This window comes from Pararge aegeria, chromosome 9 (assembly GCF_905163445.1).
Source record: "Pararge aegeria chromosome 9, ilParAegt1.1, whole genome shotgun sequence".
Taxonomy (NCBI): domain Eukaryota; kingdom Metazoa; phylum Arthropoda; class Insecta; order Lepidoptera; family Nymphalidae; genus Pararge; species Pararge aegeria.
Window position 1 is genome coordinate 17,338,515 of NC_053188.1, and position 72,089 is coordinate 17,410,603.

The window sequence follows — 72,089 nt, forward strand, 5'->3', positions numbered from 1 at the left end:
CTTCAACCAGTCTGCCCAGAGTCGTGATTACGAGCGTTCCTTCCCGTTGGAAGAGGCCTTTAGTCCAGCAGTGGACTGTTATAGGCTATCGATGATAATGACTGATTTTATATTATATAAAACAATTCATACTAAATTTTCAAGTTTTTAGTGTCGTTCTCACACCTAAATATATAGGAGCTACATCAAATTCTCAACTCAAAAACCAGTTAATATAATAGGTATAGTTCAACTGGTGCATACAACGATATTATACCACTCGTGGTATCTACCCGTTAATGAATATTATTTAAGAAATGTTAATTAACCACGAAAATCTTCAAGTTAATATAAAAAAAAGTAAACTTAGTTAGCTATACTTCGTGAAAAGCCGGAGAATCTGTACGGTGTAAAATATAATTCCTTCAATCTTCACACTCCACACCAAACAGATCTTCGGCAATATACTCTATAGGCACGTTTCGCTCCGATATCGGAGCATCCTTAGACGTTGAATATTATACATGAATAGTTCCTAAGTAACCTGCTTTCCCTGTAAAGCAAAATAAGCTTAATTTCCATAGTACATCATGGAATTCTGCAAAGTACCGCCTGCTTCTAGCCAATTGAATATAAAAATAAAACTGAATACCTGACGTCTGTACAGATACTTTTCCAGCTCTTAAATATTACCTGAAACAGAAAAACGGAACCGTAAATTTAATTACATAGAATTACGAAATTTTAATACAAGTAGATAATACTTTAATGTTAAAATGAGAAGCGTCTTGAAAAAAATCTTGAAAATGCTCGAGCGTATTTCAGTGAAAATTTATTTCAACTAACGATGCAGCCTCTTAGCTTCAACCACATTAACCGTCTACAAAAAGAATTTAAAAAACATATTCTACGTGTTGCTCGTTTTCATACTACAGATACATAGTTTTAGCATCAACATAGGTATAAAAAGGACATAAGATGGAAATTAAAATAGCTGTTTAAATATGTCCGCATAAGTTTGTATCCTATGCAGTATAGTCCTATTTATTGGATTCGAATTTTTCGACCTTCCTAACATAGTGGTAAATAATAAATATACTTAAATAAATATAATATGACAATACACACATCGCTATCTAACGAAAGCGTAGTTTGTCTGATGGGTACAAAGATGACTTATGAACATATTTTTTTTATTCCACTACAAGATAGCCCTTGTGATGATGCAGTCTAAGATGGTCTGCGGGCTAACCTGTTAGGGAGAATGGTAGTCATACCCCTTAATATACAAACGTATAATACACAGATAAAGAACCAGACACTGAAAAACATTCATGTTAATCACAAACATTTTCTAGTAGTGGGAAACGAAACCACAGCATTGGACTCAGAAAGCAGGGTCACTGTCCACTGCGAATTTTAATCGATTCATAAACACTAAAGTTATGTACGAACAAATATTAAAAAATATAATATTATACAGACACTAATTGAGAATCTTTTTGAGAAGTTGGTGCGCAAATTTACGTCGAGTCGTCTGTATAGACCCCTAAGGGAACTTTAACTATTCAATATTTTACACGCAAAAGTACAAGAAACTCGCCTTAAAGACTAAAACAAAGGCGAGCGTGACTCGTCGCAGTTTCAGAAGTCAATTTTATGGTTGATTGACAACGGAACGGGCGTTTATCGGCAGTCGGGAGTCGGGCCGTAGCTACGGGCCAAGTCTTTTGTTCTGAATGAACTTTAAATGAAACGGTAACTGTCACGCTAGAAATTGTATCCTTTTGTTTACAAGATGGAAATTTTGAATCTGCCTATAATAAAGTGAAATGCGGGTGATTACAGGTTCGACGGGTCCTTGGACTCCCCCGTGTCTCCGCTAGTTATTAGTAGCAGGTGATAGAAATTATTAAAGCCCGCTATCCCGCATTGGAGCATCGTGGTGGTAATACAATATGGACTAACATTTGGAACAAACTTGAACGGGTGGTTGGACACGACCAAATTAAGTGGTCTGGATTTCAGCAGAAGACTATTCCGGAAATTGTATTATAGTATTTGTAACATAGTAAAACACCATAGTTGCAGAACCCCAGTTGCAACTATGGTGATTTACTGCTATATTAAATAACATATCGCAAACCTCTGTTAAGAACGGATACGAAACAAATTGCAATCAAATCAGACTACTAATCTGATTTTTCTGATCAGTTACTGATACATTTAGACGCACGGACACATTGTTGAATTGGGGGTTAACCATGATGATAGAAGAAGAAGTGCTTTTTCTGGTATAGCTCGATTCGGAAAAACACAGCCACAGACAAGCAACACACACACACACACACACACACACACACACACACACACACACACACACACACACACACAAACACACAGGTACAAACAAACACACTTGCAGACCCATAACAACCCGTTGTTTTTGCGTCGGGGTTTAATACACTATTTTGAATTAAATTATTTCACAGCAGTGCAATCGAGCCATAGGATAATTTACTCTCTACACTTTTACAGTTCATTGCACGAATGATTTGTTTAATGGCCGACCCGAGGTCGCCTTGCAACTGTTGGGTTGTGTTTATTGGCCGTTTCGCCAATTAAAACCTTATCAGGTCACTTGATAAACTTTCAGTCTGCAAGGTTGGTTTCAAAAATATTATTTTAAATAGACGAGCAGATGGCACATGCTGATGACTAGTGGAAATCCATCGCCTATACACAGAGTACCACCCTCTGTCCAATAATCAGAGGCGTAAGTGGTAAGCCGCATGCGCCTGTAATAATAGAAAGAAAGAAAGAAAGAAAAAACATTTATTCATGTTAAGTGTTAAAAACAGTATATCTTATAATAATAAAGTAACAACTTTGTATACAACATATAATGTCTGTGTGTAACACCAGACAGAAAGGGTGTACAGCTCAGCATTTGCCATGCATTGTACCTAAGTACATGCATGCCGCTGATTTTCAGCTGAGACCCGAGTGACGATACGGCAAACTAAATATATAAATAAAAAATAATGAAATAAATAAATAAAGCGAAGTACAGTAGGTAATAAAAGTGATAAAAGCTCTACTTCTACTATAATCATTAGAAGTACAACGTGTATATTAAAACTGAAATTATATTCCAGAGGCTTTAGAGGTATATTATTTACTGTATCTGAGAACTATATGTGAAACCGAAACGCTAATAGGTTTTGAATAAACCACTGCCATAGTTTTTACTGAAAGAAATCAGATACAGCCCTAACATCACAAAATGCAAAATTTAAATGATGTGACTCTTGACTGTATTAGGTAAGCGTCGCGTAGCGTATGAACTATGCCCGTGTCGGTCTTTTATCTTCAATATGGTTGTCATAAACACTTAGAATGTTTTGAATTCGTTTGTATGAAATAATGAAATAATTATGCACCTTTTAATACTATTTCGTAATTCTGTTACATGTTGTATATTCGCCGTGTTGTGACGGCAGATCAGAATACATAAGCCAGCACCCCTGCTCTTCCCACTGGTGTGGACGAGATGACTAAGGGAATATAACGGAGTCCTCTGTGCTACTTCTGCAGTCTACTGCGATCAACAACCCGCCTGCCCAGCGAGCGTGGTGATGGTGGGCAAACCCTCCCATTGGGAGAGGCCTTTAGTCCAGCAGTGGACTGTTATAGGCTATTGATGATGTCCATCAACATAGAATAGTAAAATTGAAAATACCTTTGCAAAATTTCACGGTGGAGATACTGGTACATAAAAACCCGGTATTTAGAAAAGGCACCGATTTAAGATAATCCTTTGTTTTGAACGCGGTTACAAAAGGATTTGGTTTCTACAAATTACTAAGAAGGCAAGGAGGGTCCTATTAAATTGCCGGTTCAAATCACAATTTTGTTTACCGTCGCTTCTCCTTCCTTATTCCGTACGGGTTGCTTATTTTCTAGTTACTTTTAGGGTTCCGTAGTTAATGAAGAAAAACTGCTATCAACGTTAACATTCTCTGTATTCACAAAGCTGGCATAACTCAAGTCATAGACAAGTAGCAAACTGTCGCTTAACATATTTCACCGTCACCGTTTTATTATTATTATATTTTTTTAATAAATAATGAATAAATATACCCAAGACAATATACACATCGCCATGTAGCCCCAAAGTAAGCGTAGCGATCGGTGCAACGGAGTTTTAGATGGACGTGGTTTTTTGGATAGTTGAAATATTATAAAGCTTTTAAATTGTGTTTGGTTGAACGCTCTAATCTCAGAAAATGCTGTTTCGTTTTTTTTTTCTTATTGTAGTAACAATTATGGCTATATAACATCACTATCATTAATGAGAAATGTTGCAAAAACTGCTTAAAATATCCTTTTTAAGAGATTCTGATTAGTGCGATGCGTGAACGGTAAACGTTACGCCAAACGACGGAAGTGTGTAGTAAGTATATCGGAATTGTCGGAATTGTTGTTTCTTTAAAGTTCTATAAAACAGTCCGCGACAACATACGACTATTTTTTGAAGTAGACTCATTCGCGGACAAAGTCGCGCGGGTCCGCTAGTGTCAATATAACCTTGTCATTGAATATTATAGAATGTCGCAATCGTCAGAATTTTTTTTAAAAATGTATTTATTACAAAAGTTATAAATAAACAAATATATTTAGAGATTATCAAAAACGGAATTTTTATTCACTTTGCTATTTATATTCACAATTGATCCGTTGGAAAATATTGGAAATGAATAATCCTAATTGATTATGATATTTGCCACTAGCTGGCGTATAAGTCAAGAAGCGTGGAGTATATGACATATACTTACGACCAATCAAGATTATTATTTTTAAATAGCGGAAACTACACAGACGTCTGAAAAAAAAATCTGAGTTACTTCCTAGTCACGCCTAAAGAAGTTTTACTTCAATAAAAAAACGCATCGTCATAAGAACTTACACCTTTAGCAGAACTGAACAATAGTCAAATATCTTGTATGTTTATATTGTAAATTATGTAGCCTCATAATTGGCAATAAAAGATAGTAGCGAAACCTAACCCACTAACGTTATGTAGTTGACAAATATTGTCATTTTTCAAAAGATCGATTTACTGTCACGCCGCTGTGACGTTTGTTTGACGAGAAAACTTACCCTAAGGCCGGCGGTAAGCTGCCAATAACGCACCAGACGGCGGGTCCCAGAGCAATCCGCCGAGTGATTGCGTTACGGGCTGAAGCCGAGCGTTGGATTGCTCATTTATTATTTACCTCGACGGTACGACTAGACTTGACTCTTTTCCTTTATTTTTGACCAACGTATGAATACCGTAAATCGGCCAAGTAACCACGAACGAATCGGTGATATACGTAATAACTAAAAAAACGCACCGCAATAACAGCTTATACCTTATTTAGAAATTAACAATAGTCAAATATCTTGTTTGTTTATTATTGTCATTTATGTAGTCTACATAATGGGCGAGATAATAGCAATGCCTAAACAACCAATTTAATATAGTTGACAAATGATATGTTAATCAAATGATCTATTTACTCTAACGCCGGTGTGACGTTTGTTTGACGAGAAAACTTACGCTAAGGTCAGCGGTAAGCTGCCAATAACGCACCAGACGGCGGGTCCCAGAGCAATCCGCCGAGTGATTGCGTTACGGGCTGCAAGCCAAGCGATAGATGGCTCATTTATTATTTACGTGGAGGGTACGACTCGTATGTGTGCACGCTCGTTTTCCTTTATTTTTAACGAATGTAGTTTTGTGATGTATGTGGATTTTTTGGTTTTCTCATGACGGTTTTGCGTTCACTGTAAAGCGTGTTGCAGATGAATTTTAGAGGAATCTAAAATTACCTTTTAGTGAAAAGAAAAACATATTTTGCACCTTTCTGTGACCCACCATGATGATGTTATAAGATTAGTTTATGAGATTATGAGATAGTTTTCTTAAGGCTAGTTATAGGTAGAAAAAGTAAAAAAAACAAATTAATCAGTGAAATCAACGTAAATTTATGTAAGTAGTAGTTTGTAGTTATCGTCCTCGATAATTTTTTTTCACTGGTGGTAAAGATTTTCTCTCTTAAAGTTAAGCGGGATGTGGAGCGTAAACTCACCAAACTACTGCTAAGCGGGAAGGTTATTTTCAAAACATTAATCTAACATTAGCTTCAAAAAATCATAAAATTCGTACAGAGTTTTATTAATTTCAAACATTTATTTATGCGTCATGACCGTATTTTACTGCTGCTATTATTTTTTCGTCATGGTAAACGGTATGACGCTCTCTGGCGCCGTCATCCTTTATGCAACTGCTCTCGGCCACCTTGTAAAACACGAACGTAATGGCAAACTTTTTTTTTATGCGCTCACCAACAGATAGACTAACTTTCCCGCATACGACGTAGGTATTTTGTACGCACAGACAACATTTTTATCGCTAAATTCAAGGGTCACGAATATGTGCCCCTTACGGCGGCCGTAACACATAAACGCAATTTTACATTCTAACCCTCCTGCCCTGCTACCCTGCCGCAACCCTCGCGCTATCAAAATTCACAGCGTGTTTCCGTCATCAGGCTCCTTTCAAGGGACACACCAATTTTTATACATAATATATTATTACGATATGACCAAGTGAAAAGAGGTTTATAAGGGCATACCTTTGCGGCCGATTGGCGCAGTGGGCAGCGACCCTGCTTTCTGAGGGCAAGGCTGTGGGTTCGATTACCACAACTGGAAGATGTTTGTGTAATATACTTAAATGTTTTTAGTGTCCGGGTGTTTATCTGTATATTTTAAGTATTTAAGTATATTATTCATAAAAATATTCATCTTTGTATCCATAACACAAGCTACGCTTACTTTGGGGCTAGATGTGTGTATTGTCGTAGTATATTTAAAAAAAAAGAAACCTTTGATGACCTCTTTGGAACGGCGGTGTTCTTGTAAGTGACACCAGGTCCTGATAAAGAACCCTCTAGGTTCAAATAATTTTGGCGTGGTTTGGATGCAGGCTACATACGTGCCATCAATCTGCAGCTACGATGCCGCGTAGACCTTATATATTATATGGGATATGGGGTAGGTATATGTTTAAAACAGCAGATATCTCGAGATTGAGAGAGACTGCGACATTTATCATCAGCATGACTAGCATTGGCAGGCTTAAAACATACACACATACCGCAATAACCAGTAGCTTTTTTATTTTGAATATATTTTTGCTTAAAAATCGTAGTTCTTCTGCCTACTACCAGTAAACCTACAAATACTAGAGACATTAAATTAATGGCTACTAAAATCAAAATGTATAAACATTTTAACAACCAAAACTACCTATGTACTTTGGTACAAAACTAAATTAAATCTAACACGTCTCCAATACAACCTTAACAGTACTAATATGGTAGATGAGTAGATGCCTCTGATGATTGCCTCTTTGGCCTCAATGGCCAAACTGATTCATTGGCCGAGATGTACCAAAAAAAAACCAAGATCAACCTAATACTAATAAAGTACTAAGATGCGGCAGCATTGCCTCTTAGAACGGCCAAACTAATTATATGGTCTAGGTAACTATGAACCAAAACTACACAGACGTCTGACTAAACTAAAACGAAATTAAACTCAACACTTCTTTAATACCATCGGAACAGTACAAGATGCTGGCAGAATTGCCTCTTAGAACGGCCAAACTAATTATATGGTCTAGGTAACCATGAACCAAAACTACACAGACGTCTGACTACACTAAAACGAAATTAAACTCAACACTTCTTTAATACCATTGGAACAGAACAAGATGCTGGCAGAATTGCCTCTTAGAACGGCCAAACTAATTATGTGGTCTCGGTAACTATGTAGCGTAAAAGTAGCGTGACGTGCGTAGAGGGTACATTGTCATAGATCTGTTAGGTGTAGGGTATAAATATTGAAGAAATTATAAATTAAACCATACAGATTCTCCTGCTCTTCGCGGAGTATAACAAACTAAGTTTAATTTCCATACTACATCTTGGAATTCCGCAAAGAAACGCCTGCTTCTATCCAATACTTATTTTTGCCGGTTCCAAACCTGTCAAGATTTAAAGTACACGATACTCGAGACTCTACGACTGCAAGCAGCCAATTTCACATCAAAGGAGCCGAGCGATGGCAAATTAAAAATGATAAATTGCCAAATTGTCCCCGTCGGGAATCACGACTTCCCACTTCCAAGGCCACGCGCCATTGCACCAGAGGTCATCGTATTTCAAAGCGTAATCACTTTAACCAATTAGTGCGTTATTTTTACGCTTTTTCAACAAATTCCTTCGCCAAATTGATACTCTTCCACCCGTTTAATGCTTAATTAGTCCGCTGCCGTGTTTTCTACGGTTAATTAAAAACATTACCGACGCAAACGGTCAATTAAGGAGCGAAAATGTTCACAAGAATTTTGTGGGTTAAAGTTAAACCGTAATATTGGGCATTATCTAACAGAACAATATCGGTGGACTAATTAACTATAGCCCTCCAACCCGCATTTGAGCAGCGTAGTTTATGCTCTCACTAAAGTCTCATTATTGGTGATCTTAATCACTCATGGTGAGCAATCCTTGGTCATCTGCATTGCATTTGTTTAAGCTGTATCCCTTGATAGAATGATAGGTTGGACCCGTAAGAGTAGATACTGGAAGAATCATTTGACCGATGACTTTAATAAAGTGAAGCCGTTTATTGTGAAACAGAATAGGTCAACAGAATATATAGCATCAAAATTCAAAATTAATTTATTTCAAGTAGGCATTATATAAGCACTTCAACCACCAGTATAGTCAGTACTCGATAAAATACTATAACTTCTGCACCTCCCCGTTTTGCGGTGCATGAGGATATCCCCAAGAAAAAAGCTATTACCTTACTTTATGTTATCTATTACATTTGCGTCAAAGGATTGCCCTCTGTTTCTTCATAAACATTATTAAGCCATTACTGGCTGACTACGGGGCGCGGATTTCCTGTCAGTATGAGAAGAGTTTAGACAGAAGCCCACTAGCTGGCCAAGTTTGGATGTGGGACTTTACACGCATTTAAAAACTTTATTGGGAATCATCAAGCATACAGGTTTCGTCAGGATATTTTTCTTAACCTTTAGAAAGTATTATTTTATTGCTTAAATTAAAAAAAAAAACCTCTGTTACTCATTTAAAGCTTTTAAATATGAACTGCCGTGTATTTATCACCATGTCAATGTGTGGCCTTTACGCGCCTTTGAGAACTTTACGGAGAATCCTCAGGCATACATATTTCTTAACGATGTTTTTCTCAACCATTAAATAAATTAATATTTGATTGAACATGAACATGAATATGAACTATTATATATATTTATCATCATCATGTCAATATGTTAACGACACGAATAGGTGCGTCATCTGTAACCTGAAATTTCTAGATGAAAAATATATTTTAATGAAGTCGATTTATTATGACTTGAAACTATGTATATCTGATTAAGGCATACGGTAGAAAATGATAGAGTGGAAGATACAGCCAGCTCGAATTTTTCTCTTTCCGAGCAGGAATTGGGTCACACGTTTGGAAATACATTGGAAAGTGTAATTGCACGTATCGCTCTGCCGTTATACGAGATGAACGATACGAGAGCGATATTAGAATTTATAAAACTAAAAACTATGGAGAGATAAAATACAAGTTTCGCAACCACACGTGAAACTCAAATTACTGCAGCTGAGTGATACTCTCGAAAGATTGTATTTTATTTTACATCGAAATATTTGAAAGCTGGATCTCGTTAGAGTAGAACAATGTTTTTAATTGTATACAGTGTTTATTTATTGATATAAAGTATTAGGGCTACGACTTGTCCTGACACTGCTCATACAATCTCTCTATTTATCATATCATTACCGTATCTTACCGACGCAGTAGTATAGTATGGATTCCATCCTAAAGCAAATTTAACCTTAAACATAATATACCTAATAAAGATTATTATTAAAAAAAGCATCTCTCTTATATATAACAAGACAGATGCTCTCTAAAAGGAGAAAAGCGAAGTTGGACATAGATATTTTAGAAATTCTACAATAAACTACCAATTGACATCTTGGAGATGTCTCTTAAAAAGTTTAAAGTTTGTATTAAACGTAAGCTTATAGAAAAGTCCTATTATAGTATAAAGGACTACGTAATCAATAAAAAAGCTTGGATGTAAATTATTGCTCTAACCAGGTTGCTCTTCTAATAATTTTAAATGACATTGTGAGATGGTGATAACAAAAAAAAACACCCGGCTAAGTTTGTTGTGGGCTTCTTCTTAGACTAGAACGCGTTTGGAACCCTCGTAGCTTTAGTTTTAAGTTTACGAATGTGGTTATCGCCATCATCTCACTACCGTGTAATTCTTATGTACGCGTCAAAAGTGCCACCTAGGGGCCTACTTGAATAAATATATTTTAGACTTTGACTTTGAAACCGTTCAGACACCGAAACTATTTATTTGGTACCACCACCAGGTGTGATTGCGATTATGTTCTAACGTAATGATTTTCAAAAAAGAACGAGGCTTACTATACTAGTTCATTACCTTCCTGTTATGCAACGCCCGCCCTGAGCTTAAATTAAAAAAAAACGATATCATAAAGTCATATGGAGCAATCGATACAGTTTCACATCGATTGTAAATTATTTATAAAACGGAGTAAAGGTTATATTGTGAGGCAAAAGGCGCTGAACAGTGGAGGCGTGAATGAGTTAATATCGTCCGCTGGCGGGAAGCCAATTGCATTAATGCACGATTCAGAAAAATAAACTACTTTGTTAGTTTAAATACGCGTAAGTGTTTATTTCTTATTAAAAAAATTTTTAACTCCCGACGCAAAACCACGGGTTGTTGTAAGTTTGACGTGAATGCGTGTCAGATAGATACACGCACACAGCGTGTGTCTATCCGTAGCGTCGTATCTTCCAACGGATGAAAGGATTTGGATTTTTCTGCTTTGAAAAGGAAATTTTTTGACGGCCGAGTGGCGCAGTGGGCAGCGACCCTGCTTTATTAGTCCAAGGCCGTGGGTTCGATTCCCACAACTGGAAAATGTTTATGTAATGAACATGAAATTTTTTCAGTGTCTGGGTGTTCATCTGTATATTATAAGTTTTAATGTATATTATTCATAAAAATATTCATCAGTCATCTTAGTACCAATAACACATGCTACGCTTACTTTGGGGCTAGATGGCGATGTGTGTATTGCTTAAAAAAAAATAGGCGTTAGTGTTCTTAGCTATGGCTAAGAAGGCTCGGTCACTAAGCGGGCAATGGAGAGAGCAATGCTAGAAGTATATCTATGTGATCAAATAAGAGAAGAATTAGAGTTACCGACATAGCTCAGCGAGTCGCGAAGCGGAAGTGGCAATGGCGGGTACATAGCTCGGAGAACCGATGGACGTTGGGGGTCTTAAGGTGCTGGACTGGCGACTCGCAGCGTAAGTCGACCCCAGACTATACTATACTATTTTTGAATTTCTTAATGACAAGGTTGCCTGGAAAGAAGCCGCTCCGCTTTCATCTCACACAAGATAGGACAAAGATTGTTAAATTGTAAAACGATGAGTTTCTTGCCGGCTTCTTCTCGGTAGAATCTGCCTTCCGAACCGGTGGTAGAGTCACTACAAACAGACATACTTGACGTTTCAAAAGTGCTTATATTAGGCCTACTTGAACTAAATTAATTTTGAATTTTAAATTTTGAACGTGGGCGACAGACGATATCTGGCGAGTCGCTGGGAGCCGCAGAAGGCAAGTGGCCCAGGACCGTGGATTGTGGCACTTCCACAAAAGACCTATGTCCAGCAGTGGACGTTGGTTGAATTGATGATGATGATAATGATGATGATGTTCTTAGCTATGTTTAGTTATGTTAGCACCACAAATTACATAGGCTATTTTTTTATCCAAAAAAAAACGGTCCCCACGGGATTTGTAAGAAACGCGGACGAAGAAGTCCACGGAAGAAGAAGTTAAACAAAAATATTTAGGATGACTATTGCATGTTCATTGTAAAATAGACGGAGAGACGGATAGAGGACAGTGGTCATAGTTTTTCTACGGAATTAAAAATAATTCGAACACCGAAAAAGTATAAGGCATAAGTACTAGTTTCATGTAAGTACCATGCGGCTGAAATAGCTAAATTCCTTTGTAATACCGAGACCATATTTACAGCAGATGTTTCTCATAAAGTAACCTCAGCGTCAACAACACAACTTCTACCTTTGTATTCTATTTTTTATCAAGGCAATCTGAACTGTGTGCTCGGGGAGAAAAGATCGAAAGTTGCGCGATATATTTACGTTTTATGATAAGTGTGTCAGTTAGGTCATCGGAGAATTGAGGGTTATGAAGGGAGAAATGTGGCGTGTAATGTTCGGTGGGCGGCGGTTTCGGATCGTTTGCCCGCTTGCGGTCACTTTTATGAAAAAGATAATTTTATTAAGGTTTATATTTCGAGGTTCGACGCATTAAATAATAATAATAGAGTTCACATTGGGTTATTTATTCCCCATAACACAATCTCTACTAATAATAAAACTGTAACGGGTCGTATTGGTACATTGAAGATATTTTACATCTTTTTTGTAGGGCATTCTATAATCGATACTGAAGTCAAAACTGTAATTTTTTTCATTGTTGTCCGTCCGTCTGCTGTATCATGGGCATGAAGGGATTCTTAGGATGAGGCGATGAAAGTGTTTGAGGATTTTGTACCATAACTCCGTCAAATGTTAACTGATTTAAATAATTATTTTTGTATTGGTTATACAATCAGTTTAGGTTTGCAGTTTAGTTTTGCTCAAATTTCATGTAGATCTGATGAATATGATTGTAGTTAGAAGACAGAGATCCTAAGCGGACAGCGGTATATCTCGCACTAAAGACTGAACGATACTGAATACATAAAGTGTTGCCACATTTATGAGGACTTCAGTGTTAGGACTAAAAAAAATCGTTAGAAATTGTCTCGGTTAACCTTTAGAGAGAGATTTCGATTCTTGCTGTAAAGATTACTATTGTAGCACTACGCTGAGGCCCTTTACTACGCGTGCGAAGCCGCAGGGCACATAGTGTCATAATAAATATCTCATACCAGTAGGTACAGATTTGAAAATTATTTCATTAATCCTAATACCGCTAATATCTACTCAGAGTTGCAGTATATAAGCTTAGCCCGCCAATCCTTATTGGTGCAACGTGGTGGGTTCTCTAGTTCTCCATTTCGATCCTCGGTCCGCACCTCTAACTTTTCGGAGTAACGTGCATTTTAAGCATTTAAATATCACTTAAATGTGAACATATACTGCCTATGCCTCAGAGCTCTTCTGGTCTGAATGGTCATAAAGGCGTGTGAAGTCTACCAATCAGCGTAGCTTAGGCAGCACGGTCAACTACGGTCTACGGCCCTACTGAGTCTGGGTAGAAGAACCGTGTCCTGTAGCTGGTCAGTAATGACTTAATAGTGATGATGAGGGAGGAGTTAAGCACAGGGTATCGTAGTAGGACATAGGACTTCACGACAAAGATGTGCCGCTAAGCGATTTAGCGTTCCGGTACGATGTCGCGTAGAAACCGATTATGGGTATGGGTTTAATATAACTGGTTAGCCCGTTACCATCTTAGGTTACAGTCAAGGGCTAACTTGTAGTGGAATAAAAATATTAATAATAAAACACATTAGTTAGTCAGATTTCACCAAAGCAAATAATAACAGTTTCGTTTTTTTCTTATTTTCTGTGGAAAATATTTCTTTGCAAACCTTCCGTATGTTCCAAACATTCGTTAAAAAGCTTCGCTACAAAAATAACTCAAACACTGACAGCGTGTAATTTTAAGAAAATGTTTTCGTACTTTGTAACGATTTCCGAAATCCTTTGTGAGCTTTCGCGAATAACTTTATAATGTGAAAAATTCCTCCCGAAGGCGTGTATCGGATTCTTTTAAGGAAGCTCTGTTTATGTACTTGCTCGCTTATTATTTTGCGTTTGAAGCAGAACATTCCTTTAATCACATATTTGTCTTATAGGATGAAAGCTAAACAATTCCCTTTGTTCGTAATTCTTTAACGTTGTTATGGAATGAAAGTCCGAAAACAAAAAAAAAATTCTGATAAACTTATTCTATCGTGATGCTTTTATATTTATTATGATCCGCCCAGCCAATCATTAATAGCCTATAAAAGTCAACTGCTTATTTAATTAATAAATATATTTATAAAACAAACCAGCGATGGCTTAATATGTTCTCGGAGACACGCGGGTTTACACTGCCAATTTCCTAACTCCGGGCTGGTACAGAAAATTATTTGACAGAAAAAGCACGGATTCGAACGGAGGACCTCGTGATCCGTAGTTGAGCATGGTAACCACTAGATCGACGAGGCAGTTTTTACGATTACAATAAGAGCTTGAAATTCATATATGTTACACTAAACCCATGTAGACGATATGAGATAAATGTTATGAATACTTTAGTGCTGAGTCGAAAACGACCCGCACGCGCGTTCAATGATACGCAATAGGCATTAACCCTCGTGAAATGTTAAAGCAAATAACACTGAGATAAAATGGATTCTATTTAATCATTTATTATTTACGTGTCATTCGTGGCATCGAAAAGATGTGGCACGTTTATACCGTCCGTACCGTATGTCGTTTGGACGTGGCGCGGACAATGTAGCAGCACCGCGTCTGTGATATGTCCTCTGTGGTTTCACGTGTGGTTCGCCTTTACCGGGTGGTGTGGACTACGCGCGGACACCGTAGCAGCACCACGTCTGTGATATGTCCTCTGTGGTTTCACGTGTGGTTCGCCTTTACGGGGTGGTGTGGACTACGCGCGGACACCGTAGCAGCACCACGTCTGTGATATGTCCTCTGTGGTTTCACGTGTGGTTCGCCTTTACCGGGTGGTGTGGACTACGCGCGGACACCGTAGCAGCACCACGTCTGTTATATGTCCTCTGTGGTTTCACGTGTGGTTCGCCTGTACCGAGTTGTGTGGAATTGGCTCGGACGTTATATCATTTTCATAGACTCACGATGCAGAGGTGAGACGTCCTCTATCATCTGGATCATCATCATATCAATCATCACCGGCCCACTAAAGGGCACGGTTCTCTCCCACAGTGAGAAGGGGTTAAGCCCATAGTCCACCACGCTGGCCTAGTGTGAATCGGTGACAACTTGAAGTTGACAGCGTTGAATCGATATTTGAATAGTGCTGAGTCGACAAATGAACAAGCCTTTACACTGTACCCATTTACATTTTGAACATTGCTGGTAAACTTCCAAGCTCCAGACGGCCCGTCACATTTGAGCTTACAAGTAACATGGAAATGTACACGTGAAGTCGTCAGGATAACATGTTAGGAACATGTTCATTAACATATAAACTGCTTCGTCTGCCGCAGCGAAGACATGTCGGGACTTGTGAGGCTTCCAAATTATAACCATTTTGTAATTGAGCTTGCGATTTGTGCCAAGTCGACATAAATTTTCTTCTCAAGGTTCTTATTACGCAACGCATTTTATTATTTTTGTAGCAACGCGACGCTTCTTAACACACTATTATACAGTAAGAGGGATTTACAGGTTTGTTTGTTGTTGCTATTTATTACTTTTGTAATAAATAAATAATTAATAAATTTTCTACAGATTGCGACATTCTATAATATGCAATGACAAGGTTATATAATATATTGACATGTGCTGATCTAATCTTAAATTTTCTACTCTAAATTATTCTATTTAACAAATGAAAATATTTATAAAATGTGAAAGTGATATTAATGAATTTAAAATAGAATATAAAATGAAAAAGTGAATATTAAATGAAAAGGTGAAGTCCCAGGAATATTTTACTCTTGCATAAATAAAAAATAATAAAAGTTTAACTTCAATCACGCATACACGGTTTCAAACACGCACACACTTTTTTTTTTGGTTCTCGTATTCAAATTCAATTTTTTTTTTCAAAATTTCTTTAATCGTGTAGGCCTATCACAGACACTTATGAAGCGTTCCTAATATAATATGTTTACATAATTGTAAGGGGACGGTGATAACTTCGTTCGCCAATTTAAACCTAAAGCCAATGACTTTTAAGATAACCAACAGGTTATCTCCCTTTTTCTCGGGGACCCCAATGATTTCTATATTGGACCTCCTAGCCCATTGTTCTTTTGTGTTCAATTCAGTTTCAATTTTATTCAAAGAGGTATAACAAAACACCATTAATTTCAGACTTAGTATATATACATTAAGGTTTTTTAAATTATTTCTAAGTTTGCACCCTTTTAGAGATCTCATCATATTTGGAACAAAACATCATAAAAGAGGATTTAAACACTGACACATCAATCTTTATACTCTCTATTTACTCCCTCAATAAGTCATTAATTCCACATGGCATTGATTTAATTTCAGCGCGAATTAGGTCTTGCATCGCATTTACTGACATAGTCCATAGTCCATAGTCCACTATCAGAAAAAACAGTCCAAGATATAGGTACTGCATGCGTAGCAAACAGACATGATCAAAGTCGGCTTTGATATTGTTTTATTAATTGCTAGTACCATACAGTGACTTATCTTATTGCCGCCAACAGAAAAAGGAATGGCGGGAACTATAGAACACTTGAACTATTTCTCACTCGTCCAATTAACGTAAAATCGAACAAAACTCATAGTTACCTCACGGCACAAGTAATATTATAATAATTTTAATTAAGGAGCACTGAATGTTTAAATTAAAAGAAAATAATATTAATTTACGATATATAGATATGAGGTTTGTATGCCATAATTAGTCCTACAAACCTCATATTTCGAAGTTTATTTTCCCTAAGGTGTAAACATTACATTACAATACCATAAATAAATATGAACTGAACAATTCTTGAGGTAAATGAGCATTTGTCTAAAGGTTGCCCTGTAACGTAGCTAGTAGCGTAGCGTAGTAACGTAGTAACGTAGTAACGTGCTGGCCACGGGACAAATCGTGTGCTATGTGAATAAATGTATGGGTCGCCGCGTCGCCGGTCGCAGCTGATCCGTAGCAAGCCTATATTTCAATACGTTTATTTCAGTCACTTGACGCTTCGCCAGTCGCGTCACTCGTCCCCTGCCCAGTAAGTTAGTTGAGAGATATCGAGTTGATCATGTAACAGTCCATTGCTGGAATGATGGCCGCGCTCAACGGGATAAACACCACGATTGGCAGACTTTATGTTCGCAGTTGATGGTTGTAGTAGCACAGAGAACGCTGCTACCCGTTCTCCGTTATATTCCCATAGTCGCCTCGTACGACACCCGCAGGAAGAGGAAGGGTGGTGAAAACTGTATTCTAATCTGTCGCCACACGGCTATCGACTTCAAGTTCTGGGCAACTTAACTATGGTTAATTTTGAAAAAAATTGATTTGGTATTTTTTTTTTTATATTGGGCATGACAGATCCCTGACAGATCGGTAGCGAAATAATCAATTATTAATAAACAATAAACATATTATTGTTTATTAATAATTGATTTCATGTAAAATAAATAAGAGATCACAAGACGCCCCTCCGGGGCATTGCAATAAATTTATCGAAATTATTTTTATTCCGTTACTGAATCTGAATCAATATGGTCAAATAAAATTATTATTAATACAATAAATTAAAATTAATATTTTGTACTTACATATGTCTACTTAAAAGAAACAATTATTTCGATTTTCAATTAGATTAATCAGATAAATAATTAAGATTGGATGTCACTTACAATGTTATTAATAATTAAGATGTCTTATCATGTAATTGAGGTCTTAGCATTATACTTCTATAGGTCGTTTACGTCATAAAAACAATTACGAATAAGCCAATGTTTCAGTTCTTGCTTAAATACCGTTTTTTTTCGTTCTTCTGTGATAGGTATAACTTGTGATTTTGTTGTTAATCATGACAGACATATTATAAGGACCTCGACCGGACATTTTTAATTTGTATTGTGATGGTACTAGCATGTGTCGGTGACGTACTCGTAATTGAATAGTGTTTCAGCAGAATAACAAGCAATAACTTCCTAAAACATCACGAATTCACAGTGGATCTACATATATTCACTATGCATACAAAACGGCAATTGAATTGTAAAAGAGGATCGAATTGGGCAATCAAACCGCTCCCGGTTAAGTCCTACAGATGGATCGGTTAAACCACACGCCAATTCTAGCTTTCAGACCCATTTGCGAATGGAAATTAGGTGGCACTCAGCCCCTAAGCTTGGCGTTCCAGTTTTTGGTGTTCTATGTGAAAGCCTATTGAGGTTGGGCATTCAACCGAATTGTGTACCGCCTTTCAGATAATCTCTGACATCTGCATCACGATACATACCAGACAGCCTTCAGTTATCGTGTCGTTGTGAAAATATTAGTCAGCTTAAACGATGGACGTCTAGTTCTGAATGTATACATGTTCTGTAGGCATTTCCAAATTGCACTGTTTTGCGCCGCTTGTTTTCAGGTTTTCCGACCACATACTTAGAGTTCAGGTGCCGTAGGTTTTCAACCTGCGAGGTCAACAAGTAAGCTAGCGAGTAAAGAGTGGTTTTCTCTGCCTGAAGAGAAATCTTTATAGTCTCAGCCAGCGGTGGAGAAAGCCTAGAGTATTTAATAGGAGAGGAATACATACGTAACAGACCCATAGTTACAGACATAATTTAACGAGTAGTAAAACTGAAGCAGTTATCTCGGATTACTGATGCTATGCTACGTTAGTTAGCGTAGCAAGGAGTAATAGAGAATAACAAATATTAGGTAAACGTACTCCATCGAAGGCTACATAATATAGGTTACCTAACTACAAAACATTCAGGCAGAAGACGACGATTATATGAACACATTTGCTCGCAAATACTCCATCCATCTTTTGCGCATCAATATCTCGTTCATCCCAATTTGGAAGGCAAATCTCTAAGCCTGGAATATCGATGGAAACATCGTAATATAGTTTACGAATAGAACGATCAGTCGGCAGTAGGGTGAACCGCACACGAATTAATTCGAGCTTTTAGGAACCATTTGCGAATGGCAATTAGGAAAACGAGTGCCGAGCTTAGTGTTTCTGTTTGTGGCGCAACGTATGTGTAAATGGATATTAAGGCTGCCTTTCCACCACAGATGTGCAAGGAGGATTTTAGTGATTTAAAAGATATTTTTTGCCCTTGGGTAGCGGTGAGCGCTATGGGTTAAAGTTGTAGGTCCGAAGTTTAATCCAAGGTTGGGGCAATTTGGGAATTCATCATTTCTCAGTTTTCTCTGGTCTGGTCTGCTGCGAGGCTTCGGCCGCTAGTTAACACCCTATAAGGACGTACCGCTATTTACCGTTTTGTTACGATGTCGCGTAGAAACGCATGTGATATTTGGACCTCTTTACGAAAGACCTATTTCCAGCAGTAGACGTCATTTGATTGACATGATGATTACGATGACTTATTCAGAAAGGTAAATTGATTGTCCCTATCATTGCAAAGCAGCAATGTAAGACACTCATTTTATTTAGAACATCATGATTATTCTTATCGTCATCATTATCATCATCTCCAACAACAACAACCTCATTAATGTCACACAGCTTGGATCTGCTGGTGTCAGATAGATATAAGTCACATCAACCACGATGCTTTAAAGCGAGTACAAACCTTACCTTCGATCGATCGTAGGTAACAGAATGGCTTTTAACAAGCACTAATGATTATGACCTAGATTAATGTCTTAAGGTGGGTTAGTTTATCATCGGGGTAAGGAGATAGAGATAAGCCCAAAGTCAGTCCTGGAAAATAATTCGCCCATGGTGTTTCAGACTTGTTTCAACGTACCGGAACAAGTGCAAGCAACAGATTTGAGCTGACGCAATTGGGCTACTCCACAAACAAAGTTTAGTTATCTATACTAATTACTAATATTATAAAAAAGTGTGTACTATACACCCTAACTTAGCACCCAATGGACTTGGTTTTCGGCATAGAGTTAAATGAAAGGACAGAGAGTAAAATAGGCTACTCTTTATTTTTTATAACACGAAAATATACTCGTAGGTGCGGTTCCCACAGGATTTTAAAAAACCGTAATAAACGCGGACAAAGGACGCGAGCGACAGCTACTCAATATTATAAATGAGAAAGTGTGTCTGTTTGTTTATTTGTTCTTACTTTCCGCCCTCACTAAGCAACCAATGGACTTGGTTTTATTTCATTGTATTAAAGTCAAAGTCAAAGTCAAATATTTCTTTATTCAAATGGGCACATAGGTGGCACTTTCGATGCAAACATTAATAGGAAACCAACGGTATTATATAGTAAAAATACATCGGTAAAAGCAAAAAAAAATCTTTACTAAAAGCTAACATTGTAAACACACTTTGTAGACGGCCGAGTGGCGCAGTGGGCAGCGACCCTGCTTTCTGAGTCCAAGGCCGTGGGTTCGATTCCCACAACTGGAGAGTGTTTGTGTGATGAACATGAATGTTTTTCAGTGTCTGGGTGTTTATCTGTATATTATAAGTACCATGTATGTGTATTATATTCATAAAAAAATATTCATCAGCTATCTCAGTACCCATAACACAAGCAATATCAATATTCAATCAATATGTATTAATAAATAAATAAATAAATACAATCAATATTTATTTATTTATTTATTTATTTACACTTAGAGGCTAATTCAACATGCGTTGTTGAGGTATTAAATAAAACGTAAAACTAAATCACACAAGGGAAAAAAATAACATACCAATACAAACAATATAAAAAAGAATCGAAAATGGAAATTTTATATTTAAATATTGAAAATTGTGGCATAGAGTTTAGAGAGATAAAGGAAGGAGTCCTCTCCGAAAAAGGCTACTTACAAAGGCTATTTTTTATACCAGGAAAACGAACCTGCGGGATTTGTAAAGAAACCGTAATAATCGTAATAAACGTGGACGGAGAATTCGGAAAACAGCTAGTAGCGGTATATTTGTAAAGCACTTAACAGTTCCGCTGTTAACACATTGTTTGAAACTAAAAAAAAAAAAACCTAAGCATTTTTCAACATTAGCAACAAAAGGTGCAAGCGAGTTGCAACAAAACGCAACAACTGCCGGTGTTTAAAGCGGGCATTGAAACATAAGCCCTGCCGCTCGGAAGGAGAATAATTGTGTGCAAAATGGGAATTTACTGCCGCTGTTGAAAAACATTCATTCGCAGCGCCCCATTTGCTTCTGCACTTAACTGATTGTATTAAGGATCTATTTTAACCGATCACGGGGAAGCAATGGAAGGGTTATGTATTTAAAAGTATCTATATATTTACTGTCCGCTCTAGTTATTAGTTTATCGTGTAATCGGATTACGAGGATCTGCTTTTTGCCCAAATTTTATTTTATTTTATTTAAAAAAAAACAACTGCGTCGTTGGTGTAGTGGTTAGCATGTTCAACTACGGAACATGAGGTCATGGGTTCGAATCTCGGGTCCGGCTTAAATCGCTCGAATTTTGTTTTTTTCAACACCAGCCCGGAGTTAGAAAATTGGCGGTGTCGGATATTATCACTATAGTTCGGTAATAGTTTTTTAAGCCCACCAATCCGCCAAAATCAAAGAAGCGTTGTGGGTCTATGCTTTAAAACCAGTCTCTGCTATGTAGCATTGTACGCCCTCGTTTCTAAAGATCACGAGGTTTCTATATTAAACACCGATTTCTTAAATCCAAAGTATTTTACGACGGAGAAGTTTTGATAGGAATGAAATTAAATGTTTTCATAGACACATTCCAGTGTCAATGCTCGTATGAAAACCCCTGATATTGTTTCATTAACTTAACTTATATTATAAATGCGATTATATTATATTATAAGGTAGCTAGTTTGTTAATTGGTGTGTCCTTCCTACACGCCCCAACCGACCAACCAATCAACTTGATTTCTGGCATAGATTTAGTTGAAAGGACAGATAGTATAGAAGGCTACTTTTATCCCAGGAAAACAAATGGTTTCCACGGAATTTGTTATACAATCGTAATAAACGAAGTTCGTAGGCAACAGCTAGTATTATATAATTGCATTTTTGGCTTTCCCATCCCTTTTTACCATCGAACCGCGAGGCACCGTAAGGTGGCTGTTCTGATCTTTGTTTCTGATTCAAAGATCTGGAATGCCTTTCCAGCTTTTATTTTCCCTAGTACCTACAATATGAATACAAATCAAGATTGAATAGACGTCTTCAAGGCAAGCGCACTCCACCTTAGTCTGCATCATTCCTTACCATCAGGTGTGATTGCAGTCAAGCTCCCGTCTATATACATAAACAAAAAAAGCTTCAAGATATATCAACAATAATAATATACGTTAATTTTAACGTGTAACTAATGTTAGGGTTATTTTTGAGACGTCTGTATCGTCAGACGAAATGCAATCTCATCCTAGTAAAACTCTAGGACCTCGCTTTGTTCGGTCAATTATTATAAAACTCTGCAGCCACCTGCGAAGCCTGCATGTAATATCAATCCTAAATCCTCGAGAAATTGGATCCGAGCGTCGTGGCGCGACTTCTGTGGCTTATCTTTATGCTTCGATTCCATTCTTATTTCTCACATAGCAATAAATCGCAGAGCTGGGGTATATAAATTTGTTTTAGCCTAACCGGGATAGACGTATCATGTCTTGCAATTAGGTTAAGATTTCAGAGGTCCGTTTCGTTTTTCCTTTATACGAGTAACTACGATTACTTTATAGTTTTATTTTTTTACTGTCTTATACCTGCGAATCTGTACGCGTTCATTCTTTAATCCCCCGTTTCTTTTAATCCCCCGGGGACATTTTATTTCATCATCATCATTATAAGGATTTATTAATTTATTAGAACACTATGGAAAGCTAGCATACATGCAGGTTTCCTTGCGATGTTGCCCTTTACCTGCAATTGTAAATATTTAATTGCTTAAAAGCCGAAAAGTTGGAGGTGCATTCTGGGTAGTGAACCCGTTCCCACGGAAGAAAAGCCGAGGCCTTACCCACTAGGCTATAACCGCTTTAGCATAGGATAAATTTATTTTATAAATTTAAAATGCATATAAAAATTTCGGAACCGACAGGATTTGAACCTGTCGTTTATGTTCTAGTATTGCCTTTAAGTAATTAGTATATGCCTTTCACATCACTCTTATAGCGACTGTAGCGTCATCTAGTAGGAAACGTTGCAGTTTCGATCTACTTTTTCAAAGGTCCATATTACAATGAGACACGTTTGAATAGGATACATTGTTTGGATAGAAGCGGGCGTTACTTTTCGGAAATCCATGATATATTATGAAAATTGAGCTTAATTTGCTAAAAACTCCGCGAAAAACAGGAGAATCTGTGTGGTGTAATTTATAATTTCTTCAATCCTTATACTCCACACCAAACAGATCTTCGGCAATGTACCCTCTACGCACGTTTCGCTCCGAAACCGGAGCATCCTCAGGAGATGTTGACTTAACAATTATTCATTGTAAATGCAAGTATAGAAAATTAAGCTTAATTTTCATAATAAGATAAATGTTCTTCAGTAATTATAGTTAGCAACCTATGTGCGTTTTTATTTAACCTACTTCCCTTTTGTGAGGACGAGTTTAAATCCCCGTAGGCATGCAAAATCTAAGTGCGTTTTAAGCAATTAAAATATAACTTGCTTCAACGGTGAAGGAAAACATCGTGAGGGGACCTGCATGCTAGAGTTCTCCATAATGTTCTCAAAGGCGAGTCCAACAATCCGCCATCGTGGGAAAGGAGACCCGTGCTCTGTAGTGGACAGGTAATGGGTTGATTTGATAGTACATGGCTGCACAAGTTTAAACAATGTGTTATAACACATTTATTACAGCGAGGTTATTACAATTCATGAATTTCTTAATGACATGGTTGCTTGGAATCATCCGGCTCCGCTTTCATCTCTCACAAGATAGAAAAATGAATTTTAAAATATAAAATGTAATTTGTTGATATTGGAAAAGAGAAACTGCTGAGTTTCTTGCCGGCTTCTTCTCGGTAGAATCTGCCTTCCGAACCGGTGGTAGAGTCACTATACACAGACAGACTTGACCTTTCAAAAGCGCTTATATTAGGCCTACTTGAAATAAATGAATTTAAAATTTTGAATTTTTGCATAGCTAAACTCTCTGTACATTTTTACCGAGAGTACTCTTTGTGTGTTTTACCTGATATACTTTATATACCCGGATAACAAACCGTTCCCGCGGGAGTCGCGGACAATGGCTGCTAGTTTGTAAATTTTTTTTTATTCCACTACAAGTTAGCCCTTGATTGCAGTCTCACCTGCTGATAACCGATAATGCAGTACTTATATGGTAACTGGCTGTTAGGGTTATGACAGTTATATCAAACCCATGCCTATGAATTAAGCTGGGGTGGGACAGGATCAGTGGCGTGCATACAGGGTATGCGCAGGATATGCACAGGGTATGCACATGGTATGCACTAAGCGGCAAGATGATATAAAATAAGAAAAAAACGTATGAGCCGTCACGGGACGCCTGGCAGATGTGAAACTTCGAAATTTTTTTTTTTGTTTATTTTAGATATTGCATAATGAAAAGATAAAGCATTACAACTTTGCTCTACAAATAAAAAAAAAATACAACCAAATGGATAACAACTCTTTTTTGTAAGTCGGCTAATAATGACTGTTTTATTACAAAATTAATATATATTTTTTTCGTTACATACGAAATACAAAAATTCAATCATATAGCGTGGAGATGCGTCGCCACGCCAAAAATCAGGTTTACCCTCCAGTACGAGATATAAAAAACTTAAGGAGAGGCATTGTAAGAGTTATAAAAAGCCTACCCTGAAGTTGGTATAACTCGTATAGGAGATTTTCTTCATTTTAAATCATCTGCATGCCCTGTGCACACACTTTAGCACGCCACTGGGCAGAATAAGGATCACTTAGAAACTAGTTGTCAATACCAGACTACAAACAAACAAACAAATAAATCATATATATCTCTGATGTACACACAGTCACACAGCCATAAATACAAAGCAGCGACAACACGGCTGTACACAATTTATGACTCAAACTTTCAGCGTTCCGCTGTGCCCGATTTGATTTATAAGCTACCACTGTAAAAACTACAATACAGTTGCTCGATTAACTCTCGACTCTCTGAGTATATACTACTACTAGCCCACGACTTCGTTCGCATTTGTTTTTGTTTTCAAATCAGGTTTTTAAGTGTAAGTGTATTCGTGTAAAAAAAAACGGGTGTAGTTTCTTTAATAGAACTTTTCTAATAATATCACAATGATATAAAATAGTTTTTCTAAAGTAAACGTCGCTACGTTTACTTTATAGAGATAAGCCGGAGAGCTTTCGTTGAGATTAAAAAAAATCCCGCGGTACCTATTCCCATCTCCAGAAAGCAGGCAAATCTTTGAAAATAAAAAATTAAAAACCCCCTACTTTCAATATAGTGTACATTATTCTACAAGCACCCTTTCATTTGATAGATAGGGTACCCATATTGAGAGTTATTAGAATTATGCTTTTCTCTATTTTATAGCAGCGACCATTTTAGATTTGTCATTTTGTATTTGTCAATCTGTCATAGTGGGTATTCTTTCAGTCAAGTCCTGCTATTGGATAGACGTAATGAAGGAGTCGCGAAAAGTAATTAAAAACGCTATTTTGTGGCGGCGGCCATCTTGCACTGATGTTCATCAAACATAGCTAAGTAAACTCCCGAGTAATTTACCTTATAAACAGAAAAAAACTAATTTTGTTTGAAAGGTAAATTAATATTGTTATCAAAATCCGTTCTTCACACACACACATACACACACACACAAACACACACACACACAAACCCCGTCATTCTACGCGGCATCCCAGACCAGACCTTAGAAAATTCATCATCATCATCGTCATTTGAATCCATTAGGGGCCCACTACAGGGCACGGGTCAAAATGAGATGGGAGAAAATTCTGGAATTGTAAATTCCCGAATTGCCCCTGCCAGGGATCGAACCTGGGACCAACCACTTATTACCACAGGGTCTCCCCTGCACCAGGTCGTCAAAAGTTTAAATATTATTTATTGTGATGCACAGATTTTCATAAACTTTATATTATTTTCTCTCTTCACCCTCGCCCATAATACCGCAGCCTTTAAAGCACAAAGCCTTTGAAACAAAAGCATATACACCTACGTTGTTTTAGTTTAGTTTGAATGGGGATGGTTTTAATTAAAAAATCGGTCAAGTGAGAAACTCGCTTACCAGTGCGGTAGTTTATGTAGACAAACTTGAAAGCGCTTCGTGTGTTGATCGTAAACTTTATCCACCGAATTTTCATATACTCAATACTGCATCTAAAATCTTGAGTGTAGCGAGAACTAAAACTATTTAATTCTATTTCCGTGAGTAGACCCTTGTTCTGTAGTGGGCTGTTAATGAATTTGACGATGACGATTATTGTCATGTAACTAAATTTATGCAACTAATTTAATAATTTACGTAAAGCGCCTCGATGTTAAGGTCGCAACAACACAAACAACAAACAAAGTAGTAAAACTTACGAATTTAATACCTTGGTACGTGCTAGGTACACTTAATTTCAGTCATCATCATCATCATCCTATCAACCCATCACCAGCCCACTACAGTGCACGGGTTTTCTCCCCCAATGAGAATTAGTCAATGCCTTAGCCCACCACGCTGGCCCAGCGCAGATTGGTTGTTTGAGAACATTATGGAGAACTCTCGGGCATGCAGGTTTTCTCACGATTAGAAGCAAAAATAAACTCGTTGTGCAGTTTACTAGGCTACACAAAATTGCAAATTCATTCAAGGGCAATTGTATATTATTTTATAACAAATTACCAAATGAAATCTCTCAATAAGTTCAAAGTTTATATAAAACGTAAGCTTACAGAAAGATCCTATTATAATATTAAGGATTACTTAAACCATAAAAAAGCTTGGGTGTGAATTGCTCTAGCTTCATAGCTTAATATAACTTTACTGAAAGATGGTGACAACAAAAAAAAAATTTACCCGACTAAGTTTGTTGTGGGCTCTTCTTAGACCAGGGCGCGTTTGGAACCCACGTAGCTTTAGATTTAAGTTGGCGAACGAAGTTATCACCATACCCTTAAAATTATGTAAACAAATATGTATGAACGCTTCATAAGTGCCTGTGATAGGCCTACATGAATAAAAAAAAAATCAATTTGAATTTGATGTTTTCCTTTACCGTTTAAGCAAGTGATATGTTAATGTCTAAAACGCTATAACTTAAAAAAGTTAGAGGTGCGTGCTGGGATTCAAACTCACACTCCCCACGAAAGTTAAGTCAAAGGTCTACCCACTGGGCAGTCACCACTTTCAGTAATTTCAATAAATAAAGAATTCGGAACATCGAAAATACCATGCCTGTTTCGGTATACCTGAATATTATCGAAATTCAGTGTTCATTCGCATTCGTTCACTTCACATTCACGGCTCCCAAACAGTTATTATTGAATACAAAACATTTTTCGATGGAATGTATTGATTAAATAGCGTTCCCACTGTAACTTTCAATCACTCGGCTCGCTTTTAATTTGCAGCGACGTATGCAATTTATCATGCTACTATGAAACATTTAATTCAGTTTTGAACTTTAACTAGTGTTTTTCGATGGTTGGATTTTTTGTTGTTGTTTTTAGTACATATCGGCTCAGATTGGTGCGAATGGACCTACTATCTTTATAATTTCTTCTACCGCTGGAGGTCTACTGATGGGCCTGTCTGTACGGTGGGCCTGGTGGGCGGTCTTTTGTAGTGAGCTCGATTCCACAGTCTTTTTCGGCTTGTATTCAGCTCCTCTTTCGGATTCATTTCATGTCCTTTATTCACCAAGTGGGCGGGTCTACCTGCGCAGCGTTTTTTTTTTAATCGACAGTTACTCTCTTGGCTCTCCACATCATAGAGTTAGAGTAGGATTATTAATATAACTTCGCCAAAAGCCTCAACGATTAATAATCGTCCCATTTGACGTCTACGGCAGGCCTCGCGCGGGTCACAGTCCATTTATTTTATTTATACCCAACGCCTTCTTACCGCTGTCAAGTTGTCACTTAAGCTGTACTAAATTCGAAAAGTTCGAGGGTTGTGTTTCAGGGAATGAACCCTGTTTGAAACAAAAAATGAGTACATATTGTCACCTGTTCGTTTTAATACAGGGAGATATTTTGACGACCTCCCTGGCGCAACGGTGAGCGTTGTGAATTTAAGCAGAAGTCCCGGGCTAGATTCCCGACAAGGGCAATTTGGGAGTTTATAATTTCTAAGATTTCTCTGGTCATGTCACTTTGCGACTAAGACGTGCCGCTAAGCGATTGAGTGTTTAGTTGCGATGCCGTAAAAACCAATTTGGAGTATCACTACCATACTCCCCAACAGGTTATCCCGCTACCATCATGGACTGCGTCATCTTTTACTACGAGTAACAACGGTGAGATTGCAGTCAAAGGCTAACTTGCGGTGGAATTAAAAAAAAAGGTTTCTGCGCGTAGTTTTTCCCCGTCAGCACGGCTAGCATGGGCAGGAGACAATTATCTCCCTGGCGAAAGGATAAAAATTTATCTTTTTATACAGCTTTCAACTCTCAGAGCAGTGACGCACAAGTGGAAATAATATCCAAATAATATGTGCTTAATAATAAACAGGAGTAAACTTCCCCTATTCCATGTTTCCGTTCCATGTGTCCTTTAGCAGGTGGACACGTTAATTATATCCCCTCTCAGGGGGTATAAAAATTTTTAACTCCTGCCTGTGCTAGCCCTGCTGAGAAGTTAATTACAAGAGCGTTGACCCCTTGAAATAATTGATGAGATTGAAGCAATCATTACACTTAGTTTAATCTATATCTATTACCTAATTCCGGCTGTATTTTGAATTTATGTTTGCTACCTTACAACTCTGTCATTTAAAAACCGATCAAGTAAAAGAAGATTCAGTTTCTTTTATTTGATACAGATGGTCCTTGTCATCGAGTTGTGATTTACTAGTGGGTTACTGGTTTAATTTATTTATGTTTTTTACATTTAAGCTATATAAATATAACTTGCTTTAACGTTGAAAAAATCGTGTGGTGACCTGCATGTCAGAGAGTTCTTCGTAAAGTTCTCAACGGCGCGTGAAGTTTACCAATCCGCACTTCGCCAGCATAGTACACTACGGCCTGAACCCTACACATTCTGAGAAGAGACCTTTGCAGGTTGCAGGTTTCCACACTATGTTTTCCTTCACCGTTAAAGCAGAGAATTGCTTAACACAAAACCGAAAAGTTAGAGGTGCAAATTCATTTCCTTCGAAAAAGGGGCTGAAAACTTAGGTCTTTAACATAAAGGTTATAAACCTACCTACCAAACTGAAAATAGTTGTGCTTTTTTTTTTTTTTGATTTACCTAAAATTGTATAGAAAATGTAATTACAACATTGTACGCACAACAAAGCCATGTTCATGTTGTTGCTGCTTAATTGCACTGCATGTATCCTGTTGTTTTACCTGAAACAATTAAAAACATGTTTATCATTTATTATGAACATTTTATACAGGTAAATTGTTTCAGTGGAACGAAAATAAATTGAAAATTGGAAATTTGGTTGGACATTGTCATAACAGCGAGTATTAAAAGAGAGACAGAGAGAGTTAAATAGATACCCTGTAAGCCTTACGCGAGGTTTTTAATTGGTCACATTAGTGTTTGTGAAGATAGACTAGTGGTTAGAGCTGCGGTCACAATTTTGGGGAGACCGAGTTTGATCCCCGGCACGCATGTCTACCTTTTCGGAGTTATGTGCGTTTTCAATTTAAGCAAATAAGTGAAGCTTGCTTTAACGGTAAAGGAAAACATCGTGAGGACACCTGCATGCCTGAGAGTTCTCCATAACGTTGTATAAGGCGTGTGAAGTCTACCAATCCGCACGTGACCAGCGCGGTAGACTACGGCCTAACCCCTTCTCATTTTGAGAGGAGTCTCATGATTTACAGTGGACTGCTAATGGTTGATAAAGATGATGATTTTGATTTGTATTTAAATAAGTTCACTTTTCAGATATAGTTTGATAAACTTTTGCTTTACTGCAAATTGAACTTTGTCTATATAAAAAAACGTCCTACCTCGCGTTTGAACATTCTTGTTTATGCAAGCGGTAACAGTTCGATTGTCAGGTATATAAAGTATTCCATGTTGATTTTAATACTTCTTACACCATTAGAAAGCTTCTTATCTATAAAAGTTATATATAAATTTCTAACAAGGTGGACAGGCTTTATCAAACGTCGCAGGGAGCCGCTGGTCGCAAGCGGCACAAATCCGTGATATTTGGAACTCCCTACAAAAGACTTATGTCCAGCAGGGGACGTCTATGTGTACATATGATGATGAATAATATGATTTAAGCCTGAAATAATGATATTGATTTTATTGACAAGACTATCCCTATCCCTACTTCCCTACTTATCCCTACTTAATATTATAAATGTCCATGTAAGTTAGTTTGTTACGCTCTCACGCAAAAACTGCTCAACCGATCCTCATGAAACTTTGTACACATATTCTTGGAAGTGTTAGAAGTAATATAGGATACTTTTTATCCCGACATTAAGCTCGGTTCCTTTGGGAGAGGGGATGAAAGTGTTTGATGATTTTACACCATAGCTCTGTCAAGTTATAACCGATTTAAATAATTATTTTTGTACATAGAGGTTATAATATGTGTTTAATTTTACCTAAACTTTGTGTAGATCTGATGAATGTGGTTGGAGATAGAGGACAGAACTCCTCAGCGGACAGCAGCAAACCCCTCATTTATTTAAAAAAAAAAGTATTCAGTATGAATACTTTTTTTTTTTTTTTAGAACTACAACTATATTCAACGCCACATCAAAAAACAAAATGAAACGCAGACGAAGTCGCGGGCAACAGCTAGTAATATTATAAATATGAATGTAAGTTTGTTTGTTACGCTTTCATGCAAAAACTACTAAACCGATCATCACGAAACTTTGTACGCATATTCCTGAAGGTATTAGAAGTAATATAGGATGCTTTTTATCCAGAAATTAAGCTCAGTTCTCTCGGGAGAGGGGACGAAAGTGTTTGACGATTTTAAACCAGGCTTAGCTATCCTAAATACATAAAGTGTGCCACATTTATATAACACATGTCTTTCGAAAAACAAAAACAAAAGCGGACGAAGTCGCGGGCAACAGCTAGTCCTATATATTTTTTTTATTCCAATACAAGTTAGCCCTGACTGCAATCTTACCTGGTGGGAAGTGATGATGCAATCTAAGATGGCAACGGGCTAACCTGTTAGGGAGTATGGTAGTCATACCTCTAATTGGTTTCTACGCGACATCGCAGCGGAACACTTAATCGCTTAGCGCGACGTAATTTTCGGTAGGGTGGTAACTAGCCACGGCTAAAACTTCCCACCAGACCAAACAAGAGAAAATTCAGAAATAATAAATTCCCAAATTTTCCCCTGCCGGGAACCGAACTCAGGGTTTCCTACTTAAATTTATAGCGCTCACCGTTGCGCCACGGAGGTCTTTTAAATAAACCTTGCCCACAGCTTGTTATTAAGTCCTTTACTTCGGAAATAATGAAAAATAAATCTTAGGTGACGAACGGGAGAGGTTTACGTGCTTGGTATCCGCGTTAATATAACATTGCGATACGACCTTTTTGTAAAATAAAAAAAGCCGCGGGAAACAGCCAGTAGACAGTTAAATATTTCTCGTTTAAAATAGTTTACTATCCGCTACATATAAACTCTGTCGTCAGTAATGTCCTAATTTTGTTGGGTCAACCTCAGTACTAGAGCTCCCGCCCAGAAAGCAGAGTTTCCCAATGATCTTTAATTGCGAAACTCTTTAAGCCGATCGAGTTTTTTTTTATTTAACTAGGTACAAGTTAGCCCTTGACTGCCATCACACGTGATGGTAAGTGTAGATGCAGTCTAAGATGGTAACGGGCCAACATGTTAAGGACTATGGCAGTTATAGGAGACCCACACACCTAATACATTTCAACGCGACATCGTACCGAAACGCTATATCACTTGGCGGCACGTCATTGTCGGTAGGGTGGTAACTAGCAACGGCCGAAGCGTCCTACCTGACTAGACAAGAGAATCTCCAGAAATTATAAATTCTCAAATTGCCTACTACTAGCTACTAGTCGCTACTTAGATACACTAAACCACACTGCTCTTGAAACAAACATACGATAATTTATATCAATGAGCATACAAACACTACATTTACGTGCGAGACAACAGACTAATAGATCAGATTTCAGAATCAGATTCTGTAGATGCTCTGTGGTAATTATTCTACATTGCTTTTGCTTTTCTTCCTAATTTTCTTCCCAGAGACAAACATCGTCTCCTGACTCCGTTCTAAAATTAACGTACAAGGTAACGAGTGTTATTAAACAAAACCATAACAAAGTTTTTCAGTTACAAAGTAGCTCTGACAGACAATTTATTTTATGTATTATTCTGATACTAATATTGTAAATACCATATAATAAGCAACCAACAATTTTGGTTGGTTTGTCCTTTATATGGTATGTCTGTTGCAACAGAACATTTATAATAATATAAAGAATCGATTTACTTAATTATGCTTGCTTTAATTGTTTTATTTAATCTTGGCAAAGTAAAACTAAAAACAAAACAAAAAAAAGTAACTACTAGTAAAACTTTGTGAGGAAATCTGCATGCCTGAGAGTAATCCACGTTCTCAAGTCTTCTAATTCTGAGAGCAGATCTATAGTGGGCCGATAATGATTGTGAATTTTGAACTTTCGCTTGCCAGTGAGAGATCGTTATATGTGCATTTTTGTTATATCTCTCTGGGGTATATATGGTTTTTTATCTTCAAACATAACATCTAAAGAAACTCAAAAGGAAATAAACCCCTCATAAGAAATTTAAAATATTTTTTACGATACCAAAACATTAATTTTTACATTATTGCTCACACAAAACTGAACCAATTTTAATGTTTCTTTCCGTTTTAAAGGCCTTCCGTAAGTGGGTCTTGAGGTATAAAAAAACTGTACTAGCTATCAAAAAAAAAACCGAAATTCAAAACCGAAGAATTCAATAAAAATACAATAATATGTTAAATAATATATTTATTATTCTACACAGTGCTGATAATGTTGTTGTACCTGCGTAAATCTCTTAATTTGAAAGGTCTAAAAGTAGTGGTGTGTAGTAGGTACATCGACTCCCTGCAATTTCTATATTTTGTAGTAGGAGTAGCGTTTTTGCTTGACTGGTCTAAAAGTAGTGGTATTAAACCTTAAAAAGAATATTCATTTTATATCCTACTATAAGGAGTCCCTGGACTGTATTCTCACTACAATTTCTATATTTTGTAGTAGGTACGTAGTAGTTTTTGCTTTATCTGATATAGTGGGGATGCAACACCGCCACGCCTATTTATGACGCCAGGCAGCATTGTTCCCTACAAGAGGGTATGGTTGCAGTTCTTATGTAAGGCCCACGGAGAAAGGGCGATATAGATAATAAATAAAAAAAAAGATAGAAGCAGGCGTTACTTTGCGGAAATCCATGATATACTATCAAAATTAAGCTTAATTTTCTATACTCCGCGAAAAGCAGGAGAATCTGTGTGGTGTAATTTATAATTTCTTCAATCCTTATACTCCACACCAAACAGATCTTCGGCAATATACCCTCTACGCACGTTTCGCTCCGAAACCGGAGCATCCTCAGGAGATGTTGACTTTATAACAATTATTCATTGTAAAGTCAACATCTCCTGAGGATATATGAGTATAAGGATTGAAGAAATTATAAATTAACACCACACAGATTCTCCTGCTTTTCGCGGAGTATAGCAAATTAAGCTTTTGATAATAAAAACAGTTGTTTGTGTGTAAAAACAGTTCCGGACTTATAATTTTGGTGATGTCCATATTCGTGCTTCGCATAGCACATTTAACCGCCGATCTTCCCGGTTATTATCAGTAACATATACCTAATAATAATACTTAATTTCCGACAGCAAGTCCTGGATAAATAAATAAATATAGGTACTACCACGATACACACATCGCCATCTAAGATAGCTGATGAATATTTTTATGAATACAATACACATAAATACTTATAATATAGAGATAAACACCCAGAAACTTTAAAAGATCCATGTTAATCACACAAACGTTTTACAGTTTTGGGAATCAAACAAACGGCCTCGAGCTCAGAAAGGCGCCCACTGCGCCATCCAGCTGTCGGCTGTGGTATGTCTAAGTTTTTAAATCTCTTTTGAGACAGAAGTTTGTATCCAGCGGTGAGACATTATTAATTTAGAAACAAAGTTAATAAAGCCTTAATATCTCTAATATAATTATTTTTTATTCCACTACAAGTTAACCCTTGTCTGCACATCTTACATGTTGGTAATTGATAATGCAGTCTAAGATGGCAGCGGTTCTGTTGTTGTTGGCAAATCTGATGTTTAAGTCCATATCGATTCTACCTGAACGTCAAATCGCTTAGCGGCACATTTTGTTTTTTTTTCAATTTAAAACCATATTACCTAATTATAACCTACCTATTACCTATTAATTTAAAACCATATACCTGGATAAACGTGGAATATTTTGTTTTAATCCACTACAAGTTAGCCCTTGAGTGCAATCTCACCTGGTAGTAAGTGATGTTACAGTCTAAAATGGTAGCGGGGTAACTGCACCGGAACACTTAATCGCTTACGACGTCTATTTCGGTAGGGTGGTAACTAGCCCCGACCAAAGCCTCCCACCAGTCCAGACGAGATAAAATACAACAAATATAAATTCCCATATTGCCCCTACCCCTAATCAAACCCGAGACCTTTAAGTTAGAACCACAACGCTAAACGCTGCGCCAGGAAGGTCATTAAAAAGGTCTAAGCTTGAAATCCTTTTTCTTCTTCTTCTTATTTAAGGTAATTCTTTACCCAGAATTGTGACATCAAGTTGAGAACAATGATGAAGACCTAATGCTATTATTTACTAATTTTAATTTCATAGACTAATAACAGCCAGGTGGAGTTTGCTTGAATCGTCCTGACGTGTCCAAAGATATTCGATGATTCTATATTTTTGTTCTTCACAAAGAGGTAGACAAATCTATTGTTTTTTCATCTGAAAAAAGAACATTAATTCTTAACATTCAAGTTCCAAAGGTCAGGTGGGAAAGTGGCCCTACTGTTTATTATTACTAACTTTTGCATGCGACTTCACCGGTCTCTCGGTTCAATAAATTATATTTGGCCAAGAAACAGACTATAGCGATTGCTATACAAAATTCAATCTAGCATAAAATATTCTCATAGGTAGTAAAAGAATTTAAAACAAATGAATTCAAAGGTTTAATTTTTCCATTATTGTGAAATATATATAGTAAATAAACTGCGGCACGTCTGTTAGTATGGTAGTAATTACCTGGCCGAAGCCTCCCACCAGACCAGACCAGAGAATATTTAGAAATTATAAATTCGTCGTCAATACGTCGTACTTCGTTTCGGGATGTCCTACTTAAATCCGCAACAAACAAGCACACTTTCGCATTTATAATATTAGTTAGGATTAGGATTTTACCTTCGAGAGGGTAAGTGCCTCCGTTACAGTAATCTGAAAGCGCCCTTCGCTTCATAACTAAAACTAGGCCTACAATTGTTGTTAAAACTACAACAAATGCAACGATAAAAATCCAGTATTGTGACCTGAAACAAATTTAAAACCAATCTAAACCAAACAAGCAAACAATTGAGAGTATCTCTAGGTGATCAAATCAGGAATTAGAAGATACACAAACATTGGCAATGGGCGAGATGCATAGCTCAGAGAACCGATGGCGTTTGGGTCCAAAGATCACGCACCGGTAAACTTAGCGTTGGTAGATCCCCCGATGAGGTAGATAGATATCAAATAAGCCACTATATGGTATATGCACATAACGGCATAATATGGTATATGCAACCCCCTACAAGGCCTCCATTGCTTGACATTTTGATGACGATAATGGTTTCATCATTCATTAAAAAAAAACAACATCGATATCAAGACATCGAGAAGAAGAATTTTACCTTAAGTTTAAAATAGTACAAGATCACTTGAAAATATTTTGATTTAGTTCTATCAATAAACATGCTTTTCATATCAATGCTTACCAATAACTTTTCGTGGTATTAACTAAAGAACTACTTTCATTATTTTCTGTACCGTTAATTGTTTCGACAACTTTAACATCAACTGTGACACCATGATTTTCATCAACACTTGGCTCATAAGTTATCGTATCATTTTTTTCACCGTAAGGAATACTGGTGTAGTTAACATTACTTGAAATACTATATGTCACATCCGTGGTAGGATCCCAATCGCCTTTTACCGTAACACAAACAATATGGTCACATTTTATGGAGTCTTTAGTACAGTTCGTGTGACAATTACAGTCTCCATCATTTATTGAAACATTCTTTGCTTCGAAAGGAACATCACAACTGCACAAATCTGGAGCTATACAAGTACCATTACATCCCCTACATTTAGGAATGCAAAGTGATTCATTAAAAAAATCAAAAGCATTTTCTTCATCTAATTTGTATCCTTCGAAACATTTGCAAATATTTGGTGCTAAGCAGGAACCGTTGCCGCAAGGTTTTTCACAAATGGGTGTACAATCACCCGACTCATTTTTACTCCAGTCTTCAAGACATTGACATATTTCTGGTTTAATACAAATGCCGTTTGGGCAACCTTGAGAACAATAAGGTGCACATGTTCCAGTATCTGTTAATTCATAAGTAGCGTTACATTGACACACATTCGGAGAAATGCAAATACCGCCTTCGCCGCAGCTAGGTTCACAAATGGGATAGCAAGCACCATCGTCAGAATTTTTATACCATCCAAAGTCACATGTACAATTTTCGGGACCAACACAAGTACCGTGGAGACATTCATTAGAGCAATGAGGTACACAGACCCAATCATTTGTTTTTTTATAACCACTGTGACATTCGCAAAAATCTGGACTATGACATGTACCACCCACTCCGCAATCAAAACTACAAACTGGCTGACACGTACCATTTACATTTTTCTTATAACCATGATGGCAATCGCAGTGGTTCGGGGCAGTGCATGTGCCACCATCACCACATTCATAATCACAAACAGGTAAGCAAACTTCGTCGCTTGAATTTTTTTGATATCCATAGTTGCAAGTACAGTTTTCTGGACTTACACACGTTCCATGGAGACATCCATTTGAGCAATAAGGTAAGCATGTTCCGTTTTCCGAATTATTATATCCAACGTGGCACATGCAAATGTTAGGAGCTACACAGGTACCGCCTCCACAATCGCTATCACATCGGGGCGAACAAATGTTTTCATTTTTATACCACCCGTCATCACAGCTGCAGTTCTCAGGACTAACGCAGGTACCGTGGAAACATCCACTAAAGCAATGAGGTATACACGTATCATTTTTTGACTTCTTATGACCTCTGTGGCATTCACAAACGTTTGGACCAACACAGGTACCACCGGTTCCGCAATCTATTTCACAAATCGGTAGACACGTATCATTTTCTGGTCTTTTTTCATATCCAGCGTTACAAGTACACACATGCGGGCTGAAACAAGTTCCATGGATACACTCACTGTCGCAAACAGCAACACAGGATCCGTTAACCGATTTTTCGTATCCAACGTGACAATTACAATGGTTTGGGGCATCGCATGCACCACCATTGCCGCATTCAAAGTCACAAACGGGTAAACAAGCTTCGTCCACTGAATTTTTTCGGTATCCATCGTTACAAGTGCAGTTTTCTGGACTAACACAAGTTCCGTGGAGACATCCATTTGAACAATGAGGTACACAAGTCCCATTTTCCGAATATTTATAGCCTTGGTAACATACGCAAGTATTCGGAGCTCCGCAATAACCGCCACCGCAATCAATATCACAACGTGGCGCACAAGTATTTTCATTTTTGTACCAACCATCGTCACAACTGCAGTTTTCCGGACTCACGCAAGTCCCGTGAGTACATCCATTGGAACAGTAAGGAAGACAAAGGTTGTTTTCAGATTTTCTATATCCGGGGAGGCATTCGCATGTATCCGGAGCGATGCAGCTGGCGTTGATACACGGCTCGTTGCAATGAGGTTTACAAGTGCCATTTTGCAATTCATATCCAAAATCACACTTACATTTATTCGGCTCTATGCATGTTCCATGCTCACAATTTTTATCGCATATGGGATAGCACATGTATCTGGCTAATTGGTAGCCTTCGTAACATGCGCATCGACCTGGCGACTTGCAATAGCCATTTCTACATGATGGTCTGCAGATCGGTTCACATTTAATTCTGTGAAAGGATGGCTAATTTTAATAACAACACCTTTATTTGTATTACTTAATAGTTATATATAATAATAAACATCATAAAGTTCGAAATAAAACCCAATTGATGTTCCTTTAAAAAAATACTCTTGCGTCTGTTTATAAGTACGCGATTAAGAGTTTATACTCCTGAAGCGTAAATCACAAATTATCTCCTAGTATTGGATGGCAGCCGGGATTACTTTGCCAAATTCCATAATATACAATGAGAGTATTAGGCTTACTTTTCGTTGTAGGAGTTCTAGTTATTCTAGTCAAAGTCATGAAGAGAGATCAAAATAAAAAAAAATCAAATATTCTACTAGAAAAAAATATGTTTATTTACTACTTTTGTGGCGGCGGCCATTTTGGATTTTAATTTTTTTATAGTGTATCGTATTCTACTAATCAAACCCTTTTATCTATCCATATAATATCCATATTTAGGGAGGTGTGACAAAATATTTACTCCGCCATTTTGAGTTTGCGGCCATCTTGTAGCGATTTTCATCAACATAGCTAAGAACACTCCTGACTAATTCACATTTCCAACAAAGAAGAAAAAAGAAAACATACACACACACATACACACAGACGCTTCAAAATTATCGGGGGTTAAAAATGTTTTTTTAGGCATTGAAACTGAGTCAAACTATTAATACCTAGTAAAGTTATTAGTCTCATTTGAAAAAATCACTCTCATCGGATTTTCTCATGAATGAAGTATAACTTCGTAAGAGATTTTTTTCCTAACGCGTTAATTGAAGTATTACTTCGTAATATTATAGAAATCGAATGTACATAGTTTACCTCTCACTTGAAAATAAACTACCAGATGAACTTTCCGTTTGGTAATAGCCCATACAACATTCGTCGAGAGTTTCCACGACGTTTTTCTGAAAACACAAGAAGGGCAGGTAAAGAACTTTTGAGTTCAAAATATGGTTATTTACTTTTCCTCTGAGCCTTTAAGAGAACATATAGCACCGAGAGCATACCAACAGCTTGTTTAAAATATATATTTCAAGAAATATTGCGTTGTCTTATTTCTTAACACTAACAATTATTATTACCAGATTAGTAATTCTGACGTCAAATAAGATCCCTCTCCATATAATAAAGTTCAAGGAAGTATCAAAAAAAAAATATAATTTGGAACAAGGGAAAAATTTAAATTGTTACCAATATAAAAGACTGCCACTAAAATATGACATTGTAGGATATGTTATCTAGAGAAAGTAACTTTTTTCTCGAACTCATTGGATATTAACAGTTTATCTTTATGTATATCGTCAAATTATCAATCTATTTATTTAATAAATAATATTAATATACTACGACAATACACACATCGCCATCTAGCCCCAAAGTAAGCGTTGCTTGTGTTATGGGTATTAAGATGACTGGTGAATATTCTTATGTATAATATACATAAATACTTTGAATATTAATAAGAGTCTGGGACAGAGAAAAACATTAATGCTCATCACACAAACATTTTGCAGTAGTGGGAATCGAACCCATGGCCATGGGCTCAGAAAGCAGGGTTGCTGCAAACTGCGCCAATCGGCCGTCGAGTTTTTATGATTTAGCTAACGCCCTTGGTTATAATTATACTTTTGATGATGTCCCAGGCTGATGGACCGACTACATCATCGAAAGACTATAACAGTCCACTGCTGGACTAACAGCCTCTCCCAAGGCGAGGATTTGCCAGTATTCACCATGCAGAGCAGAAAAAAAAATTATAAAAATTACTCTTTTATAGTAATAATTGACGGACCAGTATGGCCCACATATTGGTAACACTTCGCGGGTCACGCAAGAAGCATGGCCTACGAATTGCTGCTTGATGGCCGCCAACCTGAGGCGTTGGTGTTGAGTCTCATGTGCCTTTAATTACACCGGCAACCCCGCTCTTCAGCCCGATTAGGTAATAATAATAAGTAAGTATTAATAATCGAGAATAAAATTATGTATTGGACAGAAGCAGGCGTTACTTTGCGGCAATCCATAATATTAAGCTTAATTTGCTATAATCCGTGAACAGGAGGAGAATCTGTATTTAGAGCAGCGGTGGATTGAAGTAATTATAATTACACCATACAGATTCTCCTGCTGTTCGCGGATTATAGCAAATTAAGCTTAATTTTCATAATATAATAAAATTATGAGTTACTCCGTATATCTGTCTGTTTGCGCTGTTAAGTTAAAAATAAATTAAAAAAACTACCCCATTTACCCTACACAGTTTTAATTTTGCCCCACAGAAAAGATCGAATAACAATTAAGATATTAAAACGCATGGCAAGCAAGAAGTTTGAGATCACGGGGATTCATCACTAATTGACTATATCAGTGGATTTGTAATCGCAGTAGATGGTTGTAGTAGCAGTGAGGAAGCTGTTGCCCGTTCTCTGCTATATTACCTGGGTGGATCTGTCGCCACTACACGATATACCAGGAACATATAAGGTCGAAGAATACAAGACTTACCGGCACTCTCTTTTCAGCTTGGTACGATCGGGTGCGATATTTGGTGCATCGGAAGAAGCAATGACCATTATAAGATTCCCTGTACGTTTGGAGGTATGTCTCTCGGACCCAGCGGAGTGAACTTAAAAAAAAAAAAAGCTTTTAAAAACATTTAGACGTATAAGTCCACACCGGGACACTCACCAATTGTTCCGGTCATCACACAAAGTGGTAAAACTCGAAGACCTCTCAGGCGTAGTAGTGAGCGCTGTGGTATTGAGGTCGTGAGATCGCTCGTGAGGTCCCAGCTTCGATCCCCAGCAGGGCAATTCTGCTCATTATATTTTCATATGATTTCTGGTCTGGTTTGCAGGGAGGCTTAGACTGTGGCTAGTCACCACCCTACCGACAAAGACGATGCCGCCATGCGATATAGCGTTCCGGTACTACACCGCGTAAAAAACCGATTAGGGGTATAACTCGTATAACAGGTTAACCCGTTACCATTTTAAATTTCATCATTCCTTATTACCGGGTTAAATTTCAGTGAAGAGCTTGTAACTTAAAAAAAAAACAAAATAAAGCGAATTGCTCGTGTGGAAATCTGTACATAAAACCAGCGCTCGTCCATCGAAGACAACGGTAATACCTCGCTGGCATTTTAAGCAATATCTTTCGACTTCAGTTCTGGATTAGCTCTGTACAGGAACACATATTTTTAACCCCCGAAGAAAGAAGAGAGGTGTTATAAGTTATACGTATGTGTGTTTGTGGCATCGTAAGTCAGTGTATGTCTCTAGACATAGTCTCCGTGAGGTGATGCTGCAACATTAGGCGGTATTTTCGGGTTATTGATAGCCTATACCTAACTAAAGGCCTCTCCCGAATATAACGACTGTTATCACAAAAATAACCGGGAATAGTGCGCACGGGGTTGTCTCTTAATAAGCTAGGATTTTTTTATTATCATTTCAAAAATGCTTTTCGTACTTAAATTGTCTTCTTGGTTTCGTCATAATAATGAACTAAATATAAAGGTTGGTACTCACTTTACTCTTCTCGTACATATTTGGCAATCCCCACTAGAAACTAATGCAAACACTATAAACGCACACGCACTAAATATTTTAGGTGACGGAAACATGTTGTATACGTGTATTTGGGCGTTTTATATTAGTGCCCGTGCCACTTGAACAATGACAAAATGAGAAATTATTCATTCAGAATGCTATTCTATGTCAGTGGATTTTTCCGCCTACACTTTGTTATCAAAAGGGTGGCCATAATGTTCATGTACAGTGTAGGAGATGCCTCTTGTACCGAGATTTGTTATCAAAGTATAATTAATAATCATCACCAGCCTATTAACGCTCTACCGCTGGGAACAAGCTTCCTCTCTCGTAGCAAAGGTTTTCAGAGCATATACCCACCACGCTGCAGTAATTCTGTATGGTGGACTTTTAACGATTATTATTATAGATTAGTGATGACAACCGAGGCCGATGGCTTAATGTGTTCTCCGTAACACGGAATGGACGCTACCTAACTCTGGGTTGAGGCTGAGAATCCCTAACAGAAAAACCCAATACATAACAATTTACACACGATACAGTGCCAACGGAAATTGTTTTTATCTTTAATTGCTAATTGGTAATAAACGTTTTTCATTTTCATTTTCATAACAATTCTTGGCCCGACACGGATATAGAGTCGAGTCCAACTACGCAAATAAATAAAATTGAAGTGTCTTTTGGATGAGTTTTAAAAATAAGTATTTTAAATGCTATAATATTATGATGATACTTTAGAAGAAAGCATTGGTAACTCAACTACGTCGATGGTGGAAAAGCCTGCACATTGCCTTGGCTTTGATTTCTAGGTTAGGACAGATCGTTATGATAAGGCGTTTTACTGTCAAGAAAATCAGTGTTCAGCCCGAAGTTAAAAAATTGATGTTACACATCCCCGTACTTCTGAAAGCACGTCAATATCATAACTGTTACTATGACAAGCATGAAGCACAAATCCCTTTCTGAGAGCACACTCAGTGGGATTTTAATGGATGAAAGTAGTTCTGTGCTCTTAATGGGATTCTATTGGGCTGAGAATAATGATACTACTAATGCTGTCACCCTACTAAACGCGCTATACTATGTATACTCTGACATGAGATGAGATATATACGACCGAATCATCGAGCAGTAGGCAATAACTACTAAACAAGTACAAAGCATCCGTTTTGATAATATTTGTGCAAAATTATAATTTAAATTAGTCATCGGTAGGTTTATGACGTCAATAGTCTCGTGGGCACTCCAAGAAGCGCCCTTTGTTGGCGGTTAAATCTGTTATAGGAGGGAGATTTGGAGCTTGAACCCAAGACGCTGCTCCTTTCTTATAAGATGCTAGTGCCAATTCGGTTTTACATAAATTTATAAACTATACAAAAGTTCTTCCCTGACTGAGGTCAGCCACGGTGGCTGACATTGCTGAGGGTCAGCGCAATCTTTCGAGAATATTCCCAATAACACAAGTGTCTGCACAATCACAGGTGCATTCTTTATTCCCGCACTCTTATAGTCCGATAGGACGCCAGATCCGACACGGCCGGAAAGTGCTCAGGCGACAGGTTAACGTGCTCTCCGTGGCACGGGAATCACCGCAAATTCCGAAATCCCGGGCTGGTACCTACTGTGTGTTTGTGTATTTTAATAAACTCACATATTGGAATAGCGTAGTAGCTGTTGATAGAAAATATATATTTAGCCTTTAAAAATTATGAATTAATATACCGACATAGAGTCAAGTCAGTCTCAAAGAGTCTCGAAGTTAAAATGGCAATGGACGGGCACATAGCTCGGAGTTCGAATGGACTGGTGCTGGTGTTGCGAACTCACACCGGTGAACGCAGCGTTGGTAGACCCCCGACGACATGGACGGATGACATGACGACAGCGAATCGCAAGGAACCGCTGGAGCTGAACAGCGGCTCAAGACAGTGGTTTTAGGAACTCCCTACAAAAGGCATGGCAAGATGATGATGATAATGATACTGTACTATACGCAGCGACGTCTACGTGTTGAGTTAACTGAAAGTGCTCTTTCTGCGTCCGTCAAATAGTTCAGTGGGTAGTGAATGAAAGTCAGAGTAGAAAAAAGTCAGCTGAAGCCAGCATTCTGTACCTTTTTATTCTGTGGTCCCAGCCAACATCCACTGCTCCTGGTTGCAAATAAACCCTAAAATTTCTACAAATACAACTGGTCAAAACAACTTCACAGTTCACCGACTGCCGGGCGGAAAGTTAATTGCTTGCATTCTACGGCCAGACGCCGTCGAAAACAGACGTCAGGCAGGTTGAAGTTTTTAATTACTTTTATAATGGAACGCGTGGCGACGCACAAAGCCTCTGTTTTGTAGTTGGAGAGAGAATGATAAAATTTTGAATTGTGGCCGAGTCGTAACATAAAATTTACAGGGAAACCGTAGCTTAAAAAGGATGCGAGAGTAAAGGGCTTTTTTTTATTTTCGGGGCAATTACACAGTTACCGGTTTCCTTAGAGAAATTTGGCTTAAATATAGGATTCCTCTTTCAGAGTCACCTCAAGTGAAATATATACTAGGAGTCTGTCTGAATATTGATGAAATGTGAGTCACGACAGATTTTGCTACACAGAGTGGCCAACTTACCTGACCCAGATGGCAATTCACGTGTTTTAAAAACTAAGTAATGTTTCTACCCGAGGAACGCCCTTCTCGTCTTACAAAAATTCATATAAGAATAATAGGATAAGATATGGCACTGTATTAGAAACATTAAGTTTCTAAGCGTTTCGGAATCGTAATAAGAATGAGCCCTTGGCTACTTTGAAATGGAATAGTAGGTTCATTAAAGTAACTGGCTACGGCCCAAACCCACCAGGCTAATCGCAGGCATATTATGGGGTAATTTCAATAAAATGCAATATATATCATTTGATATATCGTCAATAAAACCCACTTGGTTTGCGCTATCTTACCGTAACGTACTAATTCACTTGACCGCACAACTTTTAGGGTGAGAATTAGCCACGGCCGAAGCTTCCCTCCAGGCGAATATACACAATACTAGTAAAAATAATCCTATTTTTGTCTCCAGAAAGCATGCTATCTATGTGCCAAATTACAGTCGCTATAAATGACCAGCAACAAATTCAGAAATTCCTGGACATTGTAGAATTTATATAATATTCAGTTTCGTATCGAAATTGAAAATCTACAGAGAGCTATATTGGCGGGCGGTTGCCAAATTATTATAGAGACTGAATATTTTGATACTGATACCGAACTGCGAGGAAATCTAAATAATAGAAACACGAAAAAAAAAACAACGTACTTGGGGCTACATTTGAGTACGGGTCACGAGGTTTTCGGTTCGAACCACAGGTCTGGCCAGTAATAACTATTGTGTTATTATGTACCGTGTGGTGACGGTAGATAATAATACAGTTTTCACCTAAGCTAGCATGGGCAGGAGACAATTATCTGTCCACAAGTTTTCAGTACCAGTTTTTAGTGTCTATCGCTCATCGCTATCAGAACCATCGTTCCCGGCTATTATAGTTAAAATGTAATAATTATTGTAACATACCGCCAACCCGAACTGAAGCAGCGTGGTGCGTCAATGCGCTACAATGACCTCTCTTTAGTGAGAGAGAAGGACTGAAGATGATGTTGTATATGCAATTAGATAATTCATGATGTGTTTTATGGAAGTCCATTTCTGTCTTCAAAGATTTTTTTAATGGAGAGGTTAGTTTTGAATTCTGGTCTTTTTCAAAGAATTGTCAGTTTTTGTATACTTAATTATTTGGATACTCCTCGGTTTCTATGCTGCAATGTCGAGTAGTTACATTTGCCTGAACAAAGGCGGACGGATAACAGAGAATAGCCACAGTGATATGGATATTGATTGTACTCTGCCAAGGTTAAAGGCACAAAACCCAACATCTATGGAAATTTTGCAATCAATTATAAAATTTATTTTTTTATCGAATTTTTCGCTAGCCTCGACAATAATGCATTATATTTAAATCCTCCGGAAATGGTCCCCGGGGACATATATCCTCGGTAAAAAATCTATCCATCTCCAGGGTGCAATCTAATGGAACATAATATGTAACAAGCAAACAAATAGGCACTTTCGCATTTAGAACGTGTAACGGAATTACGAAAAACTGTTGAAAGGTGCACAAGTATATTTCATAAGGAATCGCGCAGTAAAAATATTATATCAAAAGAAGCATATTATTTTTTTTACAACAAAATTACTTCAAAACATTCTTAGTGTTTACATGTGACAACCCTATTAAAGATAAAATACCGAACCACTCACTAAAGTGACAGGAGTCACTTGATTTTCATTTTGCATGTGATGTTAGGGCTGTATCTGATTGACTCAAGAACTAGTAGCATTTCGGTTTCACAAACAATTCTTAGTGACAGTAAATAATGTACCTCTGAAGCCTCCGAAGTATTACTTCGGTCTTCATTTACACTTTGCATAATATGAGTATGGAAATATGAATGTATCACGTCTATTACTGATCATGTTATTAACAAACTAACAGAATATTATGAGGTCGAATTTATAAATACCTCGCTATTTAAGGTAGATATTTCGATATCATGTTACTACATCCGACAGTACAAACTCTGGACTCAATATACGCATAACTTTAAAACAATTCTGCAGAACCCTTTGCTCGGATCTGATAGCCAACTTCACCAATCCGACGCTAAATTAAAAGCCGGCGAAGTTTGTTTGCTTAATTAAAAACATCCCGTCCCGAAAAACGGCTCATAGCCTCATAAAGTCGCTAAAACATTCTAAATAGGTGTTTTATTAAAGGTAAAGGAGACAGGGAAATTGCCGTCATCATTTTTGATCCTCGGAACTTATTTTACCCTAGTACATCGTTTCTGGTAAAAATATAAACCTTCTGTAGGTCTATTTTTTACTTTTGAGCAAGAACGGCCCTTGTTTATGTTATTGTAGTGTGTATAAAGAATTCCCTATCTGCCTCGTTGGTCTAGTGGTTAGCATGTTCGATTACACATCACGAGGATTTTCGAATCCCGGGTCAGGCTAAACAAAGGCGGACGGATAACAGTGCATAGGCACAGTGATATGGATATTGATTGTACTCTGCCAAGGTTAAAGACAGAAACATCTATGGAACTTTTTCCTTAGTAAAATTTATTTTTTTATCGATTTTTTTCGCCGGCCTCTACAATAATGCAATATATTTAAATACTCCGGAAATGGTCCCCGGGTATTTATATCCTCGATAAAAAATATTCTATCCATTACCAGGATGCAATCTATCTCAGTGTAAATTTATACGCAATATATGGGGTAAATTATATAAGGTGTTATGTTTTTTCTATTAATATGAGGCACCATCCCGGAGTTGGAGGTATCAGTATCGGTTATTATAACTTAATTGTGTCGTTAAAGCCCACAAACCCGCATTGGAGCAGCGTGGTGGGTCTATGCTCTAAGCCGTCTCTCCTGTGGGAGATGAGGCCTGTGTCCAGCAGTGAACCATTAATAGGCTGCAGACGATGATGTAGATGAAGTATCCATCTTTTCATCACCCTACCACGCTGGTCTATCGTTAATAAAAAACGCGGACGCTACTGGTCTGATATCTATTATTATTATCATTACAAAAGCTATTGCCGCCTTAATAGTTTTAACCAATATGTAAGCAAAAGTCGCTTAAATATGCCCTACCAGGCCGTTAGCGATCAGAGCTCCACAGTAATAAAGGCCATAATGAACCGCATATATTCAGGCCGGGAAACGTAAACATTTTTATTTCTTTACAAACATCATTTTGGCGGATCTCGGGATATGACGCGGTATTTTCTGTTACACAGGCACTATGTTCACATTTTTACATAAAATGTTCTGGTCAACATGGGAAGATGTTTTTAGCTACAGAATTCGGATTTTTTTTTATATTAGTTGATGCCGTTCTTCATCCGCGTTAATTACGGATTTTTTCAAATCACGTGGGACCCATTCGTTTTCCTGGCATTAAAAGTAGCCTCTGTAACTTGCTCTCAGTCTTTTCAACTCTGCCGAAATCATGGTTAATAAGGGCGTGAAGGGAGGATAAACAAAGACACTTTCGCATTTATAATAATAGCGTGTTTCTTAGCGGTCGATAGAGATAGCTATGCTCGGAGTATCTCTACGTGATCAAATCAGGTGTGAAGAAATTCGAAGAAACGGATATAAATTAGTGATATCTGCATATCGTCTGAATAAAGAACAGAAATCCTTTGTGGGGATCGGTTTATGCTTTTGTAACATGATACCGAAGGTAAGGAATTAGATCTACCTTTACCTAAGTTTTAAATATATATATAAAAACACATTTAACCAATCGTGGTTACTACGCGACTGATGAATTCCTTAACGACCAGTCTGCTTGGAAGCAGGCTACTCCGCTCTCATCTCTTACGAAACAGAAAAATTGTAAAGATTGTTAAACTATAAAATGATGTTGGAAAAGAGCTATCTGCTGAGTTCCTTGCCAGCTCTTCTCAGTGGAATCTGCCTTCCGAACCGGTGGTGGAGTCACAACAGACAGACTGACTTGACGTTTCAAAAGTTCTAACAAACTAGGCCTACTTGAAATAAATTTATTTTGAATTTTGATTTTATTTTAAAGATCTTGAGTCAACGACGTGGCTCTGCAGCGACGTACTTTAGTGACCTTGAAAGGCTAAAATAGCAACGAGCCGGGCACGAGCCTTGTAGAACCGAGGGCCGTTGCGGTCTCAAGGTGCTGATATAGCGAGGCTACATTGGAAAAAGCAGCGTAGGAAGATCCCTCCACTAGGTGATACGAATAAAAGAGTTGTAAGGAGTCGCTGGTGCTAGGACTAGGGCATTATAACTCAACCCCTACATAAGATCTATGTCCAGCAGTGGACTTCCAATGGTTGATATGATAATGAAATAAACTTTAAACAACAGTGCAACAGAATGCGACTATCTCAATAACTCAGAAATGTAAAGCAAGCCTGAAGAAAGAGTAGGAGATTACGTATACATTGTTCTTTAGTTCATCCCTTACAGCTTTTCTTGTCCGTGGTGAAATTGAATTGGTTACAACTGTCTTTGTCGATCTAATCCCATCCATTCCATAGCCATGGCTTTTATCGACATCCCGTCAATCTTCTTCCTGAGATCTTTTCACAAATTTCGTTTGTAGCAAATATTTCTCTATTCGTGTAATCGTTCGTCCCATTAGACATTGCACAACAAACTATCACATGCGGTGACGAGAATCCCATTACAGAATTAATTAAAAGCTTTCATCTTCGCAGAGCTGCGGTACGTCTGGCCTTGACGGGCGTCTGTTCACAGAATGACAGAACACGAGCATTTAATTCCGTGCGCGGTCACCTGTGGTGTGGAAATGTTTAGTCAGCCGCATACATTTTTAACTGACGTAAATAAAAGAAAAGTTTAAAAGTCCCTATTTGTAGGTTTTTTGCATTGATGTTTACTCGAAAAGCCTTGTCTTTTAGCTAGAACATCAACACGACCAGCTCGACCCCGCAGTAAAATGCAAATTTCTACGACCAATCACAACACTCGAGTTCAGATCAGCGAATCTGATTGGCTGTAGCACGCCACTCAACATATCAAACTATTTATTGGTTAGACCGTTTTCATGATTCTGTTTTTATTAAATAGGTTATGTCTTCTGAGAAGATTTTTAAACTCTTTCGATGGTAACGGACGGAACTTTTTATTGGATAACATCACATCACTGACAAAAGTTAGCAATAGTTCAGTATACAGCATCGTTTCGCAGTGGAAAGCCTGATGTACTTACGACCAATCACAACCCTTGTGCTCAGATCAGTGGGTCTGTTAGGCTGTAGCACGCTACTCAACACACTCACACGTTGCTTGGCACTGTCTTAACTAATTACTGGATCAACAGATTTTCGGGATACTGTTCTAGTTTTATAGGTTTTGTCATCCAGATACTTGAAGATCAATTGAGGTTCTTATAGATAGAGATCGGTACAGTTTCAAGCGGTAACCAAAGAACGCCAGTATTGTGTAATTTTTTCGATAGTTTGTAAACAGTGGATTTGTCATCTCCATGCAAAAAAAAAATCCTGAGTGTACAATTGCCGCTGAAATATGATCTTTTTTGTATGTATGTAATAACCATGTGCGAGATGCATTAAGTGACGTCATATAAGCAACTTTTTCATTAAAGATTATCAAGTCCTATGATCTTCCAGTGAAAAAAGATTTTGGAAGAAAAAAAAGTTTAAGAAAACAAACTCTTCTGTAAAGACTGGATATTCTTACTGAAATGAAAAACCTAATTAGATCCTTCACAAAACCAAACCGTGCCGTGCGCAAAGAAATTTTTCAATATAACCGGGATCTTCTTTTGATCTCACGTATATATGAGAAATTTAACCGCGGCCCTCATTATTAGTACCTTTCCCCTCCAATGGGAAATTAATATCACTCTGGGGGCCTTTATGACTTTTCAGTGGAGTAGCGATGTTCGCTGTGGCCTCTGAGTCCCGGGTTCGAATCCCGACTTGACTCTAGACTGGCCCTCCTTTGGCTGCTGGCAGTTACAAGTTAGTACCGACGTCATTCCATGGGCTAGCCGTGTCCTGGGGTTTGATCCGTTAACTTTGGTGCTTAGTGCCATTGTTTACAGCCCTTGACTGCAATCTCATCTGGTGGTAAGTGATGATGCAAGATGCTAAGATGGTAGCTTGCTGACCTGTTAGTAAATATGTCAGTTATATTTAACTAGGTATGAGTTAAATCGATTTCTATGCGACATCGTACCGGAATCGCTTAGCGCTACGCCTTTGTCGGTAGGGTGGTAAGTTGATAACTAGTGAGGGCTAAAGCCTCTCACCAGACAAGAGACAATTCGGAAATAATAAATTCCCAAATTGCCTCCACTGGGAATCGAACTCCACCCTAAAACCACACCACTCACGGGTTTTTAATAACATTGTCTGCCATGTTATAATATAACTGTACCTGCAGAATTTTCCACCTTTTACAATGTTCCTTCTCGTCACAAAGTTCGTAATATTCGCAGCACGTTCCGGCGGGCCTTCGGCACAAAGCTCACAATTAGCTGGCGGCGATTCTCCCCGGCTTCCCTCGTGCCACGTGGGCCTAATGCTGATATTGTTAGCGTTATTACGAACATTTACTTAGTACTTACTGGTTTGGTTTTATCCGCTTTTATTACACTGTTTTAAACTGTATTGCAGTTGCCCTGCGAGCGACCAATCACAGGACTTTACGCCATCACAGGACGCCATTTTAAAATAGCCAAAGACGCACTTATGGACGCCCCGGCCTTGTTTTACAACCATCTATCCTTTAAGAGAGGAGAGCTGTGATAAGATAGTTTGTGAAAATTATAGCGCAACAAACCAAAGTCGTGCTGTTTTAGTGTACCTAATTACACTGCATGCGTTCTGCTGTTATACCTGAAACAAGAGACAACAATTTTTATACTTTGTTAGTTATTTTTAAATCATATATATCATAGACTCTTAATTTCAACTTATTTGTTTTTGGACATATACTGCACTGCATACATATATAAATGAATACCTTCCCTGAAGATTATATAAATCGTAGTTGAATAAAACGAAAAAATATATGAATATTCAGTGTCACAAGTAGTACATATTACATGTTTAGATGGAAACATCATGTCTGCCTGCAATACTAGAGAAAAAGAGTATCAAACTCAGCATATACCATGCTTTTGAAATTCATATACAAAACATGCCGCTGATTTTCAACTGAGACCAGGAGTTATACAAAAGCAAAACATCAGTTAAGTTTTGATCAAAATAAAATTTAAATTACTTAATAAATAAATCAAATGTAAATATAAATATAACTTTAAAATTCAAAAAAACCCTGATAGTATCATAGTATACTCCGATATAAGCAATAGCGTAACCTTCGAGTGTAAAGGCGAAAAACACCCGGCTAAGTTTGTTGTGGGCTTCTTCTTAGACCAGGACGCGTTTGGAACCCTCGTAGCTTTAGTTTTAAGTTTACGAATGTGGTTATCGCCATCATCTCACAACCGTGTGGTTCTTATGTACGCATCAAAAGTGCCACCTGTGGGCCTACTTGAATAAAGATATTTTTGACTTTGACTTTGATTTTATGTTGTGTGATTTTTCTGTTATGTTCTGACAATGCATCAATTTTATGCGATAAAAATAATTGGGGTAGGTTTGCTGTAATTTTTTTCATAATTAAGATTTCTATCTCCAAAACTCCTAACTTCATTAGAGCGATATCAAAATTTAAATGTAATCCCATTTCGAAGTTTATAAATGACTGAGTTATGTCCGAACAATTAACATCCAAATTTATAACCTTATATTTGAAGGAAATCGGTTTTAAACTAAAGCTCTGAGGGATACTAACGCGCTCTATCCCATTCAAGTATTAGGTAGAGTAAGTAGATGTGGGCTTCTTCATAGACCTGTCTAAGAAGAAGCCAACAATAATCTTCGCCCGGACTTACTCTACCTAATACTCGAATAGGATATCGTAAGGTCTTACTTGTATAATCAAGACGTCATGAAATGTGGGATATTCGGTTACTGGGTCATAGCTTTGTCTCCTAGCTAAGTCCTATTTAAAACGGGAATGAGAACGTCATTAGGCAATGTGGTTTCTGAATGGTGGCTTCATTGGGTACGCCAATTTTTCTTTTTCACTCTTTTTCATTACATTTTTAAAAAATCTATTGAATGTAAGAGAGGTTTTTATGAATCTAACTATTCAAGTTATATTATATAAGCCAATATATTAAATAATCTTTATATATAAAAGTTAAAGGTGAGTGAGTTACTGACTGACTGACTGACTAAATGATCTATCAACGCACAGTTTTAACCACTTGACGGATCGGGCTGAAACTTTGCAAACGAGAGTTATTACAACGTAGGCATCCGCTATGAAAGATTTTTGAAAATTCCAACCCTAAGAGTAACCCTCTCAATAGGGGATGAAAGTTTGTATAAATTTCTTCATTTATCAATTTATTTTTCAAGTTACATCCATTAAACTTTGATTTTAGGTTTTCGATTAAAAATAAAGAAATACGTGTTTCACAAATTTTAAAAATCCCAACTCCAAAGGCATCAAATAGGGGATAAAAACTATCAAAGTTAAAGCTAAAGTTAAAGTTAAAGCGAAGCCGTGGGCTAACGCTAGTAATATTATAAACACGGAAGTATGTCTGTTTTTATTTTGTTACCTGTACACAGATCTTGATGAAATATGAGATATACAATATACCTTACATCCTGGAGATGTACTTAGTATAGTCATTGTTCTGGAATTGCACTTATCATTCATGGTGCATTCCCAAGAGTTAAAAAAAAATGCCTTTATTTCCTTAGCAATACGAATGTGAACGACTTCAACGCTTAACTGATCTTTATAAATTTTCGCATAGGATATTATCATGGGAAAACCAAAAGTTTACGTAGGATTCTTAAAAACCCTAAAAACGCAGAAAAAGTCACGGGCAACAGCTAATAACCCATCAGGTTATAAATCAATCTTAAAGTAACCAGGATGACTGAAAGACTAATCGCTTCGCTAACGGAGCTTAAGCAAAGCGATGTGAATGGAGAAATCAGTGCTTTCAAACTGCCTCGCTGAATTGATCAGTTTAACGAAAAAGCGAGCTCACCTTTTATGCAACGGAACCACTAAATTACCGGACCACTGGGGCAAATATAAATACTGTCTCTTAAAATGTATGACATTTTCATTTGAAAATCTTATAATAACTGAACCGATTTTGATAATTATTTTATCCTCTGAACCTTGTTCATTCTTTGCTACACAGCAAAAGATTGATCAATCTTAAACTTATATTGTAAAACTGTAAAAATTTTATGTTTGATTCACCTCAAAACTTCTTAATTCGAGTAGAACTATTATATTATTCTTAACAGGGTTTTTTGTTACGTCTACTTCTCTCTTAAAAACAACTAGCAGATTTGATAAATTTCTTAGTATCAGAAAGACTTCTGTTTTTTGAGAAAGGCTTTTCTTTTAATATTTAACCCAGTTAAACAGCCACATTATTATAACAAAAATATTAAACACACATACCGAATGTGTGTGTGTTTCAATGTCAGTGAAACTGTGATTGGTCACAAGTAGGTAGAAAATTATCACAAATGGGGAGACGGGCTGGAGATGCTGATTTATCTTATTATATTTTATATAGTCCTTGACGAGAGCATTTCATCCCTTGCTAAGCGTGATGCTCGATGGTTGAACCACATATATATCCATCAATTTTAAACTCAGTATCCACCAACCACCAAGCAATTTGCAAATGGAAATTTGTTAACGGGTACCAAACTCGGTGTAACTGACGTTATGTTTGTGCAAAAGGCGATTGATTTTGCTTTTACACAAACGGAATGTACGAATAGTGTGTGATACAATACGTAAAAAAAACGTACTCTACCCTAACAGTATTGAACTATCTAAAATAGATATGATGATGGATGATCATGATTTACTGTTTACAACGATGAAAACATGGACCATTATAACGATGCCTAGGTAGGAGAGCGTTTGTTTAAAAAAAAACTATTAAATCTTGCCTTTAAGGTACTCTAGTACCTACATGTTATTTGGCAGGCAAGAGATGTCTGAAAGGCATTGTACACCTTTTTTTTATTTTGTACATAGAAATAGTCTACATATTTAAAGACTTCTTTATTATCAGCGTAAAGGTTATAATTCTAGCAGTCTCCCAAACCATCACGATTGTTACGATTTTTTTTTAGTCAGAACAGTTTAATTGCCTGGGATAAATATTTGTCGATGTTCTCTTCCAGGGTGCCACCCATCATGGCATCTCTGTGCCAAATTTTATCTAGATCTAAGCTGCCGTTAGATGGATTACAAAATCTGTGCTGCCGTTAGATGGATCACAAATTCCACCATAGAGCTCGGATTATCCCTTATCTAAGCATAAAATACAGAAAGAGCATAAATAAGTCCTGCACTTTTCTTTCCTTTAAACTATGATTATCAAAGTTCAGTTTATGGCCCAGTGTTAGTTGAATCAAAGTTCCGTTCGTGACCCGCCCGATCCGACTTGGGTCAACGGGATCTGAGAGCCTCAGATTAATAAAGCAACTTCTGTGGAAAGAGAATCAAATCCAGCCGCGAAGATGGAAAAGATAATTGCACAGTAAGAACTTGCTGGAAGTCTCAAAAGTCAAATGCATAATTATAAAGTTGGGGAAATTCTAGTTTCATAAGTTTGCCACCTTTCGGGTCATACTTCGAATTTTCCTTTTGAAAGCCTTGTAGCTGAAATTGTCTTCTCCCCTATTAGTTGAAAGTTTTTATCTTATATTTTTTAATTTATTAAAAGGTTAAGACAATTCGACAACAGATTAGGGTTCGGGTCAAAATTTCATAGGTATAGGTAGGTAAGTAGGTGTAGGTTTAAATTTTGTCCCTGAAATTTTGGGTTACCTGTTAAAAAAAATTCAGTACAACCGCACTGTTAGGAAGTTGTTGGTGGTTGAGAAGAAGCCTGCCTGCATTGGAGCAAAATGGAGGGTTCTATATTCTTTATATCCACTCGCCTGGGCCAACTTCTCTAGTTGATGTGGTACAGCCGTCGACAGACGACCTCCCTGGCATAGCAGTGAGCGCTGTGACCTTTTTTAATTTAAAGCCGAAGGTCCAAGGTTCGATAGCCAGCAGAGGCCATTTGGAAATTTATGATTTATGAATTTTCTCTGATGTAATCTGGTGGGAGTTATATTCATAGCTATCTTCGGCCATAGCTAGTTATCAGTTACCAACCTACCGATAAAGACACGTCGCCAAAAAATAAGGGTATGGGCTTAATATAAGTATCATACCCCTTAACAGGGTTGACCTGACTTACCAACAGGTGAGATTGCGCTCAAGGGCTAATAAAAGGGTTGTGGAATAAAAAAAAGACTTAGTAATAGGGACCTTTCTTAGGGTACAGAATCTTATAAGCAAGGTTTGGAACACGCTTATATAATCGCAATATGATCTGCAACAATTTCTGAACATTCAGCATCAACATCGCGTAATAGTTAGACATTCGGGATGATAATGAACAAAGTTAACCGCCCTCCGCTCGGAGCCTGCATTAGCGGTCTGGTAACGAGGGTCGCGGGCCGTGAACTCCTGTGCTGAGGTGTTTAATTATATTAGTGCGCCGAGGTTACCTCTGCGAGTGACAGCCTATTAGTTTTGTGCCAGAGGTGACGCGTTGTGGGCTTTAGGTTGTTTTGCATAACCGTCGATCTGGAATTTATAGTTTACTAGCGATTCGCCCCGGTTTGGGACGGGTGCAATACTAATACTGCATGTTGGGCAGTTTGGTATGATTAAAAACTCTACTTTAATGTGTAAATTATGCATGTATGCTACATAAAAACCTTCCCAATAAATCACTCGTATGTTTTACTGAAAACTGTATTAAAATTCACTGCATAGTTTATAAGATCTAAGCGTACAGGGGGAGCGATTTTCTTCTATACTATGTAAAGATAATTTGTTATTATCTCTTAATTCCTAGCGTGAGCAGTAGCGATACTACCATAGGAGCCTGCCTGCATTGAAGCAAATTGGAGGGTTCTATAATCTTTATCTCTCTCTCTTATGCCAAATTATCTATATAATACAGTTTATGTTATATAGCCGATGACTGACAGTGCGCCAGGGAGGTCTCCCTGGCGTACCGGTGAGCGCTGTGATTTATTTTAGTCATTTTAAATTATCTCTTACTGTAGATTTAGCTATTCGATCGCGTGAAAGTTAACTACGATTTGTATGGAATTTAAAGTGCGCCGTGTAGCGACAACACTGTTTCCCTCTGTTCTAACTAAATGGCGCTCTTACGACACCATACAGGAAACTTTCAACAGTTCAAAATATGGGGAAAATCAAATCTTCTGATATGAATTTCCAAAAGTCCGCTTGAGTAACACACTTTTAAGAGGGTCTCAAAACAACTTTTCAGATAGCATTTAAAGCTTGTGCTAAGTTTGTGAATGTGAGCGACAAAGCTTTACGTTTCAACGGAAACTCTCGAACGGGATCCCGCTGACAATGGGAGGTCCGAGTAGCGACGGCTATTGTCAGTCCGGTACCGGCACATTGACGGAAAATGAATTCGGATCTTTCAAGTTATCCGCTCCAAATCTTTTAAGAGTTTTTGATATGCCATGTTAATCTAAAGTAATAATTTTTTTTTTAAGCTTCGCGTACATGTCCTATAATTGGGAAACCATCGCCTATAAACATAGCAACAGTTACAAGGCAATGTTCACGTCCTACATAGTGCCATCAAGTGTCCATCAAACTGAGGGATAGATGTTTAGCCTCGTACCTGTATTTAAATTGGGACTTCAGACCGGAACACAGCAATGAAACTTGCCTGCAGGAATAAATAACAATAAATAAATATACTACAATACACACATCGCCATCTAGTCCCAAAGTAAGCGTAGCTTGTGTTATGGGTACTAAGATGCCTGATGAATATTTTTATGAATAATATACATAAATACTTAGAAAATACATATAAACACCTCATAAAAAAGAAACATTCACGCTAATCACACAAACATTTTCCAGTAGTGGGAATCGAACCCACGGCCTTGGGCTCAGAAAGCAGCTGCAAACTGCGCCAATCGGATGTCAAAAATAAGCATTGCGGTAGTACTTTTTTTAATTTTTTATTTCACTACAAGTTAGCATTTGACTGCAATCTCACCTGGTGGTAAGTACTTACCACCATCAGGTGACCATCAGGTGATTTGGCCATTTTTTTGTGAAAAAAAAAAAACGAACCATTAAAAATGAACAGTCATTACGTTAACGTGAAAAGTGAAATTAATAAAAGCCATTCAACTCAACAGCCGCGAGTGGCTGCTTAATTAACGAAGGCATGATTAATTGCGTCAATTTATACAATCAAACGGGAGAGCGTTGCGAAAACCTCCAAAAATCTTCTTTTTTTGACCAAGTTTATGCTATATTTACCCAGCAACCTGTACCTTTGGTATTTAGGTTATGATCAGAGTGATGCTAAAGCATTCGCGGCCATTCAAATAAATGTTGCCCGAAGATTGTTTAAGAATAGAGTTTTTAGTTATGGCGGAATCTTGCAATCTTTAATATTGGTATCTAACAAAAAGCTATTTGATCTAAAATTAGCCTCAGTTTAGATTAAAACAGTGTTGTTGGAAAGAATTAATTAATTTAATATTTATTTTATCTTTTATGTATCGCGATGATTGTATGTATTTTACTAATTTCACGTTGTTGTAATGGCCCCGAAGGAAGGTAGCAACACCCGTTACACAAGTTACCTTAGCGCGAGTCAATAGATTATCACTGTGTCTAGTCAATAAGAAGATTCCTGCTGTACACATTTTTCTATATGAAATAAAATAAATTATTATTATATAATAATAATAATTAATATATTTAAATAAAAAAGATCTTTTGCTTCTCAGATGTTTCTACACGAAAAGTCTTTGGCAGCGGTCTTAAGGTTTAAAGACATATTCTCAAAATAAACAGTTCCACTTAATGAAAAATTCAAAATTAACCTCAAGAAGTGGTAATATATTACCTAGTTAGTGTGATACAAAACTAGCAGTTTAAACGCAAAAAATCTCTTTGGGTAGACTATTAGTTAGTTCTAGTAGTGCTCCCTCAACCTGTATAGTTTTACTGCCATACGTAGTTATAGTCTTGGGTAATCCTAATTTATGCCTTTTTCTTAATTTATGTCTTTACCACTAACACCTGATGTAAAAGGGATTTTAGAGAAGAGGCCCGTGCATTAATTGTTTGTTTGTTTTGTTTTTAAAATATCTTTATTAATTAAATAATTGTATTACAGTTCATATCCTGGTGACTAGCCTAGGTTGAACAAATCAATAATATACTACTTACAGTTTAGCAGGTTACAACACCTTTTTAAAACTTTACAGCATATAAACTAAACATTTTTAACAACGTATTGAGCCACATAACAGATGATTAAGTAAAAAAGTCACTCAACCCCTTTATAGCCCACTGGAGTCTACTAATGCATTAATTAAACCATTGATTACGACGGTGTGATAGGAAGTATAATGCAGTGATTCAATAGCGAGCAAATTTTAGAGATCTCGTACTCAACGTCACGTACCCGCCGCAGTGGGTTTCGATTTGCCGTCCACTCAGGATCATAACCGATTTCCATTGCCCCATTGAATGCGAGGCTTTGTGCCGTTGACAATTGGACTCGAGTATTTCGTATTATTGGAGCACTTGTGGGTGCGAAGGCGTGTTAAAGTGCTCCTTCTTGGCGGAACTGCTTTGTTAGGTTTTCTTTTTAATTCCTTGAACTTTTAAAAACTGTATTCAAGAAAATCACATATGACGTTTGTATCCCTGACATTAATTCACCCATCTATGTGGGCATAGTTTTCTTGTACATAATTTTTGCCTTTATGCATAATGGCATCCATAACCTGGTTACCCGGGTTATATGAGAAATCTTCTCATTTGCAATTTTTTTTGGTTTTTTTTTATAGGATCAAATTTTGTCCCAGAAACGATCTACAGGTTTTTCTCAATAGTTTATAATAGTCCGCGGCTGCCACGATTTAGAGAAAGGTGAGAATTTTCGTGATGAGATGTTCAAATAACTATATTGCCTTTTGATGCCTGCAGCTCGGAGTTTTGTTATGACTTGTGAGACTTGTAACTGCCTCGACGATCTAGTGATAAGCATATTCGACTAGGAATCACGAGGTTCTGAGCTCTATCCCCGGGTCGACTCAATAATGTATAGGTATTGGGTCTCAGTGTCGGTTTGTAGTTAGGAAATCACCGTCAACTACCGTACCTCAGAAAACAAATTTAGAGATCAGTAGTTATAATATCATCACTTCCAAGTTATAATAAACGTAAAAACCCACAAATCTGTATTGGGCACAAGCTTCTACATAGAAGGCCTAGTAGTGAGGCTGATTGTGCTGAACGTCATGACCCTGATGAAGCGGTGATAGCCTAGTGGTTATCGGGGTAACCGAGTTCGATCCCCGGCACGCACTTGTAACTTTTCGGAGTTACTACTCCCATACTTTAAATCCTCTATAAAAGATTCTGAAACCGGTAGCTTTTTGCCAACATGCCCAATAACTATTATATCACCCAAACGGATGATATACTTATGTGACACTATTACAACATTCGTGTTTTAAAACCCCTTATTATAAAACAGTTGCATAACTACTATTGGACTCGAAAATGTATTTCAATGTTTCTTATAAAAATTTTTTTATGTTTATGTGCATGATAGCCCAGTGGGCTCACTCCTCACTTTCGTGGGGCCGAGTTCCAATCCCAGCACGCACCTCTAACTATTCTAAGTTATGTGCGTTTTAAGTTATTAAAATATCACTTGCTTTCACGTACAAGGAAAACATCGTTCGGAAACCTGCATGCCTGAGAGTATTCCATAACGATCTCAAGGGTGTGAGAAGTCTACAAAGCCGTACTTGACTAGCGTGGTGGACTATGGCATAAATCCCCCTCATGTTGAGAGGAGACCCGAGCCCTGTAGTGGGCCGGCAATGGGTATTCCTGATGGTAAAGATGACGATGAACCTCAAGGTTAGTCTCACCCAGTTAGTCCAAAATCTGGCATGCAAGTCACGATTTCGCCGTAGTCGGTTTCAATTCGCTGGCAACTCAGGATCATAACCAATTTCCATTACCAATTGAATGCGAAGCTTCCGTGCCCGTTTTATTCGAAAACTTATTGCTGCTTTTTTGTAGGAACTACGTTCTGCGTTTATTTACTTAGAGTAAAGTCGCCATGGGACCCAAACGCCAATCTCCTATTTGAGCTATTTTCCCCACCCATTGCTACTTTACCTTCGGGACTTATAGAGCTATGCCAGTAACTCTGGTTATTCAACGGATCTCCTCATTCCTGATTTGATGACATAGAGATACTCTCTAGCTAGCTCTCTCCATCACCCGCCGAGTGACCCTGAGCCTAACTAGACCCATAGTTAGCGATCATGTTTCAGAGCCATATTTCTGGGATGGGATGGGAAGGCCATGGTAAATAATACCAGGATCACTTTAAGAAGAAGGAGGTCGGTCTTATTATAATAAGTGTACCTTACGTGTATTGTGTGACAACAAATTTTATTATTGTGCTTTAAACTTTGAACACTGAAGTTTCCGCCTCTGGCCGTTAAATGACTTTCATTTCCATGAAACTTTTACAATATCAATATTTTGTTGAAGCACGTACTCCGTAGGTGTACCGGCGTTATTTGAGTTTCAATGTAGTTTGCTTTAATATTATATTTTTCAATTTTTGTTTGGTTTTGGGGACTTTCCCGTGTAACCGGGTTTATTGCATAACGAATGCTATGGCCACATCCGTGGTTACTAGCACACATTTAACAAAACTCGTCACAAAATTGCATTTCAATCAGCTTTCGATGTCCAAATGGTCAGCGGCGCGCATAGAGGTTATGCAAAGGGTAAGCAGATAATAAAATGAAGAAAATCTCCAGTACGAGTTATAAAAACTTAACGGTAGGCTTTTTATTAATCTACCTAATATCTTTTTCTAACTCTTACAAAGCCTATCATTAAGTTTTTTTTAACTCATACTGGTATTTTTTTTCATTTACATTATCTACCCGATTAGTAGTTACCCTGTATGCACGCCACTGCCAATAGTGCAGTGGTCTTATAGGTCTGGAACATCCTAGGTTCGATCCCTGGAAGAGCCCTTGCGGTAGGATGTCGCGTAGAAAATGATAAGAGGTATGCTGCCATGCCCCCTAACAGGTTAGACCGTTTACCATCTTAAACCGTATCATTATTTACCGACCCGTGAGATTAAGGGCTCATTTGTAGTGGAAAAAAAAAGTTATAACCATCAATCGGGTTGGTATTTGGGTTTTTGTTTAAAAGTGATTCACAGATTTGAAAACTCTTGGGGATTGAATTTGGGTGGAAAACGGTTGAAAAGGGGATGAAGTTTTATGAAAGTCTTTCATTATTCAATTTATATCTATGACTTTTATTTGGTTGCTTATTACTGAAGATGAGCATAGGCATCGCGGGTAAGCTAGTAGTAACCATCATCCGCTCCGCTCAGAATGTGAAGGGATTATTTAGGCCGTAGACCACCACGCTGGCCAAGTGTGGATTAGTGGACTTCACACCTCATTGGGAACATTGTAGAGAACTAAGGCAGGTTTCCTTACGATGTTTTCCTTCACCGTTAAAGCAATTTATATTTAATTCTTCAAACGCAGAGAAAAGTTAGGGGCTTGCCGAGGTTCGAATTCGGCCCCCGAAAATATAGCTAAGGTCCCACCCATTAGGCTATCACCGGCTATTAGTGCTACTAATATATTAATCTTAATTTTTATCAAAGAATATAGCGCTATACTCTTAGAAAAATTTCCATGGAAATATATTATATTCTTAAGTAACGTGCGGTATGCATCCTTTGGTAACATTATTTTCCTAGAGTCGCCCTGCTGGTGTTGAATGGATAGATCTCTAGGGACTCTAAGTATGGAGAGCTTGCTAAAATCTCTATGTAGGTAATGTTTAACATGAGTCCTACGAGGGCTACATTTAAACATGTTTGCAACATAATGCTGAATTTTCAAAGCAAAATTTATGCGTAGCACCTAAAACATAAGGTCGCTTTTTGGTTCAAACGTGCTGGAATGTTTGACCACTTATTACGTACCACACAATTCGGGGATTTCCCAGCGGGCGGCTATTACGTATTGTTGGTTGTTACTTGCAAACATGTCCAAATATTTGCCGGATTTTCTCTTCAAATAAAAACTCAGGTTGCGTCTGCCACTATCAAACGCTTTAGCACTTTACAATAATCATTCACACAGTAGGTATAAATAGGTACAAGATTACACGAGGAAAGAAAATCTACAAATGTATTCTCAGCTTTGTAACTTAAGAGTTTAGCAAATAATAAGAAAAAATCTCACTACCGTGTAATTCTTATGTACGCATCAAAAGTGCCACCTATGGGCCTACTTGAATAAAGATATTTTTGACTTTGACTTTGACTTTGAAAATAATTGTTTACAATTGTTACAGTAATTTTATAAAGTTCATAAATAATTACATTTTTGATATTAGATATTCGCTAGATATTTTATTAAATTGCGTAGGATTTTTACAAATGCGCTTATTTAATAAATTAATACTTTCAAGAAAAAATTCAAATTGTTTTTGATTAATAACATTGACATGGTAAGAGTCGGTGGGTATTTTGACACAATACGACTGCCTTTTGGATACACTTCAGTCTTGTATGAAACTCTAGGCTATGCAGAGATACCTTACAGTGTCTTCCTATTTATCACAATATAATACCTTCACATATAAAAGAAGGATCACGAGAACAGCGAAATGAAATTCCAGGTAATGCAAATTTACGTTACCTCGCGTTATATTACGTCGGTCTCGATTAAAACAATTCTTTATTAGAGTTGTTTTCGAAATTAAGTCCTAAGATGACCTACCAAAATAATACCCTGCCAAATTTGTTTCAAGCATCTGTTTGGATCCCTCGTATCCTTGACTCCTGTGTATGTGCGTTTTCAGCAGTTAGATATAACTTGCCATAAATAAATTAATCATATTAAATAAATATACTACGACGAACCAGCCCCAAAGTAACCTAAAGTAACGTGTTATGGATAATTAGATGACTGATGAATATTTTTATGGATAATATGCATACTTATAATATACAGATAAACATCCAGAAACTGAAAAAGATTCATATTCATCACACAAACATATTCCAGGTGTCGGAATCGAACCCACAGCCTTGGACTCAAAAAGCAGGGTGGCCGCCCACTGAACTAATCAGCCGTCTAAAAATTAGTTTAAGTTTAGATAACTTAAACTTATTTTTAGACGGCCGATTTATAAACTCTACAAAGAAGCCCGTAAAAGGTGAGTATATTTAAATAAGGAGTTTGTTGCTTGAAAACATGTCCAATTATTTGATGAACGACCACTCTTGCTAAAGCACTTACCGGGCACCACAGACAGTATACAGAACTACAGTAGGTAGGTGTTCTTACAATTTTTAATTAAAACTTGATTGCGCTTTTGTTCTACGTTTACAGGTATTTTACTCGTAACGGAATGGATTGTGTCTGTTATAGTTTACCTCAAAAACGACTTCATTACTTGAACGAAATTTCGTAATTTTTTTTTTTTTAATTTCCAATATAGTAATGCTTCGAAATTGCCCCCTGGTGAACAAAAATCAGCTCATCATCATCATCACCTCGACTCGCAGCGACTCTTTTGGTGTCGACAGTCCACCTCGTTGGGGGTCAACCTTCGATTACCTATGCGGGGTTGCCATTATAGCACGTTGGGACCCCAACGTCCATCGGTTCTCCGAGCTATGTGCCCGCCCATTGCCAATTCAACTTTGCGTGTTGATGAGTTATGTCGGTAACTCTAGTTCTTCTATAAATCTCCTCATTTCTGATTTGAGCCTTCTTATGAGGCCCATAGTAAGCGACAAAGTTTCAGATCCGTAAGACATCAATGGCAACACGCACTGATCGAAGACTTTAGTGTTCAGGCACTAAGAAATTTTAGACGAAATTAATTAGCTAATATGAACAAATAAGTGAGTCCAAGAACTATTAAAGTAAGCTACATTGACCCGAGACGGTTAATATATGATACATGACTTGTGGTTAAAGACGTTTATTTTTCTCAAAAGAAATTACAATTTCACTCAATGAGAATATTTACAACTTATTTATTACGACGGCCGATTGGCGCAGTGGGCAGCGACCCTGCTTTCTGAGTCCAAGGCCGTGGGTTCGATTCCCACAACTGGAAAATGTTTGTGTGATGAACATGATTGTTTTTCAGTGTCTGGGTATTTATCTGTATATTATAAGTATTTATATGTATTATATTCATAAAAGATATTCAACAGCTATCTTAGTACCCACAGTGGCGTGCATAGAGGGTATGCACAGGGTATGCAGATGATATAAAATGAAGAAAATATCAAGTGCGAGTTATAAAAAAACTTAAGGAAAGACATTGTAAGAGTTATAAAAAGGCTACCCTCAAGTATTTAGAACTCCTAGTGGATATTTTTGCCATTTTATATAATCTGCATACCCTGTGAATACCCTCTATGCACGCCACTGAGTACCCATAACACAAGCTACGCTTACTTTGGGGCTAGATGGTGATGTGTGTATTGTCGTAGTATATTTATTTATTTATTTATATTTATTTTATGTAGGTAATAATAAAACTACAAACAAGAGCACGTAAAAAACAATCGGAAATTATATAAAAAACTAGGGTAAATTTATAAATACTTTATACTGTCATTCATATCAAGGACCGCACTCAGATTTTATCAATTACAAAGGTTTTAAGTTTTTTCTTAAAAATATTGAAATCTTCTTCAATAATCACATATTACAATATTGACATTTTGGAAGTTTAAAACCGAATTTAGCATTTAAAAGTCTAAGCTTCTATCATTAAAAATATATATAAATCGGTAAATGAAAAGCCGAAATCGGATTGTGAGTTTTTGGTTAGCCAAATAAAATTCTACTATTTTTTTTCAGTCCTAGCGGTAAAGCGCTCTTATATGTAACAACATATTAAGTATTCAGTATCGTCAAACCTTAAGCGAGGGGTTTGCGGCTGTCCGCTGAGAAGTTCTGTCCTCTACCTCCAGTAATACATCTTAATCCATCACATTTACCTTAAATATTATACAGTTAGTTAAATATTGGATAGGAGCAGGCGTTACTTTGCGAAAATCCACGATACATAATGAAAATTAAGCTTAATTTGCTTATACTCCGCGAAAAGCAGGAGGCGAGGAAGGAGAGTTTAGCAAGAGCACTAATATTCAGATATAAAGAAAATTTAATATTGAAAGCCAATGCAAAAAATAATATAATGGAGTAAGGTATTAATTATTCTAAAAAGCCATTATATATAAATCTCTGGGAATCAGGAGGCTTATTACCGCTTCGTATCGCTTAAAGGACTATTATTTTAATATAATTGGATAGAAGCAGGCGTTACTTTGCGTAATTCCATGATATATAATGAAAATTAAGCTTTATTTGCTATACTCCGCGAAAAGCAGGAAGATCTGAATGGTATAATCTCACACCAAACAGATCTTCGGCAATGCACCCTCTACGTACGTAAATTACACCGTACAGATTCCCCTGCTTTTCGCGGAGTATAGCAAATTAAGCTGAAATCCGTGGAAGTAGTTCCCTTCCGATATTTAAGAGTCGTCTGAAGGACTACTACCTCTCTTTGAGTGATGCAATTTGAAGTAGATTCTTTATATTCTTTTTTTTTTTTTTTAACTGTGTGTTAAAATCTATTTATATATATTATGTTTGTTATATATTTATATATATTATGTATATTTTCTATTTATATATCATGTATATTTTATATATTACGTATATTTATTTAAATTATATATGTATTTGTATCTTTACATTTTGGTATTTATGTATATCTATCAACACTCTTGGCACTATCCCGTTCTCTTGCTGTAAGTCCTATCTACAAAGGTTGCCTGTAAGAGATTGATTGCAGCAATAAGGCCGCCTTTACATGTCTACATTGTGTACTGTATACTCCTTACTGTTTCTTTTCCTGTTTGTTATACGTGCAATAAAGTGTTTCTTCTTCTTCTTCTTAATTTTCATAATATTTTAATGTTGTTGAAGCTGTTGTTTCCGAGTTATAATCCTTATTTTAGAGACGTCAATGTATGAAATAGAAAACGGTCACTTTAAAATAATACTGCTGCTATGGTAGAAAGCTCCGAGTTGAAATATTGCAGGTTAGTGAGAGAAGCTACCCACCTCCATTTATTTGCCACGTGGCACTAAACCGGAGCAAAGTGTTAAATCATACGGCATACCCAAAGCAGCATTCTTGGGGCTGGGGCTCCCAACTATATGAGACTCGCAAATTATATTGTGTCACTTAGCCGAAAATATATTGCGAAGTTGCTCTGCCCGCGTTCATCGTACTCCCATTTTCGTGCTTATGTTTTAAACGTAAAGTGCAGTGTCTCCGGTTTTTCGGGATAAAAAGTATGGAGTTTTTGGCAAGAATACCTGGGCCATATTTATATATATACATACTTTATATTTACGTGACTGTATATCAACACATACGTTATGGAATATATAAGTAATATCAAATATTGTACAATTTAAGACTAACTTTAATCTCTGTCATTATGCAACTTGATACCACTACATACCACAGCATTATAGTGGTGTGTTTTTTAGAATACTAGCTGTTGCCCGCGACTTCGTCCGCGTTTGATTTTGTTTTTTGATGTGGCATTCAATTTAGTTGTAGTACTAAAAAAATTTAAAGAATTCAGTATCGCTAAGCCTTAAATGAGGGGTTTGCTGCTGTCCGCTGAGGAGTTTTGTCCGCTATCTCCAACCACATTCATCAGATTTGGGCAAAATTAAACATATATTATAACCTCTATGGTACAAAAATAATTATTTTATTCGGTTATAATTTGTCGGAGTTATGGTGTAAAATCGTCAAACACTCCAAGTAATGATTTTGAATATTAGTAAGTAAGGATTTTGTGTTCAATAGGAAAATGAACACAAAATCCATTGATATAATTAAATTACTTGATATCAGAAAATAATTCCTTTTTCCAATATGCCAAAAAGAGGTTTACGGGCACAACGGTTGCTTCTACTACAATTCTATGTCTATTGATTTTCCTGCCAACTGGAACCGTTTCCACAAAGCAACCCGGACAGACTCCTGACAATAACGACCTGGAAGACGACGTCTATTGTTGGCAGCACAAATGGTTCGGATGGGATATTGAGCAAAAGGAACTCTCTGAAGCTACATCTTTGATTAAAATGTTCAATCTTATTCCAAGATATTTGTTTGTCATTGAATCGGAAAATGCATGTCGACCGGACTACAAAAACAAGAAGATGTCATATTGGTGCGCTTTCTATATATTTTTTACACTGCATACATTTGGGAGTTGAAAAGAAAGGACTGACTAAATGTTGGTATTTTTAATAACATTCGAGCTTCTCCGCTTTGACGGGAAGCTAGAATGCTTTACAAAATGATTTATATAACTATACAGCGTAGAGTGTAGTGAGAAGTAAATGTAAATACAATAAACTGTAAACTTACAATATGGGTAGATATCAAATGAAACTTGACTAGTAGAGTAATGTACGCTTTATCGAAAGTAGAGTTTTTATAATTTAAATTTATATATTATAAAATATAAGTTTTCTTTAAGGTATTACACAAAGATTAAATATTTAGATGAGAATTATAACGAATTATATGAAGCAATTCAATACTAATGAAACCTGTACTGCCACGGCAAAAGGTACCAAATTCTGTATGAAACAAAACCTACCCCAACAGTCCCAAGCTCATTGCAATTTATTTTGTAACTAGTGATTGTTATAAGATTTTTTTGAAATTCTTGTTCTTCCTAATTAATCTTGTTTTTCTTAACATGAATAGGCTAAACGTATCTTTAAGAACGATTTACAGAAAACAAAAAGGTTTATTTATCCTCGCTTAACCCATTTCTTTGGTAGGCATATCGTCCTAGAATTTTAATCACAGATTCCTTGTTTGTTTTGTATACCCGAATATCAAATAGAATTCCAACATTCCAACAATGAAATAAAAATATTATATCGTAAATTTATGAAACGTTCCAAGAATAATATTCACTTATCGTTTAATTTACTCTTGTCGATTTCAAAGAGAATATAAAAATGGTAAATGAGTTTTACTTAAAGATTCGTCTCGGTAAGCTTACAGAAATGTTTATTTTTTTCGCGAGCTATTGCCCGGAGTATATCTACGTGATTAAATCAGAAATAAGGTGATCCGTGGAAAATCAGAGTTACCGACACAGAAGTGGCAATGGCCGGGGCTCTTAGCTCGGAGAACCGATGGAATTTGGGCTGTGACTGTGAATTGAAACTGTGCTGGAATGGTAACCTGGCACCGGTAAACGCAGCGTTGGTCGGCCATTGATGCTCGATCGAACGGATCGCAGGAAGCAGCTAGACTCAAGCGGAACAAGACCGTGGTGTAACTTGCTATAAAAGGAACTTCCTATAAAAGAGTCCAGTCGTGGACGTCCTTTTAAATGTTTATTCTGGATTCTAGAATAGTACATTTTATATTGGGTTTCTTATAAGGTTGGGTAGGTACATCGGTTGTGTGGGTTTGTCCGTTTATTATTCAAGAGGCAGATTTGAATAGGCAAGTTTTAAATTGAAGTAAGTCAAAGTCAAAAATATCTTTAGTCAATTAGGCCCATGCTTGTCACTTTTGATGCGTACATTACATGAGAAGTATACTGTCGTTGGAAAATAGCGATAGCCATATTCGTAAACTTAAAACTATAGCTACGAGGGTTCCAAACGCGTCCTGGTAATAAGAAGCCCACAAAAAACTTAGCCGGGTCTATTCACAGTCTCACATTGTCATTTAAAATTATTAGAAGAGCATCCTGGTTAAAGCAATAATTCACACCCAAGCTTTTTTATCGATTACGTAGTCCTTTATACTATAATAGGACTTTTCTATAATCTTACATTTGATACAAGTTTATATAGCCACTCCAATAAACGGGAATATAATCTCTCTTCTATGTCTCCTTCATTATGGATGAGGACTCTGCCAACCAATATGGAGGTTTAAAGTTACAAGTCGGCCCTTAGACGCAATCTCACCTTGCAGTGGAATAAAAAAATATGTTCTAAATCCAGTTCTGTTGGTAAAATATCGTCATTCGTAAAGGCTCAATGTTTTAAGTTGGAGCTTTTGGGTTCGATCCCGGAAGGTGCAACGCATGCTCTTTGTCGGTAGGTCGGTAACTAGCCACGGCCGAAGCCTCCCACCAGGCCAGACAAGAGAAAATTCCGAAATTATGTATATTGCCCCGCCGGGAATCAAATCTGGGCCCTTTCACTTGTAACACCACAGCACTCAACACTGCACCAATTCTTCAAAATTCCATGATAAACAATAAATATTAAGTTTAATTTGCGCGAAAGCGAAAAGCAGGAAGATGTTTAATTTCTTCAATCTTTATAGTTCAGACCAAACAGATCTACCAAATCCGCATTGTATTACCGGCCCACAACAGGGCACAGATCTCCTCCCGCAATGAGAAGAAGTTAGGGCCGTAGACCACCACGCTCGCCCAGTGCTGATTGGTGGACTCTCATAATTAGAGTAAACTGCGAAAAATCGATTTGTATCTCCCAGTTATTTGTGTAACAATATAAACCTTAAAAAAGATTTATGAGGCATATCAAATTGCAAATTTAAACACCCTAATACTTAAAATCCCCTGTTATTTGATTCGATCCGTGTTATTTATTTATTTATGTACACCAACAACTTACATACACTGTTGTTTATCAAATAATCTTATACCTACTACCTGTATGTTACCTGTATATATATATATATATATATATAATAACGAAACAAAAAACAAAAATGAGGAGTAAAAACTGACATATTTTGAGTCCGTTTTCCATATTCAATCCATCAGAAATTAGCTGATAAGCAAAGTTGTTATTTGTTAAAAATAAAGTAAGCATATTCGTGATATAAGCTTATTAGAAGTTTGCATTCTGGCTGGCCACTTGGCTGTTCAACAGATACTCGTGTTCAAATGGCCCTTAACATAGATAAGTACCATGAACATTGATAGCAGATCGGTGCTCGTGAAGTGAAGCCGAACTCCTTTGTCGCGTAACACGTCTACGGTATTAGATTGTGTGCATTACTATTAGTTGGGACAATCTGAACTGTCGCTTCTTAAGCGAACTTTCGTCCACTTGAATAAAGGGTAGTCGAGATACTATAACGCGAAATAGTCTTTGAATCTCCTTTTCATTATGCTACACCTAAAGTTATACATATCAGAATCATCATCATCATAACTTCGACCGATTGACGTTCACTGCTGGGCACAGATCTCTTGTAGGGAGTTCCAAAATCCGCTTATTTCCAGCGGCCCCAAGCGGCTCTTTTGATGTCGTCTGCCCAACTCGTTGGGGGCCGACCAACCATGCGTTGACCTTGGGACCCCAACGTCCATCGGTTCTCCGAGCTATGTGGCCGCCCAGCTTTGCTATTTCTTGAGCTATGACGGTAAATCCAGTACTTCTACTGATCTCCTCATTTCAGATTCGATCGCGTAGAGATACTCCCAACATAGCTTTCTCTATCGCCAGCCCATAGTATGCGACCACGCGTTTCAGATCCGTAAATCATCACTGGCAACACGCCGAACGCCAAGATAAACTTATAAAAAAAATGAAAATATAAGTAAAAAATGAAATGTAAACACTTTATTCCGTTGCTTATCTACAAAACTCTTCACCAATCTATATGAAATTTAAATGGGACTATTTCGGAATGAATAAACCCCTTTCAAACAAAAAGAATTTTGCTAACCCATTTAAATAACGTAGTTATGACCGAACATGCATAAAAAAAACAATCGAAATTTTACCCTACCCTTTTTGCAGGAGGTTCGTTAAAAATTAAGTTACAACTTTAATCATCATATATTTTCGTAGCAAATGTTATATTACAGGTGGTACTGAAGCTTTTATGTAGCGATAACTACATTCATTGTATAAAAATTCACACATCTGATTTGAGCAGTGTAACTTTAAACTATATACTAAAACGTGAAGCAAAACTTTGTACCAGGCTTTTTAGACGCGCGCGTTTAAATAGTAAAG

The 72,089-nt window shown here is 37.3% G+C and overlaps 1 protein-coding gene across 1 annotated transcript; it reads right to left on the reverse strand.

Annotated features, from left to right (window-relative positions):
- Positions 1 to 34,888: 34,888 nt before the first annotated feature.
- Positions 34,889 to 42,250, reverse strand: LOC120626393 (multiple epidermal growth factor-like domains protein 10). The gene is made up of 6 exons (XM_039893910.1): positions 42,097 to 42,250; positions 41,069 to 41,189; positions 39,383 to 39,468; positions 36,342 to 38,558; positions 35,770 to 35,894; positions 34,889 to 35,313 (listed from the first exon to the last, which is right to left on the reverse strand). Exons 1-6 carry the CDS (start codon positions 42,189 to 42,191, stop codon positions 35,279 to 35,281), a joined length of 2,679 nt encoding a protein of 892 aa, XP_039749844.1. The 5' UTR covers positions 42,192 to 42,250; the 3' UTR covers positions 34,889 to 35,278.
- Between the last annotated feature and the right edge of the window lie 29,839 nt (positions 42,251 to 72,089).

Coding starts and splice junctions, on each gene's coding strand:
- LOC120626393 (XM_039893910.1), bottom strand. CDS start 42,191: ATGTTTCCGTCACCTAAAATATTTAGTGCGTGTGCGTTTATAGTGTTT. Junction 41,190..42,096: donor ATATGTACGAGAAGAGTAAA/GTGAGTACCAAC, acceptor TTTTTTTTTAAG/TTCACTCCGCTGGGTCCGAG. Junction 35,314..35,769: donor AGGCACTTACCCTCTCGAAG/GTAAAATCCTAA, acceptor TTCTTTTTTCAG/ATGAAAAAACAATAGATTTG.